Source organism: Microcaecilia unicolor, chromosome 6 (assembly GCF_901765095.1).
Source record: "Microcaecilia unicolor chromosome 6, aMicUni1.1, whole genome shotgun sequence".
Classification (NCBI taxonomy): domain Eukaryota; kingdom Metazoa; phylum Chordata; class Amphibia; order Gymnophiona; family Siphonopidae; genus Microcaecilia; species Microcaecilia unicolor.
The window spans coordinates 258,326,984-258,399,072 of record NC_044036.1 but is presented as its reverse complement, the minus strand read 5'-3'; the positions used below and the strand labels follow the sequence as shown (position 1 = coordinate 258,399,072).

The window sequence follows — 72,089 nt, the reverse complement described above, 5'->3', positions numbered from 1 at the left end:
TCGGGCGACGAAGGCGACGAAGACGGGATGCACGTAGGAGGAATGGTGATGGATTAATGGCAGGAAGGAGGTGTTGAAGGTTAAGAGCTAGGAAGGAGGAGGGGGAGAAGAGAGATGGTGAGGTGGTGAGGGATGGGGGTGAATAGGGTATTGCCGTAGGGAATAGGACGGGAGGGGGCATGGAGGGCAATGATTTCCAGCAGTGGACAGTGGTAGGGGGAGGGGAAAAAGATTAGGAAGGGACAGGGCAAGGAAGAGAATGTGGACAGGGGCCATGAGTAGTGATTGAGAGGTGACAGGTGTATGTGTAGTGACAGGGGGTAGGCGGGCTGGAACAAGCTGGTGCAGATGGACAGAAACGAGCAGGGGGAATTGATGGAATTGATGGACTGGAGAGCAGGTAAGTCAGTGGCTGACAAGTTAGCAGGCAAGTGAGTCAATGGCTGACAAGCTATTTAACAAGCAATTGATGGAATTGATGGACTGGAGAGCAGGTAAGTCAATGGCTGACAAGTTAGCAGGCAAGTTAGCAGGCAAGTAAGTCAATGGCTGACAAGCTAGCAGGCGGGCTAGGACAAGCTGGTGCAGATGGATAGGAACGAGGAGGGAGAAGCTGGATCCGACGGACTGTGGCAAGCTGGAGTAGGTAGCCGATCAAGCGGGCTGGAGCAAGCTGGTGCAGGTGGACTGGAGCGAGCAGGGAGAAGGTGGGAGAGACTGGATTCGATGGACTGCAGCAAGCTGGAGTAGGTAGCTGGTAGCAGGCAGGGAGAGGCTGAACGAGCTGGATCAGGCGGGCTGGAACAAGCTGGAGCAGATGATTGGAACAGGCAGGGATAAGCTGGATCCAACGGACTGGGACAAGCTGGAGCAGGTAGCTGGATCCGACGGACTGGGACAAACTGGAGCAGGTAGCTGGAACAAGCTGGATCCGACGGACTGGGACAAGCCAGAGCAGGTAGCTGGAACAAGCTGGGAGAGGCTGGATTAGGTGGACAGGAACAAGCTGGATCAGGCAGGCTGGCACTGCTGAAGCAGAAGGACTGGAGCAAACAGGGGGAAGCTGAGCAGGCGGGTTAGAATAAGCTGGATCAGGCGGGCTGGAAGGAGCTGGAGCAGATGGACTGGGATGAACTGGATGAGCTGGAACAGGCAAGCTGGAACAGGCTGGAACAGATGGCTGGAACAGAGAGAAGCTGGATCCGACGGACTGCGGCTGGAACAAGCAGGGAGAAGCTGGATCCGACGGACTGCGGCATGCTGGAGCAGGTAGCTGGAACAAGCAGGGAGAGGCAGGAGCAGGTAGCTGGAACAAACAGGGAGAAGCTGGATCCGAGGGACTGCGGCTGGGCAAGCTGGGCAGCAGGACTGGAGTGAGCTGGAGCTGGCTGGATCAGGTGGACTGGAACAAGATGGGCAGAGGAGAGCTGGGCAGCAGGGCTGAAACATGCTGGAACAGGTGGGCTGGAACAGAGGAGAGCTGAGTGGCAGGACCGGAACACACAGGAAAAGTCAGACTGGAGCGATCTGGAGCAGGGTCCATGTTGGTTCGCTGTCTGTACCTGGACGAGTGGTGCTGGCCGGCGTTGAAGTTCCCCGGTCAGGTGCTTCAGGCGCCGCCACGCGGGTAGGTTGCGTCCGCGTGGGAGAGTTGATGGGTCAGGGCGCCAAGCCGGGTCTCACGAGCTGTCGGTAGGCTCCACAGCGTGCAACGTGAGCGGCCGACTAGGAAGGAAGATCAGCGTCTCCCGGGTAGAAGCGGTCTGGCGATCCATGTCCCGTGTCGGAGGCCGCTGGCGGGCTCACTCTTTTCTCCGCTGTGATGACTCGACTCCCGGGCAATTCCTGCCGGGGGGGCGTGACGTCGGTGCGAGGGTTCCTGGGATCGGCAAGGCTGAGGCCTGGTCAACCAGGGCATCCACGTGAAAGGATCCCTCCCGGGTTGTTCTGCCGGGGAGCACGCCGTCGGACCGTGAGTTTCCGGAGTCAGTGGAAGATTATGTGTCCAGGGCTTACCCGGGGCTCACATTGCAACCGTGAGCGCCGGAAAACCGATCTTCCGACCGACCAATTCAGCGGAGCTCCTCGCGGTGCTTCCTATCAGTCGGCCATCTTCACCCCTTAGGGCTATGGTATACACGACAAGAGGGCATATCGACCCAGCGGAATTTTGGCAGTATGTTTATGAGTCTGCCTGGCCAGACCCGGTTGACTCATAGCTTCTTCCTCAATTGGGACAACCGTTGTAGAAATACCTTAGACACCATAGCTCCACTCAAAGTGTGCTCAACAAAAAGGAAACTCGCTCCCTCGTGGTTTAATGATGACCTTAGAACTCTCAAAACCAAAACCAGAAGGCTCAAAAGGGCATGGAGAAAGCATGTTACCATAAGCACATAAAATGGCGGCGACTTAACAGCTGTTCCTCACTGCTCCTCGGATCTAATTTTTACCTGCACCTGTAATTCGTCCTCAACCTGCCCAGACTGGCACTTTGTTTAGTTGCTAACCTCCGGGAGTTGGCTAGCCTGCCTAAAGCCCGTGCTGTGCGGTGGAGAGGGTTGACTGAGCAGCCACAGTTGAAGTCGGTGGAAGGCCCTGGAGTCTGTGACAGTTGACTGTCAGGGAGCGCCGTTGCAGAGGGCATCTGCCAGCTTGAAGCTCCGCATCAGTTCCTCCTCTTTTCCCACTGCCATTGGTCTCTAACGGTGGCTGTCATGGAGGGAAGTACCGTTACTACAGTGGGAGCAGTTGCAGCTTGTGGCATTTGAAACTGAATGCCCACCCACCTTGCCCTGCTCCTATTCTCAAGTCCTGTGGGCGGATCGATAAGCCGCGGTTGTAATCAGCGGCAGGCACAGGAGGCTGCAGCGGCTGACTGACAGGGAGAGTTGTTATGGAAGACAACTGCCAGCTTGAAGCTCCACTTCATTAAGGTGTGTGCCTCCAGGTACAGATAGAAGGACATAATCGAAAGGGGCGCCCAAGTTTTCCTGAGGATGTCCTCGCAGGACGTCCCAGCGAAGGGGGGGGGGGGACCCGTATTATCAAAACAAGATGGGCCATCTTTCGTTTCGATAGTACGGTCGGGGATGCCCAAATCGCGAAATTTAGGTTGACCTTAGAGATTGTCATCCTTGGAAACAGTCTCACAGACAGTATAATTATGCAATTAAGCAGGCGAAAAAAAATTACTTCAAAGCCAAGATTGGCCCAGATTACAAAGATGCCAAGAAGCTCTTCTTTTTTGTACACAAATTAATGGATACAACTGTGCTTACCACAGCAGGTGAAGGCACTCCTCCAGTCGCAGATTTAGCCAAATTTTTCCAAGACAAAATCATCAAGCTGCAGAGCTCCCTTCCGTTGAACAATCCCAGCATCAATGATTTTATTAGTGGCTTGGATCTGGGGCCTGCCGAGCAACCAGTAGACCGTCTGTTCTCCAGCTTTTCACCCCTATCTGTAGATTCTGTCAAGCTTGAGCTCCGTAGATTTGTCAGGAAGTATTGCAGGCTGGACGTGTGCCCCAATTATTTACTCCAATGCGCTACTGCCTGTTTCCTGGTTGACCTGACGCAGCATCTCAACTATATGCTAAGTAATGGCAAGTTCCCTGTAAATTATGGTAACATCTTACTAACCCCAGTGCCCAAATATACCAAGAAAAAGAGTAGTGATCTTTCCAACTACTGGCTAATAGCTTCCATCCCCCTTTTCGTGAAACTCATGGAGAGCTTAGTGAATAAACAACTTGGTGAGCACTTGGACAAGTTCAATATTCTGCATTCCTCGCAATCGGGTTTCTGGACGCTCCACAGTACTGAGACTGTTCTCGTCACTCTTTTGTCCAACTTCAGGAGGGAAATATCAGTAGGGAAAAGTATTTTGCTCATACAGTTTGACATGTCTAGTGCCTTCGACATGGTGCACCATGGCATCCTGCTGCGGCTCCTAGATTATTTCGGTGCCTGTGGAAATGTACTGGCCTGGATGAGTGGCTTTCTTACATCAAGAACTTACCAAGTACATGCCAACTCTACCTCATCACCTCACTGGAAAGCAGACTGTGGAGTGCCACAGGGTTCCCCACTATCACCAACCTTCTTCAACATGATGTTGATTCCCTTGGCAGCGGCTCTTTCCAAACTGGGATTTAACCCATTTATCTATGCAGATGACATCACTATCTTCATCCCTTTTGAGAAAGACCCAAATGAAATAACTAGTAAGATCCGACAAGGCTTTAGCACCATGCTAGACTGGGCCAACTCGTTTCGATTTAAAATCAATGCCGAGAAAACACATTGCTTGGTCCTCTCCTCTCACTTTAACAAACTTAGGCCTCCTACACTAATCACTCCTGAGCTCGTCCTGCCTATTTCGGAGTCCCTAAAAATCTTGGGAGTCATAATTGATAGATCTTTGATGCAGGAGCAGCATGTGAACTCTATGGTCAAGCAAATGTTCTTCACACTTTGGAAGCTTAAGCGTATCCAGCCTTATTTCCCTAGAGAGGTTTTCCGCAGCCTAGTTCAGTCCCTAGTTATAAGTCGTCTCGATTACTGCAACAGTATCTACGGGGGATGCACATCCATGTTACTAAAAAAACTGCAAACTGCTCAGAACACGGCAGCTCGACTCATCTTCGGTAAATCGAGATTTGAAAGTTCAAGTCCACTACGTGAGAGGTTGCACTGGCTTCCTGTGAAGGACCGTATCGTTTTCAAGATCTGCGCATTGGTGCACAAAATCATCTATGGAGATGTTCCTGCTTACATGGACGCTCTCATTAACTTGCCATCCAGGAACTTCTGCAAGTCAGCTCACTCGTATCTCAATCTTCACTATCCAGTTTTCAATGGCCTAAAGTATAAGTCTGGGTATGCTTCCTCTTTTTCTTATCTTAGCACTCAATTCTGGAATGGGCTGCCCCAAGTGGTCAAATTCACCACTGATCACCCGACCTTTAAGAAGCGGCTCAAGACCTTCCTTTTCGGTAAAGCATATGCCGTGAGCCCTCCTGGTGCCTCATCCTTCTGAACCTTGGCTGCCACAGCGTCAACTTGTCACCTTCCCCTCTCTCCCACTCCCTCCTGCTGTTCCTCTTTCCCTATTACGCCTCTAATTACTGTATTTTGTAATATTGTTATTTATTAGTCTATTGTACGCCACATTGAGCCTGCCCGTGGGTGGGAATAATGTGGGATATAAATCCCATAAATAAATAATAAATAATATTTAAAAAATGGTAGATTGTATAGTATTCTATGCACAGCCCACCCCACAAGAGAGAATAAAAAATTATCAGCTAACAACCTAGGGCAAAGGTGGGATTTCAACCCACTATCTGAGGTCCCTGCTTTGGGATTTTGGACAGCTGCTCTCACAATTAGGCCACAGCTCTGGTACATCCTTCTAGGAGAAGTTTTGCAGTCTTTTTCTCCCAGCAATCTTTGTGCTCTGAAGCTGCAATCCACAGACGGCACTTCCAAAAATGCAAAAAACTTCTGCAGTGCATACCTGGTAATATAGCTGATATAGCTGGTTCATATATGTAGCTGTTTACCATACTCTTACGCATAGCTGACTGCCATGCACCATGTACCCAAGTGTGATGGCAGTGGCACACAGATATATGTGGACAAAAAACTGGACACCACGCCATCTGCCCCCACGTACTGGGGGTGCCAGTCATTCCCTATTTAGGTACTTGTCCTAGTTTGGGCAAGTTGCCAATGCGGGATGCAAAACTGTGGCCATGTTATCTCTTGCATAGCTCATTGTTATCCCATGCAATATTCAAAGCCAACCAGACACCATATTACCATTCAGTCAGACATTCTTCAAAGTTAGGCAGCTTACAGGTCATCGAGCCCGATATTCATTATCATGGTTTGGTTGATTTATCTGGTATGTTTTTGAAAAATTGACCACCAATATTCAAAAACATAACCGACTATCCTTTGGTGTTTAAAATGCGGGGCTATAGATAAGCAGCTTGTTTTAACCAGTTAGCTTGGCACTACCTGCATTGCTGAATATCTGCCAGAGAGTGTACTATTCATACAGAATGTGCATTATTCATAGTATGCATTATTCACAAAGAGTGTGCAATATTCATACTGAGTGTGCATTATTCATAAAGAGTGAGCACTATTCACAAAGTGTCACTATTCATAAAGTATGTACAATCCATAATGAGTGTGCACTATTCATAAAGTGTGCACTATTCATAAAGGGTACATTATTTAAAAAGAGTGTGCATTATTCATAAGGAATGCACATTATTCACAGTGACATTATTCATAAAGAGTGTGCACTATTAATAGTGTGCATTATTCACAGAGTGTGAACTATTCATAAATAATGTGCATTATTCACAAAGAGGGTGCATTATTCATAAAGAGTGAGCACTATTCACAAAGTGTCACTATTCATAAAGTATGTACAATCCACAATGAGTGTGCACTATTCATAAATGGTACGTTATTTAAAAAGAGTGTGCATTATTCATAAGGAATGCACATTATTCACAGTGTCACTATTCATAAAGAGTGTGCACTATTCATAAAGAGTGTGCACTATTAATAGTGTGCATTATTTACAGAGTGTGAACTATTCATAAAGAATGTGCATTATTCACAAAGAGGGTGCACTAATCATGAAGAGTGTGCATTGTTCACAATGAGTGTGCACTATTCATAAAGAGTGTGCACTCTTTCCTGATGCACTATTCGCATATGCTTGCACTGTCAGAAAAGAGTTCACACTTCTGAAAGAGTGCACATGCTTTCAAAGGACTGTGTTCTCTGTTGAAAGAGTGTATACTGTTTCAGAAGAGTATGCACTACTGATGGCACATGAAAAAAAGCATGACATTTTGTGTTTTTCTGCTCATTTTTGTTTGCCAGTGACATGAAACAACATGGGAAATGTTGTTGACATTTCCATTGTCATTTCAAATGAATGCACATCTCCAATGGAGCCTCAGGGAAAGAGAAGAAAAAAAGGAAAGGGGAAAAAAATCTTTCTATGAACATAGCAACAGGAGAGTCAGGGATGATGTGAATGGGAAACTGAGAGCAAGGGGTGAACAAACAGGGAGAGGGTAACAGAGCAGAAATGCATAAAAAATATTCACAGGAAAAATGGTGCTAACGGAGCCTGAGCATTAAAGAAATGCAGCAACATGTCAGCAGATTTAAAAATCTCAGGGCAATATTGAGAATGACAGTGACTACATAAATATATACAGATAAGGTATCCATGTACCTTTGTATGTATATTCAGTGATAAGATATCCATATACATGACATTTGAATGTGTCATTTTAAGTTTATATAGATAAGTTATGAGTGCAAAGTTGGGATTGGCTATTTCTTCATTCAGATTTAATTATCTGTGGCTAGATTGTGGACTTGCCCCCAGTATGCCTCTAACCCTGTCCTACTTTATCTGCAGTTCTTTTGATCATATATCTACTTATATGGTCAAAAGTTATCCAATCAGAAGAGAAAGCATTTGAAAGTGAAGGACTTATCTTTGTGATTTTGGAATTTGAATAGCTAAATTCTGTGGAATATTGGCCCATTTAAATATATTTCTTTCCAAAAATATTTTTGTGTTCGCAAGAGCCATCATTGCTTCACTAAAGCTGTACCATATTTGTACGTAAGCAGGTTGGAGTATCCAGTTTCAGACAAGAGAGTTTCTCTTCATGTCAGGTCAGGTCTATTATTTGCTTTTAGGTATTAAACTTCGTATGAGGAAATGTCAGTTTCTTTCAGGATCTGACAGTTCTGACAACGAAGCCCTATCTCTCTGTTGCTCCTGTCCATCCATTAGCCCTTAAAGTCTGTCTTTTGTTTCCTTCCTCAGCAGCTCCACAGATTAACTCCAGGGCCTCCATGCACAAACTTACTCTGCTTGCAACCTTTGATCTAGACTGGTTATAGCCAGTCTAGCGCACACGTTATTCAGGGTCTAATGCACAAAGGGGTTCTGCTTTGTTTTTACTGTTCAAAATAGCAGCAACCGATAATCCTATGTCAATGTTTTAAAATGAGCTCATTAGTATTAAAATAAGTATTTGTTTCCATGCAATACACGGAAAGAAGCACCTACCTTCAGTGGCGTAGGAAGGGGGGGCGGTGGGGCGGTCCACCCCGGGTGCACGTGCTGGGGGGGTGTCCGCTCGCTGGTTCTCTGCTCTTTTCTGCCCCGGAACAGGTTACTTCCTGTTCCGGGGCAGAGAAAGCAGGGAAGCAGCAGAGCCAATGCAGCTCCCAGTGACGTGCACTGGGGGCGGATCGGCCCTCCTGCCTGCCCCCCACTGCAAGGTAGGGTGCGTTTCGGGGGAGGTGCACTCCGGAGGGGGGGCACCGTGCCCTGCACCTGGGGGGGGGGGTGCGCAGTGGTGACCCGCCCCGGGTGTCAGGCACCCTCGCTACGGCACTGCCTACCTTTAACGTTCAAAATGTTCCAGCAGGTCTGGAACTGTCGCTTCGTGAGGGCAGCTTTTTGGTGGAGCAGTCTGCTTGCTTTATTTAAAAATATTTGTAAGTGTGTGTTAAATGTGCCATGTGCGTGTAATATAGGTGTATGTTCCACACATAGGTGCCCCGTGTAAGAGGCTTGGGAAGGCTAAGCCTCCCCAGCCCAGCTGTGACCTTCCCCGTGGCCCCGCCTGCCTCCTTCTCCAAATGTAGCCTGAGACGAGACTCCCGACGAAATCTTCTGCTGCCGCCGCTTCTGTTGAGCAACGCAGCGGCAGCCAGGAACGAGACCTACGCTGATCTGCTGCAGCCACTTCTATCCACAGCCAGCATAACATAAGAAGAAAAAGAAGCACGGGGCCACAGCAGCCTTCAGACATGTGCTGTCGGCTCTGCCGGTCTCTGCACCGTGACGTCAATTTCCCGTTCTGGGGGCAGAGGACCAGCAGAGCCGACAGCACATGTCTGAAGGCTGCTGCGGCCCCGCGCTTCTTTTTCTTCTTCTCTCAGCGCTGCTGTAAAGAGGCCCGGGCTGGAGGGAGAGAAGAGAATGTGGTCACTGGCTGGAAACGGTAGGAGGAGAGAGAGGGAGAGCAGGGGAGAGCCAAGGGACATGGACAAGAGCAGTGGAGAGCCAGAGAGCGGTAGGGAGAGAAAGAGAGGACATGGAAAAGAGCAGGGGAGAGCCAGGGACATGGAAAAGAGCAGGGGAGAGTCAGAGAGAGATGGGGATAGAAAGAGGGGCCGTGGAAAAGAGCAGGGGAGAGCCAGGGACATGGAAAAAAGCAAGGGAGAGCCAGAAAGAGATGGGGAGAGAAAGAGGGGCCATGGTAGGGAGGGAAAGAGGAAAGACACTGGAAGGATGGGGTGAGAGAGGGCATGCTGAATGGACATGTTGAATGAAAAGGGTCAAGAGAGAGAACTGTCTAGAAGGAAGGGGAGATAGAGGGAGAGAATGGACGGAAGGATTGGGAGACAGTAATGAGTGGAAGGATGGAGAGAGAAAGAGGGATGACACTGGATGGAAGGGTAGGAGAGAAAGAGGGAAGGTGCTGGACATGGATGGAGGGAAGAGGGATGACACTGGATGGAAGGGTAGGAGAGAAAGAGGGAAGGTGCTGGACATGGATGGAGGGGAGGGAAGTGTATGCACATGGATGGAGGGGAGGGAAGAGAAATGCTGGATATGGATGGAGGGAAAACTGTTGAATTTAAGAGCTGGATCGGGATACTGAAGGATAGGGACAGGGCTACAGATGGTAGACAGGACGCATAAGGACACAGGAGGATGGTGGACATGGTGAGAGAAAAAATATCAAATGGAAAGAAGACACTGCATAAAACAGAAGACACTGGGACCAAAGCGAATAGAAAAACGAAATGATCAGACAACAAAGGTAGAAAAAAGTATTTTATTCAGAATTTATTAACTGGAATATGTCAGCTTTTGGAAATGTGCATCTGTGATATTTGCAGGTAAAAGTGGGATGTTTGACCATGGATGCTGCTTACGATACCAGACTTGTTTACAAGCTGCGTTTAATCAAAGGTCTATTTAAAGACCATTTGCCTACAGACTACTATATCGTTGGTCATCCTTCGCACAGATCAGCTGTTCTTTTAGGTATCTAAGGCTCCTGATGCAGGCCTGATGGCTGAAACACAACAGTTGTGTCGAGTCTTTTTAACAAATAAATAAGCATTTTCAAGATCACTGTCTCCAGGATTTGTTTTTCCGTGGTCAAACATCCCACTTTTACCTGCACTTGTGTTTTCCCGTGGGGCGTTCGAGTTCTCCGTTGTATTGCAGATTCTTCTAAACATCTGTGATGTTTTACATGTAAGTTTCAATTTTTCTAGTATTGCTGCATGCTGAGTCTGACTTCTTGAGATAGCTTTCCAGTTCAGTATTTTACCTTCGTATCTGTTGTGTCATGTGTTTTTCATGTGTGATCAAGGTGCAGTATTCTGCTAGCGTGTAGTATTTTCAGCCCTTTTTGGGGTTTTTTTGTTTCACTAGGTTGTGCACTGGTGTTTTAGAGCCTGGTGTAATTACAGTGCTGCCTTTCCACGCATAAGGTTGTAGCTCGTCCTGTCCTTGGAATTAGTGCTGTTATGGTTTGGTAAGGTTATGAGTGTGTTTTTGCACAAGTTGGTGTATAGTGTTTTGCAGTGGAGAGATTGTGTATTGGCCTTACTGAGGTGGCAACAAATCATCAGAAAGGGTTTTAGAGCCTAAATCATGACACACTACCTCTTGAAGGATCTACATATAATCGTTCATAAAAGGAGCTCATTGTGAACACTTACCACCCTAAAAGGGTGTTTTGTGGCTCTACATGAGAATTGTGATGATATGATCCCTTGTTTCATATTGTTGATGGTCTGCATTTTCCGTATGGGTGGTATATTGGTTTATTAGGGTCTGCCCAATGTTATGGTACAGTAAGGTTTATGAGTGTGTTTTTGCACAAATTTGTGCAGTGTTTTGCAGTTGAGCAATTGTGGTTAGTACTTGCTTTGAGCAACCACTTTATTCTTTGATATATGATACATATTTAATATCTAAATTTAATAAAAGGTATTAATTGTGACTTATTTTTTTCTGTGTTGTCAGACAATTATGGATGTAAGCCCCGTCCCTGGCCCCATCCCTAACCCCGCCCCCTTTAGCCTCCCCAAACAGTTCGGCCACCGACCGCCTATGGTTCCACATGTAACAGTAATGTGAAAAAATTATCATGGAACATTTGTTAATAGAATCTGCACATGTGTGAAATGTGCTATGCGTGTGTATTATATGTGTGTGTCCCACACGTAACAGCACTTTTACAGTCATAGAATCCTATGACGCGGGTGTCGCCTTTTTTCCCTGGGCATATGTATAGCATTGACGCTTACCACGAGACTGTTCTATGCATGTGCTAAGCACTTTGCCTACTGAGCCACTTGCAAAATTTCCATGCATCTCATTTGCATCCAATTTCCTTTGAGCACCAGTCGCTGTTTCAAAATCAGTAAGTTCAACCACTGATATAGACGCACATAGTATTTAATGGTGACTTTTGAGCATCGGGTCCCAGATGTTCAACTGTCTGCATCTATGTCCTGAGCCCCGGCTGCTCCCTCACTGCATCTCCCAGACTGCCACTCTCCAATATGCATTCCCTTCTTCGAGTGTATGCCCCTCGTGCCATTAAAATGACGACGTTGCGCCTGGGGGAGGAGGATGCGCAGCAGTGAACCGCCCCAGATGGCAGCCGACCAAGGAACACCACTGTATGGAACACTTAATCCCTTCCCTACCACCCCTCATCCCCACCCCCAACTGCCTATGGTCACACAAGTAATAAATCCAGTTCTGGCTTGTAGTTGATTGATATTTCATGGCCACCATATCAGATATATCAAGTAGTAATAATATGCCATAAACCATAAACTAGCCTTGAGATTTGTCCATAGGATATTTGAGACAGACAGCCAAATGCAGAGGTAACCAAAATTTCAGTTTTATGTCCCACAGAAAATCATCCTTGGCAAGGATTAAGTAACTGGTGAGTCTCCAGGCATTTCATTAAGTGAGTTGCTTTGGCAAGTGATGGTATATTAGAAACTGGGCAATAACTGAATGATGGATGATGCATCCCCAATGGCTTTTTTTCAAATGAGGGCTAACAGTGCCCTTTGTGTCTTACACACATGCCATCCATCTTGGTTACCCGTCTTTTTGAAGAACAGTGCCAAAACTTTCACTGAAGTCCAACATCTACAACACCTCCCTTATCCATCACTTTTGTCACTCATTAAAGTATTCAGTCAAGTTTGTCTGATATGTTCTTCCTTTTGGGACACCCCTCAGAGAAACTTGATTGAGTTCCTTTAATTCTTCTACTGAAAGATATCCCCACCCTGTTCAACTTTGCAAAATGATTGGGGATGGTAAATGGACCACAATTTATTTGGATTTTGCTCACACTTTTTTCAGTAACAGCTCAAGGTGAGTTACATTCAGGTATGCTGGGCATTTCTCTGTTCCTGGAGGGCTCGTAGTCTAATTTTGTACCTGAGACAATGGAGGGTTAAGTAACTTGCCCAAGATCACAAGGAGTAGGAGTGGGATTTAAACTGACCACCTCTGGATGTCAAGACTGGTGTGCTAACCACTAGGCCACTCCGCCACTCCTGATACAGTAAAGGTGCTTACTCAACATCAGGGGTACTCACTGCACCCACAGAGCTAGCTCCTGTGTTCACTCATGTAGGAAAATTTGCAAAAAAAATCTATTATCCAACGTGGCCATGCTTCTTCTACAGGTCTACAGGAGTTACGGACCAAGAAAGGGATCTGGGTGTCATCGTCGATAATACACTGAAACCTTCTGCTCAGTGTGCTGCTGCAGCTCGGAAAGCGAATAGAATGTTGGGTATTATTAGGAAAGGTATGGAAAACAGGTGTGAGGATGTTATAATGCCGTTATATCGCTCCATGGTGCGACCGCACCTTGAGTATTGTGTTCAATTCTGGTCGCCACATCTCAAGAAAGATATAGTGGAATTGGAAAAGGTGCAGTGAAGGGCAACTAAAATGATAGCAGGGATGGGACGACTTCCCTATGAAGAAAGACTAAGGAGGCTAGGGCTTTTCAGCTTGGAGAAGAGACGGCTGAGGGGAGACATGATAGAGGTATATAAAATAATGAGTGGAGTGGAACAGGTAGATGTGAAGTGTCTGTTCACGCTTTCCAAAAATACTAGGACTAGGGGGCATGCGATGAAACTACAGTGTAGTAAATTTAAAACAAATCAGAGAAAATTTTTCTTCACCCAACATATAATTAAACTCTGGAATTCGTTGCCGGAGAACGTGGTGAAGGCGGTTAGCTTGGCAGAGTTTAAAAAGGGGTTAGACGGTTTCCTAAAGGACAAGTCCATAAACCGCTACTAAATGGACTTGGGAAAAATCCACAATTCCGGGAATAACATGTATAGAATGTTTGTATGTATAGAATGTTTGTACGTTTGGGAAGCTTGCCAGGTGCCCTTGGCCTGGATTGGCCGCTGTCGTGGACAGGATGCTGAGCTCGATGGACCCTTGGTTTTTTCCCAGTGTGGCATTACTTATGTACTTAGGGACAACTAGAAGGGGATAGAGCAAAACTTGTTTCCCTCTAGAGTCACAAAAGGGCAAATAGCACTTGTGCATAAAGGGCCTGATTCTGTATATGGCGTCCAAAATGTAGGTGCATCAGAATAATGTGCATAGCGCTATTCTATAAAACGTGTCTATACATGGCTTATAGAATAGGACATAGGCTGGGGGAATGTGCCTACATTTAGGTGTGGCCATTTACACCACTGAAAACCTGGTGTAAATAACCACATCTAAATGTATACGCTTTCCCCCGAATTCTATAGCAACACGAGTAAATTTGATTGATACTCCCGACACGCTCACATTCTTCCCATGGCTGCACCCACTTTTTAGCTACACACGTTGAAATTTACATGTACCTCTTTTTAGAATATGCCTAAAAAGAAGCGTGTGCAAATTCCAATTATTGCCAATTAGAGATGACAATTGGTTGTTATCGGCCAATTATCATCACTAATTCTGCATGAGTCTCAATCAGGATTCCGATTAAATCACAGCACCGAAACTGTACTAGTGTCCGCAATGAACTCATTCAAACAAGCAATTGCAACAGGGAACAACATACTTCTCCTACAATTCGACATGTCCAGCGCCTTCGACATGGTTAATCATGAAATACTATTACATATATTAGAATACTTCGGAGTAGGAGGCACAGTTCTCAAATGGCTTAAAGGATTCCTGACCACAAAATCTTATCAAGTAACAGCGAATGCGGACATATCACCCCCATGGTTACTGGTATGTGGAGTTCCCCAAGGATCCCCCCTCTCACAGACTCTCTTCAACCTAATGATGATACCTTTAGCCAAACTTCTAGCCAATCAAAACCTCAACCCTTACATATACGCAGACGATGTCACGATTTATATCCTGTTCAAACATGATCTAAACGAAATCACCAACGAGATCAACCAAAGCCTCCAAATCATGTACTCCTGGGCGGATGCATTCCAGTTAAAACTCAACGCAGAAAAAAACACAATGCCTTGTACTCACTTCTCAACACAATACAAACAATTACTCCACCATAACCACACCATACTGTTCTCTTCCCGTCTCGCAAAATCTGAAAATTCTTGGAGTTACCATCGATCGAAACCTCACACTCGATGCACATGTGAAGAACACGACAAAAAAGATGTTCCACTCCATGTGGAAACTCAAAAGAGTTAAACCTTTCTTCCTGAGATACATCTTCCGGACCTTGGTACAGTCAATGGTAATAAGTCATCTGGACTACTGCAACTCACTGTACGCTGGCTGCAAAGAACAGACTATCAAAAAACTCCAAACAGCCCAGAATACCGCAGCCAGACTCATATTTGGAAAAACTAAATACGAAAGTGCAAAACCCCTAAGAGAGAAACTACACTGGCTCCCACTCAAGGAACGCATTGCGTTCAAGATCTGCACGATTGTACACAAAATCATCCATGCAGACGCCCCAATCTACATGCTAAACCTTGTGGACCTGCCTTCCAGAAACACCATAAGATCAGCCCGCAGATTTCTTAATCTACACTTCCCCAGCTGCAAAGGACTAAAATACAAGCTGACACACACCACCACCTTCTCCTACATAAGCGCGCAGCTGTGGAATACTTTACCTACATCCCTGAAATCCATTGATGAAATAACTAACTTTCGCAAATCTCTGAAGACACACCTCTTCAACAAGGCCTACAAAGAGAACCCATAACTTTACAAAACTACTTAACCAATCCACCCAATTATTAAAGGCCACCTTCTACACTTTCCTGCTTAACACCTTCCTTCTCTTTTCCCTTATTTAATTGCCGTACATTACTAATTGTAAGTGTACAGATACTAATTGTATCTGACATATTGAAATTAACATGTCATAACAAAACTCTGTAAGCCACATTGAGCCTGCAAATAGGTGGGAAAATGTGGGATACAAATGCAATAAATAATTGGCTCATTACTCAATTGAGTAGTGCACATAAATTGGCCGTGCATACAATTTAACATGCGCTACTTGTAGCACCTTATATAGAATCCAACCCAAAGAGTCTCCGAACAGCTTTTATGTGCAAGTGCTGGCTATTTGTCCTTTTGTGACTCGAGAGAGAAACAAGCTTTGCTCTATCTCCTTCTAGTTGCCCCTGATACAGCCTTGTAGGCGAAACATGGCCACATCGGGCATTGTAATTTTATTTGTGCATTAAAGCTTTTATACTTCTTTTATGACTGTTTTGCATGTGCTTGGTGGTTGACTGTTGGTCATAGCATCGCAGATCCTTGCCTCCCATTGATCCCAAAAAAATCTATTTCCATAAATGTGTCTGCCAGTGTGTGTTTAATGGGAAAGTTTTTGAAAGATGGCTTTCTGTCCCAGCTGCATTTTTAAACTTTTGGAAAAAAAATACACCCAAAACATTAATAACCCTCATTTTGACATTTTCCACTCTCTCCATGGAGATTCTTCCAATAAAGTCTATGGGAACAGTTTTGTAAGCACACAAAATTTCAGGTTAGTGAAATGCTTGCAAGTTTACCACCTCTGTATCATGGTGTGACACATTTGAGGTAGGTATATTATGAGTAGGTGAGCCGGATTTTAAAAGAGATGTAGGAGATAAGGCAGGCTCTCCCAAGATCTACCTCCAGTCACACTGACCTTGAAACATTTTATCCCGTATAACTCCTACCTTCTTTCCTACAAAATGTAACACATATTGCCTCATGTCATCATATATCAGACATAGAAGTTCAGTTCTGTTTTATTCTATTCAGGTTCTTCTACGCCATTTTCATATATTTCTCAAAACAGTTTACAATAAGAATATCTCATATAGATGACACCTGAATCAAGATGGCGCCGATAACGGTTGTGTGAACCCGGAGCTCCTAAGATTTGACGGCGTTCGCGAGAGAGAAATTCCTACCCCGACTTTTAGATGGGGAAAAGAAAGGGGAAAACGCCGGCACCTACCTCCTCAGTGCCGGCGCCGACCCCGGCTTCTCATCAAACGACGCTTGAAAACTTCGGAATCGGGACCTTGGCTGTGCAGACTTCTACTTCGACGGGCTCGCTCCAGTCTGGAGCAGAGCGCAGCGTAGAGGGCGCAACGCTGAGCCCTCGTTCTCTCACCACTCCCCCACAGCCTGGAAGTGTAGCGGAATCGACGGGTCCACAACAGTTGGAATTACAGTTTGTGGAGGGGGGTCCCTCGAGTACCTCTACTCCGGGGAAGGAGATAATAACTCAGGGACTAACGCTGGTCGGGTTCCCTGCCCCCCACGGAGTCACTCCAGAGAGCAGTGGAGGAATGAAAAGACCAACTCAGGTGACGATGCCTATGCTATGGGACGCAATCCAGGAGGTAAAAAACACTTTACTTCATATGAATACTTCCATAAATGGCGAAATTGTGGAACTGAAGCAAAATAGTCAGAATATATCTACAAAAGTTCAAGAACAGAATGAAAAAATATTAAAAATGGAGACTGAGCTTAAACAACTACAGGATCTAACAGTAACTTTGGTAAAAGAAAAAGAAACTCAGGAAAGAAAGATGGAGTATTTGGAGAATAATGGGAGGAAAAACAACCTGAGGATATTGAATTTTCCTAAATGCCCTTTAGTATCATCAATTGATATGCTTAGAAAATATTTTGTAGATATATTGGGAATTCCTGGAGAGGGAGTTCCCCCTATTACAAGGGCCCAATATATTTCCGGAATAGTGAGACCTGCAGAACAACAACCTCAGGCCGACATTAATCTCAACTTGACAGAATACCTTGAGAACTCCCTGGAAGTGATTACCGAAAGAACAACTTTAATAGTGACATTCGCTCTTGAACTAGATAGAAACAATATTTTCAGACTATACTTTCGCCATTTAAATGACTGTTTCTTGGGTCAGAAAATTCAAATTTTTCCTGATATGGCAAGGAGCACACAGAAAAGGAGAAAGGAATTCCTATTATATAAATCTAGAGTTATTAAATTAGGTGCAACTTTTCTGTTAAGGTTTCCTTGTAAATGCTATGTAACTTTTGAATTAGTTAATTATATATTTTTCTCTCCCTCGAAGCTGCTAGAATTTATAGTAATGAAGGAAGCTGTTAAGCCCAGCGATTAGCCTCCCTATATGAGAACGCTGTTATGTTGGCTGTAGAATTTCTGCATTAACCCAACCGTTAATACTTAGTTTATTGCTATGTTATTTTTTTTTCCTTCTTTTTTTTTATTGCCTAGTATCTTGATTCAAATGATTGTGGACAAAATTTAAAAACTATTTTCTATTTTAAGCCAGAAATGGCTTTAAGTAGTTTTACTTTATTGCATTTTCTGATATATCCTCATTTATGTCACTGTATGTAAATGAAAAACTTATAAATAAAGAATTTAAAAAAAAAAAAAAGAATATCTCATATAGATATGATTTACAATTTGCTTCTGTACTCCAATTTCAAGCTAAATTTTACATAGAATATAAGTATGTTTTCAAAGCTTTACAAAAAAATACTGTAATTAGAGATTATTCTAATAGGCAAAGGTATTCTATTCCATATTTTGGAACTTGAAAAGAAAATGAGTGTTCCCAAACAGTTTCAACTTCACTTCCCTTATAAAAGTTTCCAAAGTCAAGTTTCCAGCACTTCTCAACAGCCCTCTTATACCCAAGGGAGGTATTAACTTTCCTATCATAGCTGCATTAGCTCCATAAATACATTTATGTATCTGACAAGATATCTTAAATTGGATCCAAAGTTCAACTTTTAGCCAATGCAACTTTTCCAGCAAAGGGCTAGCTTTGCTAAATTTCCCCAGACCAAATATCAAACATGCTGCTGTGTTTTGCATAAGTTGAAGACGATACATTTGTTGTTTGTTACTATTATGATACAGTGAGTTGTAGTAATCAAGTAGAAGAATCAAGATTGCCTGTACAATAATACGAAATCTTAGTGAGCTCAATCATGATCTTATCATTCAAAGTTTATATAAATGAAAAAAGAACTTCCTTATAAGAGCATTATTTTGGAATTCATAAGTGAGTTTTGAGTCTAGGATTAATCCTAGAACCCTAGATTTGGACTCTATCTTCAAGGATATATTTGAAGAAAGTTGTATTGTTTCAGTAGAAACTTTGTGATCATTCCCAAACCATTGAATTTTAGAGGTAATGTCATGCCTCTTCAAATCCATGCTCAAGACAATAAATCAAATTAAATCAAATCAATAAATAATGAAATACACTAGATACATTCCTCTCCCCAGAGGGCTTAAAATCTAAGGGCCTAATATAGAAAAGGTTTTAACTAGGCAAGAGAGGGTCCTGCCTGGTTAAACCCCACTGATGCCCCAATGCTCAGAACTCCCGTGCTGTCAACAGCACAGAAACTATACTGCCGGAATAGCACAGAAAATTAGCTCACCAATACTGAAAGGAAATGGTATGCAAATCATATGCATGTTGTTAAAGCAAAAGCAAGGAGGGGAGACATGCTTGACATATGCACAGAAGAGTTTTACAGTAAGTCCAGCTCCTGTGTGCATGCACCAGGCAAACCTGAATGTGAAGCACACATTGGCATCTGTTTTCCTACCTTTAAATATAAGCTTTTCCATTTAAAAAAAAAAATTGGAAAGCTTATATTTAAACACAGGGAACAGGCACCAATGTGTGTTTTCACTTTCGGGTTTGTTCAGACTTGCCCACATTTGTGGGTGCTTAGGAGCTTGCACAGACTTCCTTCTGCTTCAAAATCAAGGAAAAACCAGCAGATTTTAAAGAAAGAATCGTGAGAAATCCTCTATTCTAATATCCTAAATCCTGCTCTGAGCTGGCGTTATTTTTTCAGCGGTAAGAGCAACTTTGTTTTGTGCGTTGTTCTCTGAGCATTGGGAGGGAATAGAAAATGACCTCATTAACATCCATTTGACTACATTAGCATACTATGGGCGTCTTTTACTAAGGTGTGCTCACATTTTTAGCGCACGCTAAAATTGTGGGCATGCTAAACGTTAGAGACACCCATAGGAATGCATTGGCATCTCTAACGTTTAGCGCGCCCACAATTTTAGCATGCACTAAAAATGTGAGTGTGCCTTAGTAAAAGACCCTCTATTTGTGCTAATCTTTGGCACACTCATTTCCCGCACTAGAGCCTCTGAGCATACTGCGTTCACTAATGCGGGCGCTAGTCTGGCACTAATGGTTTCTGAGCTTCGGGGCATGAGTGAGCTGGCTGCCAATATTCAGTAGCATTTAAACAATAAGATGCAGATGATCAGAAGTCCTGCGCTGTTCCAAACAGTGCTCAGTTTCACTTAAAGGAATATGCAGGACATCAGAACTCAAGAAGACAGCAGCACAGATCAGCAAATGCACCGGAGACCAGCGCTGAAGAAGACTTAGGCTGGCGGGGGTTAGGGACCCCGCCAGCAAAGGTACCTTGCAGCGGCGGCGGGGGGGGGGGGGTCAAAAGTGGCAGGAGAGGGTCGGAAGTGGCGGGGGAGGGGCAGCAGCGGGAGGTCGGTGGCTGGGGGAGGCAGGCTAAAATGTGCCCCCCACCTTGGGCTCTGGACCCCCCCTCCCGCCGAGGTCTGGCTATGCCCCTGGTGCTGGGAGCTGATTGTGCTGTAGCATTGATTATCTGGGATTAGTTTAGCCTGCGACTGGAAGAGACTTTCCAGCTGCTTACTGCCAAGGGTTGAATATCGTGCCCTAAGTTTTGTACCTAAAGTAAAAGAGGGTGAGGTGACACCCAAAATCACTAGGTATATTAGTAGCATTTGAATTCTGATTTCCTTGGTTTGTGGCTTGCTGCTCTAACTGCTAAGCACTCCTCCACTCACTGCAGTATGTGACAGCTTTTAGAGCAGAGTACTACTACTACTACTATTTAGCATTTCTATAGCGCTACAAGGCATACGCAGCGCTGCACAAACATAGAAGAAAGACAGTCCCTGCTCAAAGAGCTTACAATCTAATAGACAAAAAATAAATAAAGTAAGCAAATCAAATCAATTAATGTGAACGGGAAGGAAGAGAGGAGGGTAGGTGGAGGCAAGTGGTTACGAGTCAAAAGCAATGTTAACGAGCTCACTACATTGTATGACAGATACAGGAATAGAGCTTTCTCTGGTATATGACAGGACCAGATCTTACATCATCATGTGACATTTCAGGAACAGAGCTCTCTGGGTGTGGGACAGCAGCAGGACTCACAACAGGGTGTGACAGATATAGGAAGAGCTTGCTGTGATGACAGGACCAGATCTGTCTTCTATGTGTGATTGTAGGGCTGACTCAAGGGACATTGGCACCATGCCCGTGATCCAGTAGCTCCGCCTGTATCTCAAGTTCTCCCTACTACAGCTAAGTTGGTATCTCTTTTTCCCCTCCCCCTGCCCCGTGGGGACAGAGAAGAGAGAAGGTCCAGACTAGGATTTTGACACCAGTGCCCTAAGTCAGTGCTTCACCTGATCTATAGGTTTAGCTGGCCCTGTGTGACTGATAAAGGAGCAGAGCTTTCTGTGATGTGTGACAGCAGCAGGGCTCAGTGCAGTGTGTGACAGATACAGGAACACAGCTCTCTGTGTTTCAGCAGCAGGCAGCAGCACAGTCTGTGACAGATACAGGAACAGAGCTCTTTGTGGTGTGTGACAGCAGCAGGGCTCACTGCAGTGTTTGATAGATACAGGAACAGAGCTCTCTATGGTACGTGACAGCAGTAAGGCTCACTGCAGTGTGCAACAGTTATAGGAACAGAGCTTTCTGTGGTGTATGACAGCTTCAGGGCATACTGCAGTATGTGTCAGAGAATGAATTGCAAGTCACTGTGGTGTGTCCAGGCAGAGGTCACTGCTGAACCCTCAGCAACGTTGTGCTGGCTCACTGTACTTGCTTCCGTTTTTACAGTCTACTGGCATAAATTGTTATTTTGCAACTATTGACAAGAATTGTCAAATAACTATTCTTTGACAATTGTTGTATCTTGCAGTCACAGAGAAATCATATACTAATGCCAGCGAAAGAAAGAAAGAAAGAAAGAAAGAAAGAAAGAAAGAAAGAAAGAAAGAAAGAAAGAAAGAAAGAAAAGGGTAAACTTACTATATGTAAGTGATAAAAATAGAAGTAGTATTTTCCTACATATGCTTTCCTGCTCTTGTCTAACAGCTGTTAGGACAGTAGTGTGTCCTGTGGTGGTCTGTAAGAACACCTGTGGTGGCCCCTGGCAAAGTTTCTTGCTAATCAGCAAAGAGAAATTAGACTATAGAAACATCACCCCTGGTGATGCCAGAGGAATCCTGAATCCATTCCAGCCCAGTGTAATGAATGGAGGAAGGGAAAGTTCAGTCAGAAAAGGGCCCAGGCAGTCTCATTTGCATTTAAATAGATTTAAAATGCGGTTCAATCCTTCTCTCTCTCTTTCTTCCTTTGCCAGGTGGAAGTAGCAGCTGAGTAATTGAGATAATGAAAAATAGCTCTGGCTGCACGCTCCTGTTCTATAGAAATGGAGTGCGGGAGAGAGCCACGGACAGAAAGAAAGAGATTCTGGAACCAGAGGATAGATTTGAAGGTAAAAAGAAGAAGTGCAAAAGGAACAAGGAAGAACAAGTGAAAAGAGAAAAGAAAATTAGGAAAGAGAGATAGATGGAAAAAGAAAATGACAGAAAAAAAGAAGACTTAAAGAGTGATTCCCCAATGTTTCCATTTGGGACCTATTTTTAGAAATTCTGAGCACAGTAGACTGCTTCAGAAATTGTGTTTTTCTCTTTTGGCTGCCACCCTAGGGATTTCTGTCCCAACAGATTTTTTTTTTGTTAGAAACTCAGGAGCAGAGACAAGAGGGGTATTAGAACAATCTGTCTCTACCAGCAGGAGGCACTGTGAGAGTACTTTACAAACGATGAAGCTATGTGTTATTTGATCGGAATGGCCATTGTTGCTCTCCTTAAAATCCATGAACGATTAGATTTAGAAAATTGTAATTGTTTGGTTGGTGGTGGGTTAACTCATTTAATTGTGTGGTATGCATTAAAATGAGTTGCTTGGATTGATCTTGGCAGTATTATTTATTTATTTGTAGCATTTGTATCCCACATTTTCCCACCAATTTGCAGGCTCAATGTGGCTTACATTTGCCGTAATGGCGGTTGCCATTTCCGGGTAACAGAATTACAAATGATATTGTGTTAAGGTGCATGCATGCCTTTTAGCAAACATGGAACATAACATGAATGGAACAGAACATGGTATTATAGAACATGATATGTATATACACTATGTGTATACATAAATGGTGAAGAAGAATAAATTAGGTAGTGTATGAAGGTTCCTGAGTAATAAATTGGATAATAACACACATTAGGCGGTCAACTATAGGGAGACCCTATTCGACATAAGGTTAAAGTGGTACTGCTCAATCATTGATATCAAAGAGGTAGATCAGTCATGTGATATAATTCTAATTGATTAAATTTGAACTATGTTCTTTGTTTATTCTTGCTGTGCTACACATTGGTTATTGCTTCAGGCTTGGACAGGTGATAGATAGATAGATAGATAGATAGATAGATAGATAGATAGATAGATAGATAGATAGATAGATAGATAGATAGATAGATAGATAGATAGATAGATAGATAGATAGATAGATATTTAAACTATTTATAACCCATCCAATTGTCTTGGCTCTAAGTGGTGTACAATAAACGTCTACAATGACAACATCTAACAAGAACTCAGAGACAGACAATTTGTTTACAAAGTAAATTAATCCAATATTCGCATCTTATACATTATCCCCAGATTCTATATAGCAGGACAGTCATATTCTGGATTTGTGCACACAACATGCTAAGCGTATTTTAGACAGTGGTGTGCAAAAATACTAAAGCACACTGCCCAAAAGGGGGTGCGGCCATAGGTGTGGAATGGACGGGCCATAGGCATGCCAAAAATCTATGCACAGGGTTATAGAATACACATGCTCCGCAGATATTTACACCACATTTTACTTGGCGTAAATGGCTATCAGGCATGGCCACTAGGAGTATTCTATAAACCCGCTAGGCGCAGGTATTTACACCAAGTTTTATTTGGCATAAGTGGCCACGCCTAGAATTAGGCATAGGCATGGCTGCTAGGCATATTCTATAAACCCGCTAGGCGTATACTATAAACTGTGCCTAAATCTAGGCAGTTTACAGAATACGCCTAGGCGGAAATATTTTCAGTGACGATTTTTCAGGAAATATTTTCAGTGACGATTTTTCAGGTGCCATATATAGAATCTAGTCCTATGAGGATAATTTTATAAGGAACTGTCTAGACTTAGGGGCAAAATGCAGTAAATGTCAGTGTTGTAGTTACTGACACTTGTAGGTGGACACATGCAAGCTTAAATGGCCACATTCTGGCTATGTGCTATTTTGTCAGTTTGTCAATCTTCCATGGAGTGAAATTTGCAGGTGGATGTTCACATGGGCTGAGTTCGGACAAAGTCTGGGTGAGGTGCATAATTATGCACATAAATTATAGAATACTATGATTTACTTGCATTTATTTCCATAACCTAGGTGAAAACATACCAGCTCTATAGCTACTGTAAGTGGTCATGCCTAAAATATAGTTGCATATTTGACCTGTTGCACTAGTATTCTATAAAGAACAGCGTACACCTACTCTTCTTTATAGAATAGACTCTAAATAGGCACCTTATTTGTGCCTAAATATAGTCCCATTATAAAATTGCCGTCTATGGACCTGATATCCAGACCGCGGAAGGTAGCTAGGCTGCCTTTGCTGAGCCTGGATATTCAATGCCGGGCCATTTCCTGTAACCGGCATTGAATATCCAGGCGTATTTTGACCGGTTTTAACTTAAACGGCCAAGCCGATATTCAGCACTGCTTGGTTAAATTGAAACCGGCCAAAGATATTCCTGCTATTGTGGCAGCCTAATTAGGCCGCCAAACTTAGCCAGCCATGTGCTGAATATCCTCAGATAGATGGTTGTATCGCGCGATCTAACCGGCTATCCGCCAGCCACTAACCGTCAATATTCAGAGGGAACTAGCTGGATATCTCCTGCTGAATATTGCCGGATAGCCAGCAAAGTGTTCTTGGACTATTCAAAAGAGTTTTAAATAACAGCCAATATATGCTTTATATGCTTGAGTCTTAAGACCCTCCCTAAACTCTCAAAGATCTGTAAGAGCAACCAGTGCATTTGGTACGGCATTCCATCAGACTGGTGCAAGGAAGCAAAAATGCCCTCGTATGTGCAGCATGTCCTTTGCCCATATTAATAAATTATGTGTCATTATGAAATATTCACACCAGACTTTGTGGTCTAGGTTTTAATATACTCCCAGCAGACTGTTGAAATAAGCTATACAAAGGAAAAATACAGGACAAGGGGTTGATATTCCCGTACAGGGTAAGGAGGCAATACTTTTCACTAGTCCAGTGGTTCCCAAATTGGTCCTGGGAATCTTCTACTGGATCTATTTTCCTGGATATCCACATTGCATATTCATAAAAGGGTGGGTTCTCAAACTAGTCTAGCAGTATAACTACAAAGTTAGGCAGCCAGACTGGCCCAGTTTCTCCATGCAGTTAGAGATAGCCACTCAGTGAGCCTGCCATGAGCCTGCCATGAGTGGGAAAGTGCGGGGTACAAATGTAACAAAAAAAAAAAAATTCTGAGTGGTCCTGGGCCTGTGGTTAGGTTGGGGTAGGAATTTAGCTAGACACTTTCAGCTAAAATCTCGCCGGCTAAGTCAACCATTTTTTTTCCCTGTGCTGTAGATCTCCCTTTTAAGCTATCAAATCAGTGATGAGAGATATGACTTTGCACACCACCTGAATATGGAGAAAATGGAAAAATTTCCTGTTCCTCAAATTCCTTTTAAGAGCAGCTAGTGGTCTGATTACAATGTCATTGCAATTACCCCCAAGTCTGATGGAAAGCCATGCCATAAAATGTTCTCATGTGAACATCACACTGGTTCAAAAGGGAAGAGAAGCTTATGGGCCACATGCACTTAAGACATCACATTCCTTGTTTCTATGTAATTGTGAGTTTCTATTAAATAAAGACTGCTAGAAAAGTCACATTAGTATACATTAACATTTGTTTAAACAAAACATCATTGGTATATTTAGCCATGTTTACCATAATAAATGCATTTTCTGAAAGTTATTACTTGTCTTGCTTGTGTGTCTTCATTAGACTGTAAGTTTCACAGAGTAGCTAATGTCTTTCATGTGCAACTTAAAGCACTACAAGAGTCTAATAGTGCTATAGAAATTATAATAGTGGGACTAGCTGCTCATTCAGCCTGGGCATTACTTCTGGTCACTCCAGCTGAAACATATTTAATGTTAATGGATAAGGACCACACCATGGCACTGTGTCAGTAACAGTAAATGACGGCAAATAAAGACCTGCACAGTCCATCCAGTCTGTCCAATAAGGTGGCCAGAACCACACTTGTCACTCTTTACAGGCCTCAGTCACCGTGCTTACATTCTGGTTGTCAAGCAATGTATCTACACTGTATCTGCATACATGTTTACCATGCTGTCAGCCCATAAATCATGCAATCTGAGTTTGAATTAAGGCACTTATGTTAATTGATTAAAGAGACTTCAGGTTTCACAGTAAGAGGTTACATGTCCATTTCTATACATTGCCCCAGGCCCATCTTGTCTACATGAAGGCAGTGTTCCAGGCACTTTGAGGAGAATTTTGAATAGGGCATCTAGGTTAGAAAATGGATGTCTCTGCTTTCAAAAACTTCAAGCATTTTAGGGGGTCTTTTACAAAGCGGAGGTAAGCCTAACGTGGGCATACCGCATGCTAAAATGGATCTACCGCTGGCCCAACCTGGCCAGTGGCGGTAGTTCTGGCTGGGGCACAGGCCATTTCTAGCACTCCAGGAAATTTTTCTCCCTAGCCTGGTGCTAAATGGCGGTAAGTGCTCTCCACTGCATGGCAGTAAAAGTTATCTTACCGCATGGCCATTTCTTTTTTTTTGGGGGGGGGGGGGGCATTTTACCTGCTGTGGTAAAAAGGGCCCTGTGTATGGGAAAAACAACCCCCGCTGTTACCGTGGTGGCTTTTTTCCCACAGCTTAGTAAAAGGACCCCTTAAAAAGGAGCACTATACCTGGAGCCTTTTGTAAAATATACCACCCCCCCCCCCACCCCAAAAAAAAAAAAAAGTACACATATGTATTTGGTGGCAAACACATCAGAAGATTCAATTTTACATAAAAACATAATAACCATACTGGGTCTGACCAATGATCCATCAAGTCCAGTATCCTGCTTCCAGTAGTTGCCAATCCAGGTCACAAGTACCTGGCAGAAACCCAATTAGTAGCTACATTCCATGCTACCAATCCCAGGACAAGCAGTGGCTTCCCCTATGTCCAATTCAATAACAGACTTTTTACTTTTCCTCCAGGAACTTGTCCAAACCTTTTTTAAACCCAGATATGCTAACCACTGTTAACATATCGCCCAGCAGCGACTTCCAGAGCTTAACTATTCTTTGAGTGAAAAAATAGCCTGCTTTCAGTTCAGCACTAACCAGCTGTTTTCAGTGGTACTAATTAGTTAAGTGCCACTGAAAATTTGAAGTTAGTCCAGAACATGTGATTTAACCAGGCAGGAGCTGTTTCTGGCTGGTGAAATCACTTTGAATAGCAACCCATACGTGTATATGTGGGAAAGGGAATGGGACTTGATATACTGCCTTTCTGTTGTTACAATTCTAGTGGTTTACATATTATATACAGGTACTTACTTTACACCTGGAGCAATGGAGGGTTAAGTGACTTGCCCAGAGTCACAAGGAGCTGTAGTTGGAAGTGAACCCAGTTCCCCAGGTTCTCAGGGGGATACTAACGACTAGGTGCTCCTCATATATACGTTAGTATTCTGTACGTTTATGTGGGTAACACATGGCTAAATATGAATGCCCAGTTTATAGAATCACCCTTCACATGTGTATTGCCATTGTAAAATACAGAGCACATATATACTTTGAAGGACAACTCAAACTATGCCCAAAATACACCCACTTTGCATTTCTGTGTGCTACTGCTTCCAGATAGAAGTAGCACCTTTTCCAAAATTCCTGTTTTTTACACAGTCTCAATCCTTCTCTTATAACAAGAAGACTCCTTTTACTTCCTTTTTCCTTACCTGAGATGAATCCATCTGCTACCAAGTGTACTGTTTTGTGGCAGCCCTAACTCAGATCAATATCTCTTGATATTCTGAATGTGGGATTCTGACACAAGAAGCATTATAGACAAGTTACAGGAGGAAGTAAAAATGCACATGTGCCCATTCTTCCAAAAGACACAGAGACATGCCTTAATGGAAAGAAACACAGCCCTATTTCACCTCATGTAATTCTTACTCATTTTTCAGTCTTTCAAAAAAAAAAAATAAATACTATAAGGATTCTCTTTCTCTGGCACCCCATGGCTTCCCATCCATTAAAGCCTTTCTCAGCCGCATCCAGAATATATGCTGGTCCAACCTGCTATCTTTCCATTCCAAGTACGTGTTTCTGCGTAGGTATTTATGGAGTCCCAATGTTTGTCGCAGCTGAGACTTATTTACTTTCTCTAAGACAATCACAATAATGCCAGCATTGCCCTCCAGGAACTGCCAGGACTGGGCAAGTTCAAACTCAAAACCACACCATCTGCTTTCCATAAAATGATCAGAGATAATTACAATGGCTTTCCGACTCTTTAGAAATCCTTCTTGGATGATGTTGGTTGCAATGGGAATTCCTGGAATAAAATCTCTGAAATGTAAGCATAGACGGAAAGGGGGCAATCCCCGTTCAAGTTTTTCCACCAGCTCAGTCATCACCCATTCCTCGTCTTTGCTGGAAAAAATGACAAAAGCATCATACTTGTCTTCTTCTTCTCTGGAGTCCATGCAGAATCGACTAAGGACCAGTCTGAAGTACTGTTGGACATAGCATTTATAGACTAGAAACATTGTCAGTGCTGCTGGAAGTAACACACCCACTGAGACAGCTAGAGGAGTCAGGTTGAATCTGGTATAACAAGAGGAAATAGTCACATTCATCACCTTGACACTGTTGAGATGACTGGGGCTGAAGCAAGTCATATGCTGAATGTTCTGCAATACGCTTTTCTGCTTTTGAGTCCACTGCAGAAAGCTTAAATGGGTACAAGAGCAGTCAAATGGATTCTGTGAAATGTCCAAATTAACCAAGAGCCTTGGCAGAGATTTCAGGGCATTTTCTGGAAAAAAAGACAACTGGTTACAACTGAAATCCAAGATGGAAAGGGACAAAAGAGGTGCATAAGCTGTTGGATCAAGCACAGTGAGCTTATTGTGGCTGATTGTAAGTTCCTGCAACTTCTTAAGATCAGAGAATGCACTTGAGGACATTCCTTCAATTTTGCAATTAGATATATCCAAGACTTTGAGATCTGTCAGGTTTCTAAACACCTGGGACAGGATGTTTCTCTCAAAGGAATTGCCAGATATCTTCAGAACTTGTAAACTTTCAAGGCCACAGAAAGCACATTGTATAAAGAAATGGGTGCTGGTATAGGAAAGATCAAGATAGAGGAGTTTGTCAAGAGTGAGAAATGTGGGTATCTGACCAATTCTTGTAATAATCTTAGTGTACTGGAAGTCCAAGGACAGCAGCTCATCCAAGCCCTCAAAATTAGATGTTATTTTAATGCCTGAGTTAAAGCTCAAATTCAGATACCTAAGATACGATGTCCCAAGGTTTTCATTGCTACAACATTCATTGACGATCATCTGGTTATGGGTAAGGTCCAGTGATACATGTTGGACCTGCCCATAGAACTTGGATATGAAAATGGTATTATGAAAACAGTTTGTAACCTTCAGAGTCTTCAGTGTACGCCAGCTGGCCAGTTTTCCCAGAGACACATCTACAGTAAGACAATTCTTAAGTTCCAAATAGCTGAGTCTGGCAAATTCTGGAATTGCACTTAACTTCACAAGATCAAAGTTCACTATTCGAATAGAAGAAGCATTGCTTAAACAGTCAAACAAGGTATGCTTTTCATTGGAAAGATCCTTGAAGCAAATAAGAATTACCTCCTGGAACTCCACTTGACATAAGCCATCTAAGAGCTCATCTTCAAATTTGATTTCTGGTTTAATACTATAGAAGCTTCCAAGCTCCAGTTTGTTGACCTGTAAGCCAACCAACCCATGGAGGCATGTTCTCATAATGCTGTTACTCTGAAAACTGTTTCTCAAAGAGAGCTTGTGGATGTGAATGTCTTTGAATGTTCCTGGTTCAATGTGATTTATTACATTATTGGAGAGAATTATAGTAAGGTTGGGCATGTTCACCTCTTTGAAAATGTTCAAGTCTTCAATGACAATGTGTGATATTTTGTTGCTATGCAGATCTAGTATTTGAAGGGATGTTAGATTACGGAAAAATTCAGGAATTTTTAGTGATTTGATGTTGTTCCTACGAAGGTTGAGCTCTCGCAGAACTAACAAATTTTCAATGGGGAGGTCATACAGAGAAGATAAGTTCATATCCACAGCTGAGAGTTTCCGCAAAGACAGCAAACCATAGAAGGCTCTGTCACCCAAATATCGAAGAGGGTTTCCAGTCAAGATCAGAACAGTTAAGTTTCTCAGACCTCCAAATGAATCATCTTCTATGACGTCTATGCTACACCTAATACACACAGAAAAGAAAACATCTCAGGTTCTATGAATCTATTAGAATGTTATGCCCAACATTTACAGGATTTATGTTTCTAACTTTGAGAATTATGCTCGTAAATTTGCCTCTTTGAAAATGTGCTAGGACTGAGTTCCTAAATTTATACTCAAAATTTCACTAAACTACTAAAGTTAGGTGCATAAAAAGTTGGTGGCAACAGAAGTGGATTTAGGGTGAGGAAAAACATTAGAACTTTTTAATTTTTATCACTAGGCTCATACATTAGGCTAATAATGAATGGCAGGCCTAATATTTAAGCACCTAAGTTAAGAGGAATTTTCAGCAGAAAGCTTAGGGGTCAATATTCAAAGCAATTTAACCAGGCATGCAGGGCTATCTGCTGATATTTATTGGCACTTAACTAGATAGGCATATTCAGCTGCACTAAGTCAAAACTGGATATTCAGTGGGCAGTCCAAGGGAGAGGTCGGAGTCAAGTCAGAACTTAACCAGTTAAGTGCCGATATCTAGGCTTTAACCAGTTAAGGGGTCCTATGGGCGTCTCTAGTGTTTAGTGAATGCTAAAAACGCTAGCGCACCTTTGTAAAAGACCCCCTAAGTTATCTGGCCAAAAAGGACCACTTAAACAGCAGTCCTGTCTTTGATCAGTTTAATTTAACCAGTTAAGGCTGAATATCATCACTTCACCAGTTAAGTACTGGCCAGCCGCACATACCCAGAATATTCAATGCTGCTGCCCGGACTCAGCCCAGCATTGCATATCCAGATATAAAGCTGGTGGTGGCAAAATAATTGCTGACCACCGCCGGCAGAATATTTACCTCTTAGACTTCTAAATTTGGCCAAAAATAGGGCACAAATTTAGCAACATAATTTGGGAGTCTAAATTTAGGAGTCCAGCTTGTTTTGAATATTAGGCCCGCTGAAATCAGTTCTGTCTGTCGACTTCTCATTTTATCTCTGTTTCCTGCTGCTTACTTTCTCTGTTAACAACAATCTGCTGAACCCAAGTGTACATTCACTATTAGCTGGACCATCGAGTCAGCCTTAAAGAAGACATTTGAGAGACGGACAAATGATGAACTTTCCCTTCTCCCTGGTCTGCCCAGCTAAAGAAAATGCCCTCTCAATAAACAGTTCATTTTCATGATTCCGTGCTTGGTAGATTCCCTCAGTTAGTGTCATAATACCCTACAGCTCTGAAAGACTGATCAGCCAGTTAGCAAGAAGCCATGTACCACACATCACTATGGGCCCCTTTTATTAAGCTGCAGTAAAAGGGGCCCTGCACTGGCAGCAGTGCGAGTTTTTGCCATGCGCAGAGTCCCCCTTTATTGCAGCATGTAAAAAGGTGGAGAAAAGAAATGGTCATGCACAGTAAGTTCACATGCCACATGGCCATTTTGGGGGGAGCACTTACCGCTACCCATTGAGGTGGTGGTAAGGTCTCCTGCGCCAACCCAGCAGTGATCATTTTTGAAAAATTCCAGATGCACCAGAAATGCCACACGCTGGGGGCGGAACTACCGCCTGCGGCCACGGTGGGCTGGTTTTCAGCAGAGTCTTGAATGTTTTTAAAAGAGGTTCAGTTCTAATGTCAAAAGGGAAACCATTCCAGAGAAAAGGAGCCAAGAAATAAAAAGCGCTTTTACGTGTCATTTCATAATAGGCTTGCCTGGGATTAGGCAATACAAGCCTATGGTCATTAATAGAGCACAAGCAACAGGTTGGCTTATATGGAATGTCAATAATGGCAAAGAATCAGGGAGACCTGTATGTACAGCTTTGTGAGTCAAGGTGAGCATTTTAATCCTCAGGTGCACAGGGAGCCAATGTAGACTTTTTTTTTAGCAGCAGGGTAACATGATCTGAACATCTTGCCTGACAAAATAGACAGACTGCCATGTTTTGTGGAGTTTGTAATTGTTTAATTGCCTTGAGTTTAACTAACCATCAAATTATCCCATCTGACTCTATACCATGCATTTTGTTCCCATTCTATATCTGCTCTTGGTCCCTCAGCTATATCGTAAGTCATATTGTAGAACGTCTTTAGCATCATATCTATGTTAGTTGAAGGTTTTAATGCATGCTTATTAGGTGTATGATTAGTATTGTGCTAACAGTGTATTATATCTTTGGTATTTGAATTCTAGTGCTGTTAAATGTGTATATTCTTGATACTGTTTCATGGTAGTTCTATTATTAGGTTTCAATTTACTGTTTTCAAGTTTATCTCGTTTATTGTATTTATGTTTATTCTTGGTTATTTTACTCTTGTTATGCTGTTAAAAAAATTAAAGTTTTATGTTAAACTGTACCTACTGTACACTACTTGGGTGAATCTCTTCATAAAGGCGGTTAGTAAATCCCAATAAATAAATAAATATTAAGAAGACCAGCACATATAACATTGCAATAATCAAGCTGGGAGCCAACAAAAAGCATGGAACAAAGTATGTAAAGTTTTGAAGTCAAGAACATTTCTTACACATTTTATTCTCTGGAGGGCGTAAAAACCCCACTTTAAAACTGCTGAAATTTGCTTTGAAAAATTTTAGTTTGGAATCCTACAGGCTGAATAGGTCCACCAAACAGTACAGGAGTTACAGGGGGGAATAGATGTGTGACCTATAAACCAGCATTCTGTTATCATTTTTGGATTCACAACCAAATGATGATAAGTACATACTGTAAGTAATGCCATACTGGGAAAAGACCAAGGGTCCATCGAGCCCAGCATCTTGTCCACGACAGCGGCCAATCCAGGCCAAGGGCACCTGGCAAGCTTCCCAAACGTACAAACATTCTATACATGTTATTCCTGGGATTTTGGATTTTTCCAAGTCCGTTTAGTAGCGGTTTATGGACTTGTCCTTTAGGAAACCGTCCAACCCCTTTTTAAACTCTGCTAAGCTAACCGCCTTCACCACATTTTCCGGCAATGAATTCCAGAGTTTAATTACACGTTGGGTGAAGAAAAATTTTTTCCGATTTGTTTTAAATTTACTACACTGTAGTTTCATCGCATGCCACCTAGTCCTAGTATTTTTGGAAAGCGTGAACAGACGCTTCACATCCACCTGTTCCACTCCACTCATTATTTTTATATACCTCTATCATGTCTCCCCTCAGCCGTCTCTTCTCCAAGCTGAATAGCCCTAGTCTCCTTAGTCTTTCTTCATAGGGAAGTCGTCCCATCCCCGCTATCATTTTAGTCGCCCTTCGCTGCACCTTTTCCAATTCTACTATATCTTTCTTGAGATGCGGCGACCAGAATTGAACACAATACTCAAGGTGCGGTCGCACCATGGAGCGATACAACGGAATTATAACATCCTCACACTTGTTTTCCATACCTTTCCTAATAATACCCAACATTCTATTCGCTTTCCTAGCCGCAGCAGCACACTGAGCAGAAGGTTTCAGCGTGTTATCGACGACGACACCCAGATCCCTTTCTTGGTCTGTAACTCCTAACGTGGAACCTTGCATGACGTAGCTATAATTCGGGTTCTTTTTTCCCACATGCATCACCTTGCACTTGCTCACATTAAACGTCATCTGCCATTTAGCCGCCCAGTCTCCCAGTCTCGTAAGGTCCTCTTGTAATTTTTCACAATCCTGTCGCGAGTTAACGACTTTGAATAACTTTGTGTCATCAGCAAATTTAATTACCTCGCTAGTTACTCCCATCTCTAAATCATTTATAAATATATTAAAAAGCAGCGGTCCTAGCACAGACCCCTGAGGAACCCCACTAACTACCCTTCTCCATTGTGAATACTGCCCATTTAACCCCACTCTCTGTTTCCTATCCTTCAACCAGTTTTTAATCCACAATAGGACATTTCCTCCTATCCCATGACCCTCCAATTTCCTCTGTAGCCTTTCATGAAGTACCTTGTCAAACGCCTTTTGAAAATCCAGATACACAATATCAACCGGCTCCCCTTTGTCCACATGTTGGTTTACTCCTTCAAAGAATTGAAGTAAATTGGTCAGGCAAGATTTCCCCACACAAAAGCAGTGCTGACTCGGTCTCAGTAATCCATGTCCTCGGATGTGCTCTGTAATTTTGTTTTTAATAATAGCCTCTACCATTTTCCCCGGCACCGTCGTCAGACTCACCGGTCTATAATTTCCCGGATCTCCCCTGGAGCCTTTTTTAAAAATGGGTGTTACATTGGCCACCCTCCAATCTTCCGGTACCACGCTCGATTTTAAGGATAAGTTGCATATCACTAGCAGTAGCTCCGCAAGCTCATTTTTCAGTTCTATCAGTACTCTAGGATGAATACCATCCGATCCAGGAGATTTGCTACTCTACAGTTTGCCGAACTGCCCCATTACGTCTTCCAGGTTTACCGTGAAGTCAGTAAGTTTCTCCGACTCGTCCGCTTGAAATTCCATTTCCGACACCGGTATCCCACCCAAATCTTCCTCGGTGAAGACCGAAGCAAAGAATTCATTCAGTCTCTCCGCTACATCTTTGTCTTCCTTGATCGCCCCTTTTACCCCTCGGTCATCCAGCGGCCCAACCGATTCTTTTGCCGGCTTCCTGCTTTTAATATACCGAAAATAATTTTTACTATGTTTTTTTGCCTCTAATGCTATCTTTTTTTCGTAATCCCTCTTGGCCTTCTTTATCTGCGCCTTGCATTTGCTTTGACACTCCTTATGCTACTTCTTCTTATTTTCAGACGGTTCCTTCTTCCATTTTCTGAAGGCGTTTCTTTTAGCCCTAATAGCTTCCTTCACCTCACTTTTCAACCAGGCCGGCTGTCTTTTGGAGTTCCGTCTTTCTTTTCTAATTCGCGGAATATGTATGGCCTGGGCCTCCAGGATGGTATTTTTGAACAGCGTCCATGCCTGTTGTACAGTTTTTTACTCTCTCAGTTGCCCCCCTAAGTTTTTTTTTTACCGTTCTTCTCATTTTATCATAGTCTCCTTTTTTAAAGTTAAACGCTAACGTATTTGACTTTCTGTGTACAGTTACTTCAAGGTCGATATCAAAACTGATCATATTATGGTCACTGTTATCAAGCGGCCCCAGTACCATAACGTCCCTCACCAGATCATGCGCTCCACTAAGGACCAAGTCTAGAATTTTTCCTTCTCTCGTCGGCTCCTGCACCAGTTGCTCCATAAAGCTGTCCTTGATTTCATCAAGGAATTGTATCTCTGTAGCGTGTCCCGATGTTACATTTACCCAGTCTATATTTGGATAATTGAAGTCACCCATTATTATCACATTGCCCATTTTGTTCGCGTCTCTGATTTCTTTTATCATTTCTGTGTCTACCTGCTCATCCTGGCGAGGCGGACGGTAGTACACTCCTATCACCGTTTTTTCCCTTTTATACATGGAATTTCAACCCACAATGATTCAAAGGTGTGATTTGTGTCCTGCTGAATTTGTAATCTATCTGAGTCAAGGCTCTCGTTAATATACAATGCTACCCCTCCACCAGTCCGGTCCACCCTATCTCCAAGCAAGACAGAGACTTTGTCCAGACAAATTTGAAAAGACTGCACCATGCAGTTCTCTCAGAATGTGAGCCATACAGTGTCTGAAATCCAAAGCCTCACAGGAACAACACAAAATGTTTGGGCTGTGACTCATGCTCTGATGGGCCAATGCTCAGTAGCAAACGCAGGAGCTAGAGGCCATTAGCGCCACACCATCGCCCGCATTAGTGAACACAGCTCAGAGGTTCTAGCGTGCGAAACAAGCATGCCAAAGATTAGCGCAAATAGCATGCTAATATAATTAAATGGATGTTAATGAGGTCATTTCCTATTCCCTCCCAATGCTCAGAGAACAGCACACAAAACAAAGTCACCCTTACTGCTGAAAAATAACACCAGCTCAGAGCAGGCGTTAGGGTGCTTGAAAAGAGGATTTCTCATGATTCTTTATTTAAAATTTGCCTGTTTTGCTTTAATTTCAAAGCAAAAGGCGTGCAAGCCCATAAGCACCAGTAGTGAGAAACAAATGTGCACGAGTCCGAGCAAACCCGAAAGTGAAAGCACACATCTGCACCTGTTTTCTGAATTTAAATATAAGCCTTCCAAGTAAAAAAAAAAAAAAATTGAAAAGCTTATATTTAAAGCCACAGAAAACAGACACCAATGTGTGCTTCATGTTTGGGTTTGCCTGGCGCATGCGCACAGGAGCCGGGCTTACCGTGAAACTCTTCTGCACATGCACCAAGCACATCCCCCCTCCTTGCTTTTGCTTTAACAGAGCGCATAAAAATTGCATACCATTTCCTTTGAGCATCTGTTCCACTCGTATGTTTTCTGCGCTGCTGGCTTACTGCGGGAGTTGTGAGCATCGGGCCACACTGTGCAGGAAGACTGCAACAGTTCCACTTAAGCTGTGAACAGCTTCTTTTGCCCCAGGGCAATTACCCCAGAAGTAACTCAGAGAATCATATGATTGTGCACTGGATCATTAATTATAATTACAACGGGCACCAAATTTTATAGGCTAAACAGAAAGGGTAGTAGATGCCAGGAATGCCCTTCCAGGAGAGGTGGTAGAGTCAAAAATGGTGATCGAATTTTAAAGTGCGTGGAATAGACACAGGGCATTCCTAATTAGAAAGAGGTTGGGAATGTCTGTTGAGGTGTAATGTTGAGCAAGAGTAGAGGAATCTATGGCTGAAGCTGGACAGACTTCTATGGTCTGTGCCCCACAAATGGCAAAAGACAGGTGAAGCTTCGGCAACTCCAATATTGTAGATCACTTTATTGTCATGTGCTGCGAGTGAGGGTACTGTGCAGCTCAGGGAGGAGGGGAAGACATCTTGACTGGTAAGTTGAATACTGTCAGCAATACCTGAGGGATGATGATATGTGGTTATAACCAAGACTCCATTATGTTTGACTGCCTATACGGTTGGCATGGTGGAGACTTGACAACCAGTGTTTAAGCATGAGTGACTAGGGCCTACACAGAGTGGCGAGCACGGCACTAACCACCTTGTTGGGCAGATCAAATAGACTGTGCAGGTCTTTATCTGCCATTATATACTGGGTTACTGGGTTACTGTGTATATAGATCCACAGCATGCATAGGTTTGAAGGGGGCATGTTTTGGGTGGGACAAAAATGTATGCAAGTATTCATGAAGGTGGTAACTTTTCCATGCCAGTTACCTGCATAAATGTTTAGATTATTAGCATACATATGACTATCCAGCTTATAATTGAAAAAGAAAAACGCCTATATTGCGACCCAAATCGGGAGATAGACGTTTGTCTCACAAAAACGAATAAAGCGGTATAATCGAAAGCCGAATTTGGACGTTTTCAACTGCACTCCGTCGCAGATGCGGACAAAGTGGATGGGGGCGTGTCGAAGGCGTGGTGAAGGCGGAACTGGGGCGTGGTTATCGGGCGATCAGAGATGGGCGCCTTTCGCCGATAATGGAAGAAAAATATGCGTTTTTAGCGAGAATTTAGGGCACTTTTCCTGGACCCTGTTTTTCCACGAATAAGGCCCCAAAAAGTGCCCTAAATGACCAGATGACCACTGGAGGGAATCGGGGATGACCTCCCCTGACTCCCCCAGTGGTCACAAACCCCCTCCCACCACAAAATATGCCGTTTCACAACTTTTTATTTTCACCTTCAAATGTCATACCCACCTCCCTGGCAGCAGTATTCAGGTCACTGGAGCAGTTATTAGGGGGTGCAGTGGACTTCAGGCAGGTGGACCCAGGCCCATCCCCCCCCCCCCCCCACCTGTTACACTTGTGCTGGTAAATGGGAGCCCTCCAAACCGCCCCCCAAACCCACTGTACCCACATGTAGGTGCCCCCCTTCACCCCTTAGGGCTATAGTAATGGTGTAGACTTGTGGGCGGTGGGTTTTGAGGGGGATTTGGGGGGCTCAACACCCAAGGGAAGGGTGCTATGCACCTGGGAGCTCTTTTACCTTTTTTTTTGTTTTTGTAAAAGTGCCCCCTAGGGTGCCCGGTTGGTGTCCTGGCATGTGAGGGGGACCAGTGCACTACGACTCCTGGCCCCTCCCACGAACAAATGCCTTGGATTTATTCGTTTTTGAGCTGGGCGCTTTCATTTTCCATTATCACTGAAAAACAAAAACGCCCAGCTCACAAATTGTCGAATAAAACGTGGACGTCTATTTTTTTCGAAAATACAGTTCGGTCCGCCCCTTCACGGACCCGTTCTCGGAGATAAACGCCCATGGAGATAGACGTTTTTGTTCAATTATGCCCCTCTATGTGCACACATACACACCTAAGCGCTATTCTGTAACTACACACTTATATTTGACAGTGCGTAGTTTGTTGATGAGTGTATATAGGCAGGGCACACAATGACACACATAATTTACAGAACACTGTAAGTTATGTGCGTGTTAGCAGAACTTAGGTGCAAGCAGATCTATTATTGGTATAGGAAGTTGCATCTAAGTGTGTATACATGTATTTTTACCCTGTTAAGCTAGTATTCTATATTGGAAAATGGACGCCTATATAAAATAACAGCCAACCAGATGTCCTCTAGGCACATATCCCCCCCCCCCCCCCCCCCAAATATTCAAAACTATTTAATCGGCCAGGAACTGCACCTGGTCAGTTAAATGGTACTTAGCCGGCTATCTTGTCATATTCAGAGGGAGATAGCCCGGCTGTCTCCCACTGAATATTGCTGGTTAGTGGCTAGTCACTGGCTATGTCATGTGACACAGATGGTTAGGGCCAGTATTCATTGGCTGACTTGCTAAGTTTGGTGGCCACATTTGTCCGCATGAACACCAGGCCTACCTTTGGCCGGTTCAAACTTAACGGGCCAGTGTGGAATATTGGCTTGGCCCTTTAAGTTTGAACAGGCCTAAAATAAACTGGATATTCAATGCTGGTCACCAGAAATGGTCCGGCATTGAATATCTGGGCTCAGTGCAGACCACAGGAATTAGCCGGGCTAACTCCCACAGTCTGAATATCGGGTATCGGGCCCATGTGTGTGTGATCTTGCAATGAAAATACGTGCCAGCTTAATACTAGATTCTGCCATTTATGTCAGCACTGAGACAGATGTAAGTGAGAGCTGACTGCTCATTTGGACCTGGAGTTTGCAGGAATGACAGAGAATGCAACATAACCTATGAAAAAATACCTTTTGTAAACCAAATACTCAAGGAAAATTATATAATGTGAATGGGGAGACCTCGGTATCCAATCAAGTCACTGTTGTAAAAATGACTTACTGGGACTTCAGCCTTAATGAAATCACTAGCAAACATCAGTCACTCATTAAGGGGTCCTTTTACCAAGCTGCAGTAAAAGGACCCTTGCGGTGGCGTCGGCATGCAGGTTTGCCGCACGCTGAGGCCCCCTTTTACCACAGCGGGAGAAGGATTTTTTTTTTTTTTTTTTGCAGGTGAAAGCGTGGCTCTTCAACCAAGCCTTTATTTTTCACCCTTTTTATTGAATGACAAACTTTAACAAACAGTAACATAAAGTCACAAAATATTTCCTCAGACTATAAGACAGTACAGCTTGTCACCAAAAGTTTTTACTTTTTCTCCCTCCCCCCCCCCATCCTTCCCCTCACCTTGCCCCTCCATCCACTTAAACCTTTCCTCCACCTACCCTCCCTCCTGACTCCTTCCCCCTGCCCGTCCGGATTTTTTTTTAAATGGAAATGGCCGTGTGGTACGTTAAGCACTTGCTGCACATCCATTTCCTGGGGAAGCCCTTACCGCCTCCTTCTGAGGAGACGATAAGGGCTCCCACGCTAACCCGGCACTAACCAGGCAGCACCGATTACCACTGGGTAAGCCCCTAGGCACTAAAAAAATAAAATTATTTTTTGAACACCGGAAATGGCACTCAGAACACATCGGCACTACCAGCAGGCTCCTGCAGTAGCCCAGTGGTAGGGCCAATTTGCCGCATGCCATTGATGCAGAAGCCCTACCACGGCTTAGTAAAAGGGCTCCTAAATGCTCCACACCATCACGGGTCTATCCCATGTAATGCATATATGAATATAAAATTCAATTGTCTTTAAAATCCATATAATATGTTGAAAAACAACCTTGTTCATTGGCCAGTGCCATTAATAATATCATCTCTCCTTCAGTCACTGATGAGTGTCATAAATAATGTCATTATCTTTGAAATAAATAACTTAACACAACCATTGGCATCTAGAATGCATAATGTTCTGTTTGAGATAAGAACATTTTTTCACATCTTTGCACTCACTGTGCGGGGTTATTTATTGCAAGGTAATGACATTATTTATGACACTGACCAGTGATTGAGGCAGAGATGATATTATTAATGGCATTGATCAATAATCAAGATTGTTTTTGAACCATGTTATATGGCTTTTTAATGACACTTACAATTTATATTCACATATGCCTTACATTGGATAGACCCATGATGGTGTGGAGCATTTAATGAGTGACTGCTATTTGGCAGCGATTTCATTAACGATGAAGCTGCAGTAAGTCTCTTTTACCCAAATACTGACTGATTGGAAACTGAGCTCTCCTCATTCACATTATATAACTTTCCTTGAGAATTTGGTTTACAAAAGGGTTTTTTTCTTAGATTCTTATGTTATTTACCCTTGTTGATATTGGGTTATTTGTGGTTGGATTATTCAGAGAATGCAACATGCATAGCTCTCTGACATTTCAAACTACCACAGAAATATAAAAAAGGATTATTAGCTTGCTTCTCACTTAAATCTTACTGGATTCCAAGGAGCTTTTTTACTAAGCCACGTAGGCACCTACGTACGCCCAACGTTTATCAATTTGGAGTTTCCACCCAGCTACCGTGTGGCCTTTGCGGTAATTTCATTTTTTGATGTGTGTCTGCTACGCGTGCAGGGGTCGATATACAGTTTTAAGATGTGTAAATGACGATGAAATTCAAATCCTTAGAGGAAAATACAATTTTGGAGTATTATATCGGCTATCAAAAAAGACGATGCTGTAGGATTTGAATTTCATCATCATTTACACATCTTAAAACTGTATATCGACCCCTGAGGCAGGCGTTGTTGACGCCGATACACGGCCCGTGTCAGGCCACTCATTAATAAAGGACTCCTGTTGTCTCAGCCTTGAAGGCCCAGTTGTGCTTTTTTTTTTGGTTTGTATACTTTTTGTGTATACTGTCTTTCCCTCTCTTTTTGATCTATACATATTTTACAAAAGGTTCTATGTTCAGTGAGCCTTTGTAAAATACTTGGGACACTGTCCACATCCAAACCTGTTTTTTTTCCATTTCCTTTTCCAAAATAGGGCTTCATGAGAACAATTTTCAAAGCCATGCAGATGGGCAAATATCAATCTATTTACATACATTGGCCACCTGAACTTGCCCTCCCTCTATGCATTTTAAGATAGTAACATAGTAAGTGATGGAGGATAAAGACCTGAATGGTCCATCCAGTCTGCCCAACAGACATTCATTATCAATTCATGATTAAATCAACAATGAACATGATATTGTATACTTGACCAAGGTCTTTCTTTGGTGTCTCTAGGACATAGACCATACAAGTCCGCCCAGCTCTGTCCTTATGTTTCAACTACCGGAGTTGCCGTCAAAGCCCACTCCAGCCTATCCAAATCAGTCTTGTTATTTGCGGGACACAGACCGTAAAATTCTGCCCTGCATGGTCCTCACATTCCAAATTACTGAAGTTTCAGTCAAACTCTCTCCAGCCCATCCTAAACCGGATTGCTATAATAGGGGTCAGACTGTACAAGAAAGCCCAGCACCAGCCTTAGTTGATACAGTTAGAGTTGCCATCTAAGCTCCACTTGACATGCAAATTTTAAGGAGGAGCTCCTACCACACATATGCAGGCAGTAGAAAAATTGCCTCTCTTAACATTTATCTTTGATGGGTCAGTCCTGGTCATTATTTTTGAATACTTTGCTCTTCTTTCACATTATTTACTGGTATTACAGCAAATGGAGTAATAGATGAGGCCAGCACAGGTCTGTCATCTGAGTGACCAATTGTCAGCTCAGGTTCTCTACTGAGATAAATTTAGAGAACAGGGTCTTCATCTGCCCTAAATCAGCCCACTCCCCTTGTTTTTATACCGGGAATTTCCTGGGATGGATTTTAATAGTGGTGGCACAACAAGAAGTATATCTATACTCCTAATGTTACATAGGAAATCTCATGCTAGCAGAGCACATATGTCTGGGCCCAGGGCAAAAATTTGGGAGGGGACCCCAATGCCCATTAGCAGGCTATACCTTCTTCAAGCTCATGCAGGCTTGGGGATTGTTAGACACGGGGAGGGGGAGGCGAGCAATTGCCCTTGTTGTACTCTCCTAATGCCAAGCCTGGATGCTAGTGACAACACAAGTGGAATTTCTTGGTTGGTGACATCATTATATGCCAAGGGTTCTCAACTCAGTCCTTGGGATACACCTAGCCAGCCAGGTTTTCAGGATATCCACAACGCGTATGCATGAGATAAATCTGCTGCATGTTCTCCATTCTGTGCAAATCCTATCTCATGAATATTCATTATAGGTAGCTTGAAAATCTGACTAGCTGAGTGTGTCCCGTGGACTGGGTTGAGAACCCCTGTCATATGCTAAAGAGAACTATTGAGATTTGCCACTATGGTCTCCTGATTCTCCACTAGGCTTCTTTGCTTCATCAGTTGATATTGATTGAATAGCTCTTACCTCGTAAGGTCCAGCACCTTTAGAGAAGGGAATTTAGCAAAGTACTTTGGGGTCAGAATAAGCAGTGGATTGAAGCTGAGGTCCAGCTGTTGCGTGGTGGAAGGGATCTCAGCAGGAATGCGAGAGAGATTTTGGTCCATGCACTGGTACTTTATATTTGCAATGACCTAAAATAAGAATTAAACAAAAAACCTTTTAAAAAGAATCTTTTACGATTGTGAAGAAGCATCAACCTTCAATAAAGAGGCCCATACTTCCAAGTTCTCAGTGAGAAAGGAATCCAAGCCAGGACTCAACTCCTAGGGAGAAAGAATCCCATTCTTACCATGTGTCCTTTGCTAAGGCCACCTCACACTACACACCTGTTCTAGGCTTTGTGCCCCAGCAAACTGAGCACTCTGCTCATTCACTGGCTATGTCACATGACATAGCCGGTTACTGCTGATTTTCACTGGCTGGCCAGTTAAGTTTAGCAGCCATATAGACCCACATAAATAACAGGTCTATCTTTGGCCGCTAGAACCTAGCCGGTCAGCTGATGAATATCGGCTTAACCATCTGTGTTTGCTGCGCCAAAAGAAACCCTGGAAATTCAATGCTGGTGGATGGATATGGCCCCAACATTGAATTTCTGGGTTCATCAGCAACAGCAGGAGTCAGTCAGTCTAACTCCTGCTGTCTCAATATTGGGGCCTTAGTACACTATGACAAGAAATCCAGAAAAAAAATCAGAAAATTAAATGGATCAAATCAAAACAAAGTTGAAATCAATATAGTCCATATTATTGGCAAACCAAGAATCCAATAACCATAGAAAAATGAATTAAGAAATTGTCATAAAGAAAAAGGAGTAACAATGCATTCATGCTATAATTTAAATGGCTAGAGAGCAAAGAGTCATAACAGAAAGTCACTTAATAGCCCCCTTATTTTCCAGAAAAAAAAATCACAAGGAGGCCTATATTCAGACCATGGGAGGTAGCACTGACCGGTTAAGCTGGAACCAGTCAAAGATATTCCACCTATTGATGCGGCAAATATGGCTGCCAAACTTAGCCAGCTCCATGATGAAAATTGGCAGATAGATGGTTATAACACGCAGTATAACCAGCTATCTGCTAGGTGCTAACCAGCAATATTCAGCAGAAGACAGCTGGCTATCCCCCGCTGAATATCACCGGATAGCCAGCTAAGTACCATTTAACTGGCCAAATCATTTTGAATATAGAGGGCTAAATTTCTAAAGGAAGTTTTAATGTATCCTGATGCTGATTTCCCACCCTTGCAATATTGTAAACTTCTGTAACAGAAGTTACAATTCAATCTATATTATTGGTTTATTTTGTATTTTTGCAAGATAAGGAGGCAATTCTGAAATTACTGTATAGAATAACTGTATAGAGTTATTAACTTAATGATCCTAGGAGGCAAAGTGCAAGTGTTTTTCAGATATTTCTAAATGGATTCCAGGAAGACAAAGTTTCTTCAGCAAGGTCAAGATGCATTTCTATGGAAACGAGTTTTCACTTACATATGTGGTAACATAGTAGATGACGGCAGAAAAAGACCTGCACGGTCCATCCAGTCTGCCCAACAAGATAAACTCATATGTGCTACTTTTTGTGTATATTTATTTATTTATTGCATTTGTATCCCACATTTTCCCACCTTTCAATTTCCTTATAAATGCTTCATTGGTTTCCAGGACAAGAAATATTGGGTAGATATTCAGCCGGCAGCGGTCACGGTTTTATGTCGGGCCATGTCCGGGCACCAACATTGAATACCAGGTTGTTAGAGAATAAATCTTTAACCACAATCATCTTGGCCTGAGGAAAAGTCCGAAATCTGAGAATCAAATTCCTGTTATCATTGTACACAATCGTTTTTTTTTTTTTTTTTTTGGGGGGGGGGGGGGGGGTTCTTGAGTTAACAATGCCTGCAAAGATTTTATATCTACCACCAAGTCATCAGATATGGAGACCTAAGTACTTAATTCAACCTCAAAATCTTGCAGCTTAAAGTTGCAGGAACAGCAACAAAAGGAGAGGGAATCTTATATAAAGTCTCCAAGGCAGACCAGAATTAGTCTAAGGTCACCACGTCCAATCTTATAAGCAACTGCAATAAGACCAAACCTGGTGGGGAAAGATCTACAACTTCTATAACCCCAACTCTGACAGATGATTCTGCCTCAGGAATCCCAACTGCAGATGCAGAACTCCAAATGGTTCCTGCCCCAGGGTGCGGCATCAATGATAATACCAATGCTGCAGGTGACAACCCCTCTACAGATGGCTGCTGAGCAATCAATTCCTATGATGTTGGGTTGATTTCTCACTGCTATCATCTGCCATGGTGATGCCTCAATGCCTTGTCCCAGTCCTGGGGAACCTCTGGTCCTATTGGGCTAAGCAACAATTCTCCCTTCAAGTTGGGACTTTCCCTCATCCCAACAATAGAGACATTCACAGGTGAAGGTACTGTAAAGCTGGTAATTACAGTTTGACAGGGTGCTTCAGATGATTATAACATAGTAAGTGATGGAAGATAAAGACCTGAATGGTCTATCCAGTCTGCCCAACAATCACATGCATTATCAATTCAAGTTTTAAATCAACAATGAACGTGATATCATTTACTTGATCATGGTCTTTCTTTGGTGTTTCTGGAACATAGACCATAGAAGTCCGCCTGGCTCTGTTCTGTCTCACTGCACCCTACGCCTGGAATAAACTTCCTGAGCCCCTACGTCTTGCCCCATCCTTGGCCAACTTTAAATCTAGACTGAAAGCCCACCTCTTTAACATTGCTTTTGACTCGTAACCACTTGTAACCACTCGCCTCCACCTACCCTCCTCTCTTCCTTCCCATACACATTAATTGATTTGATTTGCTTACTTTATTTTTTGTCTATTAGATTGTAAGCTCTTTGAGCAGGGACTGTCTTTCTTCTAAGTTTGTGCAGCACTGCGTACTCCTTGTAGCGCTATATAAATGCTAAATAGTAGTAGTAGTTATGTTCTAACTACTACAGTTACCGTCAAAGCCCACTCTAGCCTATCCAAATCCATCTTATCATTTGCGGGACAAAGATTGCAAACGTCTGCCTGGCACTGTCCTCATGTTCCCAAACCACTGGAGTTTCCGTCGAAGTTCTCTACAGCCCACCCTAAACTGGATCACCATATGCGGGACTCAGACTGTACAACCCAGCCCAGCACTAGCCTTAGTTGATGCAGCCAGAATCGCTGTCTAAGCATCACTCCACATGCAAACATATATGCAATCCTTTAAGTTTTGTGTTTTATATCATTTATTTTCTAATTGCAGATCCTCTGTGTTCATCCCATGCCTTTTTGAATTCCGCCACAGTTTCTGTGACCACCACCTTGTCACACTGTTTCATCACCTTCAGATCCTCAGATACTATCACTCCAAGATTTCTTTCCTTGTCTGTGCATATCAGCCTCTCACCTCCTAGCACATATGTCTCCCATGGATTTCTACTCCCTAAGTGCATCATTTTGCAATTCTTTGCATTGAATTTTAATTGCCGAACATTATACCATTCTTCTAACTTCTGCAGATCCTTTTTCATGCTTTCCACTCCCTCTGGAGTGTCCACTCTGTTACAAATCTTAGTATCATCCACAAAAAGGCAGAACCTACTTTATAAACCATTGGCAATGTCGCTCACAAATATATTGAACAGAATCGGCCCCAGAACCGATCCCTGAGGAACTCCACTACTCAGCTTTCCTTCCTCCGAGTGAATTTCATTAACCACCACCCTCTGGCATCTGTCCATCAACCAGTTCCTAATCCAGTTCACCACTTTGGGTCCTAACTTCAGTCTGTCAAGTTTATTCAAGAGCTTCCTATGAGGAACAATGTCAAAGGTTTTGCTGAAATCTAAGTAGATTACATCTACTGCACGTCATCGATCCAATTCTCTAGTCACCTAGACAAAGAATTCAATCAGATTCATTTGGTATGATTTACCTTTGGTAAAACCATGTTGTCTCAGATCTTGTACCCTATTGGCTTCCAGAAAATTCACTATCCTTTCCTTCAGCATCACTTCCATTACTTTTCTAATATTCGAAGTGAGGCTTACTGGCCTGTAGTTTCTAGCTTCTTCTCTCTCACCACTTTTGTGAACAGGGACCACATCTGCTCTTCTCTAATCCCAAGGAATCTCCCCTGTCTCCAAGGATTTATTAAACAAATCTTTAAGAGGATCCGCCAGAACCTCTCTGAGCTCCCTCAATATCCTGGGATGGATCCCGTCCGGTACCATGGCTTTGTCCACCTTCAATTTTTCAAGTTGTTCATAAACACTTTTTTCCGTGAACGGTGCTATATACACTCCATTCTCATACGTACATTCGCCAATCTGTTTTTTTTAGGCTGCTTCTATCCCTTCCTAAATTAGCATAAACCAGCCATTCTCAACTGGGAGAGGTAAAAGAAACCAATACTAAGGGCATATGAGAAAGTATAATTTTATAGTTTTTCATGAGAGATCAATTCAGTAACATAATAAGATGTTTTTCTGCCAGCATCTCTGAAATATTCTTCTGAAATGCCAGCTTATATCGTTTGTTTCAAACAATGATTTACATGACTCTTTTTCTGCAAACTGTCTTTCCCACAGATTATCATCTGATTTCCAGCATCTGGTTGTTTTAAGCTGTTAAACAACATTCTTCTGTTGTTTACCCAAGGCCTCCCTTGCCTGTAAGGGGATCATAAATTCCTGAGTTTACACAGGCTCATGTTCTTTAATAAATTACAGGCTTCTCAATCTCTGATAGATTCCAAAGTCACACAGGCTCATCAATCTCTGACCTTTTAACCCATTTCATAATGCATAACTTGTGCTCATTTTTCTACATTCTCCCCCCTTGAAGACCTTCTAATAAGGGCTTCATTTATATTTCAAGGTCAATGGTAGAGGTTAAGGTAGTGTTACATAGTGAAAGGTTACCAATTGAGTAAGGATTCAGAATTTTTTTTTCTCGGGCTAGACAAATCATGGTCCTTCTCCAGGATTTTCTTCCATCAACACAGAGCAGAAGTATTTGTTTAGCACGTTTGCTTTTTCCTCATCATTCTCTACACAACAGTTCACAGCATCTTTCAGTCTCACAATTCCATTATTAGTCTTCCTCCTTTCACTAATATACCTGAAAAATTTCTTCTCACCCTTCCTTACATTTCTAGCCATTTGTTCTTCCATTTGCGCTTTCGCCAGACAAGAATTTCTCTCTTGGCTCCTTTCAGTTTCATCTGGCATTCCTCTCTGGGATTGCAGAAAAGTACGGACCTTCTTGTCATCGTGTATACTTTTATGCACATAACCCGTGGGCAGTTTAATAAGAGGTCTTTTATGCACGAAATACCCTTGATCAAATTCCCTCCAATGTATAGAATGCTGGAGTAAGATAACTTTTTATTTCTCTTGTGTATCTGATCTGAAGGAGGACTTTGGCACTCTGCCTGTTCCTAAATGGGAGGCAGGAATAAAATGCATTCTATTCTTTTCAAAGCCATGTCAAGGACAGAACTGGGAATGGGTCCAGGTCTCTAATTGTTCTTACCTAACTTCCCTTAGATCTGTAAGTTTTCAGAGAACACTATTTCCACACTGGAAAGGAGGTCTCTGCAGAGTTTAGCCGTCTCCTAACAGCAAAGATAGAAACAAATAGTGCAGGAGGCATAAAGAGAGAAAGATCTAACATATTAAGAGAAAAAAGGGAGCATCGCTACAGAATGCAAAAATGTAATACATTCTTGCAGCAAAACTGGTGTATTTATAGTGCCTTAAATAAACCTTTTCAAAAACAAAAGCCTCATTTTCAGCAGGATCAGGGGTAGGGGGGAGAGATGCCTGTAGGAAGGGTCAAACTTTTTTAAAAATCAAAATAATAGAAAAATTAAATCAGAAGAAACTAATATACTAGAACCATTAAGGGCCTCTTTTATCAAGCCTCACTAGCGGTTACCACGCAGCAATGCCGAGCCTGTCAGCATTGCCGTGCCGGGACCACTAGCATGGTTTGATAAAAGAGGCCCTAAATCAGAAATTCCTATATCCCAAGAAATGTGTGACCCTCCCTCACTCCACCCTACCCCACCTTCAGCAGCCACAGAGTTTGACTGCTTCGAGACAACCTCCCATGTCACACTTTTGTAGGCTGTAAACCAAATTCAGCTTTCTGTTGCTCTTATTTGGCACCTGTTACCATTACATCATTATGGCTGGATTAAGTAATGAGTAAGAAATGATTTATCCAACAAATCACTGGAGCTGAGAATCTCATAATGTCAGTAGGAAGGGGCAGAGTTGATCTTTTAATCTGATAGAACAGATCTGGAATTGGATACAGGGCATTTCAGTTCAAAACTAATGTCCCTAGACAGGAACTTGACTATGGTGATAAAGAAGCTGGATCACTCTCACCATTAGCTTACAGTTAACATCTGTTCTGCTTGGATGTTACCTTACCCAAGTGACTTCATTTCTGCAAGTGAACAGCATGATGCTACCTTTGTCTTCTTCCCTACCTTCCCCTCGATCTGCCCCTGTCTCTTACCCTTCCCTGAGCACCTGCCCCCTGCTTCCTTCCCCCAGTTACCTTCCCCTGCCTTTTAACTGGAGAGAGGTGTATGATAAAGTCAGAATATAAAGTTTTTTAAAATGTGACTGTGGGAGAGGAAGTGTTCTAGTGGTTAGTGTATAGTGTAATGTGCTGAGAAGCAGGGAAGCCAGGCTTCGCTTTCTGCTTCTGCCACTGGCACCCTTTGTGACCTTGGGCAAGTCACTTTTGTAAACCCCCTGGTGGCAGAGCAAGGTATTACAATGATGGTACCAAATATGTCACAGTGTTTCCCCAAAATGGCTCAACACCCACCAGGGAGTTTAACAATAAAAAGAAAATATTTTTTATTATTTGAATTATATTTAAATGCTAATGAAATTTTACCAACTTGCAAATTTAACATACCGTGTTTCCCCGAAAATAGGACATCCTCCGAAAGTAAGACCTAGTAGAGGTCTTGCTTAAATTTGAAAATATAAGGCATCCCCCGAAAATAAGACCTAGCAGGGGAGGCCTTATTTTTCGGGGAAACATCGGGGTCACCCCCCCCACCCGAGATCACTGGCTCCCCCCCTCGATCAGCGGCTCCCCCCGCCCTCAGTCACTCCCGGAACCAACCTCTTAACCGCTTCCTTTCACCTTCGCACTCGCCGCAAGCAGCAGGGCTGGCCACTCCTTCCTTCCGTGTCCCGCCCTCGTCTGACGTTACGTTACGTCAGGCGAGGGCGGGACACGGAAGGAAGGAGTGGCCTGCCCTGCTGCTTGCGGCGAGTGCGAAGATGAATGGTGAAAGGAAGCATTTAAGAGGTTAGTTACTTCCGGGAGCGACTGAGGGCAGGGGGAGCCACCGATCGAGGAGGGGAGCCAGCGATCTCGGGGGGGGGGGGGAGTGACCCCGATGTTTCCCCGAAAAATAAGGCCTCCCCTGAAAATAAGACCTAGCAGGTCTTGGGGAGCAAAATTTAATATAAGACAGTGTCTTATTTTCGGGGAAACACGGTATGTATTTCAATTACAGGTTTGCAACACAAATCAGTTTAGTCTCTAGAAACATTGAGAGCATCCTCAGATAAGTATAAATATTAGTTACATAAATCATTTAGGTACATTCAATTCCGCAAAACACCAGACTCTTCAAAGTCTCCCCTCTCCTGTCCCTCAGACCCCCGGAGACCCCCAAGGATCCCAACATGTAAGTTTTCCTCTACTCTTTTTTTCTTCTTTAGTTATCTCTCACTTATTGTTCAGGTTTCCTTTACTATTTTCTCTTATGTGCACTTTTTTAAAATAGTTTCAGTCACTTAGCTGTTCTCTTTGTTTTCTCTCTGGCTCTCTTGAACGGTGGGCGCCTTTTCTTTCAGGTGATGATCTCCAGCATCAACTTTCTTCCAGTCTTATCCTAGTAACATGTTCTCACCAATACAGCTCCCTCCCAACTGCCAGCCTGAGCTGTTTGTCACTCTCCTAAAAGTTCCATCAGTATGCGGAACACTCAGCGCATGCACACAGACTACTCAGTTTCACTGCACTGCTGTTCACTGTGTCTACACCAGATCTAGAAGGAGCCAGGTAATCTTTTATAATTTAACCCATAGGGTTACACTTTCACTCATTGCCTCGGGTACCACTTACATATGGATGATCAAAAGCAAACACCGGTGCTAGAGGCTGTTAGCGCCATAGTAGCACCTGCATTTGGTACCGCCCCATGATCAGAGTCCCTGAGCTTGTGAAACAACGTGCTCATGGGCTTTGAATGCAACTAGCATGCAAATGCATGTAAAACAGGGTTATTAGTGCAAATAGCATACAAATGCATGTTAAACCTATTCATCTCCAATGATCAGCGACCAGCACGCCAAAGATTTGGGTTGCTGGCTGCGGCAAGCCCTACACCAGCTCTGAGCTGGTGTTAGGGTTTGCAGACCATTGGAGAGGAATGGTGAGCTCTGTTCAGCATGCATTTGCATGCTAGAGGGCCCCATTCCCCTCAATGAAGCAACCCCCCAGGAACCGACAACCCCCTCCAGCGACAGGGGGCTGGAGGTCCGGCGGACATCCAGTCCCCCCAATAACCCACCCAGGTTCAAGGAGGGCTGGAGATCCAGTGGGTCTCCAGCTCCCCCTAACTCCCCTCAGCATTTCTAAAAAGTCCCTGGTGACCCAGTGGCGACCGCTCCCCCCCCCCCCCAGTCCCCCCGACACAGTTCAGGGAGGGCTGGAGATCCAGTGGGTCTCCAGCCCCTCCTAACTCCCCAGCATTAGCAAGGGGTCCCTGGTGGTCCAGTGTCAATCCCCCTACCCCCTGCCCCCTACCCCCTACCTTGAGTTGGAGGAGGGAGGTAGCCTGCCTCCCTCCTCTTCCTTCGAGGCCGCCTGCAAAATGGTGGCGCCCAGCCCTGCCCAGTGTATCCTGGGATGTTCTGGGTGGGGCTTCACACCATATAAGGGAGTTTCTCCTGGGGGGGCTTTTGATCATCTGTCCGTTAGATTGTAAGCTCTTCAGGGATATATTGTACCTTAGTATAATCACCATTGTACATTGCTACATGCATCCAGTAGTGCAAAAAAAACACCTAAAAGATCAGTAATTGCACTGTATGCTCCATGAATACTATATTTATTTATGATTTGACATTATGCTATATTTATTTACAATTTTTACATGATATAGTGGAATTAGAAAAAGTACAGTGAAGGGCAACGAAAATGAAAAAGGGGATGGGACGAATTCCCTATGAGCAAAGGCTGAAGCATCTAGGGCTCTTCAGCTTGGAGAAAAGGCGGCTGAGGTCTATAAAATAGTGAGTGGAGTGGAGCAGGTAGACATGAATCACTTGTTTATACTTTCCAAAAATACTAAGACTAGGGGCATGCGATGAAGCTACAAAGCAGTAAATTTAATACGAATCGGAGACAATTTTTCTTCAATCAATGTGTAATTAAACTCTGGAATTCATTGCCAGAGAATGTTGTAAAGGCGGTTAGCGGGGTTTAAAAAAAGGTCTAGTCAGCTTCCTAAAGGAAAAGTCCATAGACCATTATTAAATTGACTTGAGGAAAATCCACTGCTATTTCTGGGATAAGCAGCATAAAATGTATTGAACTTTTTCGGGATCTTGCCTGGTATTTGTGGCCTGGATTGGCCACTGTTGGAAACAGGATGCTGGGCTTGATGGACCTTTGGTCTGTCCCAGCATGGCAAATCTTATGTACTTACGTACTTATGTTAAATGGTCGGATAAGATAAATTATTATTTTTGGTATGATAACCCCCCCCCCCCTTCACATTCCTAGCATTTCCATTTTGCATCTGTTTGTTCCTCTCCTGCACATTTTTCCATCCTTTTGCAAATACCTGGGCATTGCAAGAGCTTGTGCCAAAACCACTGCCACTCTTCTGCCACTCTTCCATGTCTTTATCTGCCCTATGAGCATGTTCAGAACTTGTGGGTCGGTGCTACTTCTATGCCAGGGGTTCTCATCCCAGTCTTCAAGACACACCCATCCAATCAGGTTTTCAGGATTTCTACAATGGATATGCATGATATAAATTTGCATGCACTACTTTTAGTATGGAAATCTACCTCATGCATATTCATTCTGGATATCCTGAAAACCTGACTTGCTAGGTGTATTCTGAGGGCTGGGTTGAGAACCACTTCTCTGTGGTGATCTTATGACATGCAAGGTCTGCATACAGGAAATGCAAATTCAGAAGTTTTGAATATGCTGCAGGGCCAGCAAAGACAGGGGAAAGTGGCAGCAGCATGGCATAGTGTGTTAGTGGTGTTCAGCCATATTCAAGTCTGCATAGTATTGGTTTGGTCTGTGCAGCTGCTTGAGGAACAGAACCTTAAAAGGAACAGTGGTCAGCAGACTGGTGATGCTGAGTACTCTCCAGCAAGGTTATAAGGTCCTAGAAGACAGATATTTAGACAGCAGCCTCATTAAGGATGGGAGTTCTTTGATGGGGACATTGGGGGAAGGTGGTAGATGTTGGATCTTATATGGTCATTTTTCTAGGCTGGTAGAGAGCCAGTGAAGAAGAAAATGAAAATTAACAAAGATAAGGAGTGATATCCTGCACAGTCAATCCTCTACAACTGGAAACGGAAATATTTCATTGCAGTTCAGATAGTAATAACTGGGCAGACTGTGTGGGCCAATGAGTCTTGATCTACCATCATTTACTAAATAACCACGAGGCAAATCTATAACTGTGAATCTATCTTTAAGTGCCTTGATGGTGTCTATTCAGAGCCTATCCTATAATGAAAAGTAATCCCCCTCTCCCCGATATTCAACACTAACTGGCCAGGAACAGCTCCTGGCTGGTTAAATAGGGTTTAAGCACCTAAATGTGAATATTCAGTGGGAGATAACCAGATATCTCCCACTGAATATCCCAGTTAGCGGCTAGCCACTAACTGGCTATATTGTGCAATATAGCCAGTTAGGCGTGGATATTCACCGCCTCTCCAACTATATTGAGGAGTCAAAATCGGGTACTTAAATAGGCCTATCTTTGACTGCTAAAAACTTAACTGATTCACGCTGAATATCAGCATAGCTGGTTAAATTTTTAGGGGCCAAAATAAACCTGGATATTCAATGCTGGTCACTGGAAACAGCCGGGCACTAAATATGAGGGTTTAATGCCGGACGTAGACAGCAAAAGCGCTGCCTGCCACTAGCTGAATATCAGGCCCAATGTGTCTGTTTTTGCTTTGCCACTCTCCTATGGTTCAAAAGCACCTGCTATCATATAAATATTGCTGACTTGAATATTCAGAGGCACAATCCAGATAGAGCCTTTGAATATCCTTTCAAAGCCTCTTGATGCTATGAGGTTAGTGCCGGGCCAGAGTCAGAGCGGTTCCAGAACTTATCTAGATAGTAGCAATAATTATCTGGATAATTCAGAACAGAAAAAACTCTTACCCTCCCCCTCTCCCTCCCGCCAAGATTTTGATAATTAATCTCAACAATCATGATCGTCACACAAATACATACAAAAATGGAACTTTAAGCTTGTACTAATGGTTCTTTGAATTTGTGCTGCTGCTTTTTGCTGCCCCTAAGAAGCTGTTGTTCTAGGCACCTTCCAGTCTTACCTAATGGTTGACCCGCACCAGAACTAACAATGCAAAAGGGGAAGGCTTCCTGCCCTTCTGACCCTTCTATAGGAATAAAGCAAAGCTCAGAAATTGAACGTTCTCATTGCAAATTCTAAAAGGTGGTTTTGCCTTACTTCTTCTCCAATTGCTCTGTGTCAGATTCCAAGATACAGTATTTACAGTAGAAATATGCAGTGTGTATGTCTGTGTTCTGTAGCAGTTATGTAAAGCAGAAGCATTTTATATTATGTTACTGAGAATGGCACTGAAGCTAGAGAAAATTTGTCCTCCCTGTCTTTGTTTTTTGATTAAACTTCTCTTTCCTTTTTTTGTGGGCTTGAATAGGAAAATCATTGTCTTCCTTTTTCCACTTCCTAGGTTATGAAATATTCATGACTAATCGTTTCTTTAAATAGTAGTTCTAAGTTTTCCTCTCACACCTCAAAGTTCCACATAGAACTAATGGCACAGAAAGGCACAATAAGGTGACATATCTCATTACTGGAAACATTAAAGAGCCTGAAGAGAATTCTGGAGAATGAAGAGATTATGAACACTTGAGGCATTCCCATTCCATCCAATAAAAAGCTGGATGCAAGAAAGCCAGACATAGTAGTAAAGGAGGAAGAATGTCAGTAACTGTATTGATAAAAGAAGTGTTAATGGCAAGTGGTTATTCTGAGAATAGTGTGGAGAGAGAGAAGGTCCTCAACTGGCAATAAATTTGAGAGACTGAGATCATACTCTACATACCCTAGCCTAGGTGTGAGGTTCATTACTGCCATGGTAGGCTCAAAATTGACTGGAGATACTGCCTCAAAAGGAACTGAAGACATGTCCTGAAAAGCTAGTGTAGATCAGATGCAAAGTCTGAACACTTACTATAGAGTGACAATTGTGTGTGCATATTCATGGGATATGTTGCTTGAAAATAAAATCCCTGTGCTAGAATTCTCATCCTTCCCTGGCATCTCTTGAGAATTTTGTCGATCAAAGGGAAAACCAAAATGTTATCAAATGCTATAATTGGCAAAAAGCTATTAGAAGGCATAAATATGCATGCACATTTCTGGAATGCACAGAGCCCCTCAAAAACACCCCTTCATGAGCCTCGTGGATGCCCTGACATGATGGAAACATTGGTTGCGATTTGAATGCAAAAGGCATGCAACATCAAAGCCTTATTAAGGGTTGGATAAAGGAATACATTTGTGAGAGTTCCTTTATCAGAATTCTCATGTTCCCCCCATGATGGCTCTGAGTATGTGGTTCGGCAGGACTGTAGTGAGGTATGTGTGGTCAGAGAAGCTGCACAGGGTGCAATGGAGGCAGGAGCGCTATCTGTAGGTATTCTTTTATAGTCCCCTCACAGAGGTGAGGGTCCACCACATACACCCCTCCCAACACTTCCCCAACTGCATCCATCCCTTCCTGAAAACCCCTACTGCTAGAAGAATCCACCATCCCAAAGAGCATCCACACCTCCTGAGGACCTCTACCTCTTCACAGGTCACCCCAGACATGCCCAAAGGATACCTTGGTGGTCTGTGATCTCAAGTCTCTGCTGCCCTTGCCAGCTCTAGATTCAAAATGGCAACTGTGGCCTCTAGCAGTAGCCAAAATTGCAGTTGTAATTTTGAACCCAGAGCAGCACAGGCAGCAGCAACTGGGAAGGAATGCTGCCCACCATATGTTAGATCACTAGGGCATCCTTCAGGTATGCCTGGGGACTACAAGGGGGTCCTTGGGAGGGGGTGGATGCACTTTGGAGTCTTCAGGATGGGAGTTATTCTGAGGGGGGGGGGGGCTGCAGAAGAGGGATGGATGTGTTTGAAAGGCTTTTGGGAGGGGTGGATACACTTGGGGGGTAGTTGGTGTTGCTTCAGAGGGGGATGGATGCTCTAAGGGGGTTGGGGGTTGGGCTGCTATAATGGGTGAGTCACACAGGATGCAATTATAGCTTTCTACAGCCCAGAGTTTAGAGTAAAACATTGAATAGCAAAGATATTAGTGACAGACACACACATGGATACACAAGAATATTGAATAAACCTCCTTCCCTTAGCAAAGTAGGCTAAAAATGAATACAAACAGGGTTAAAGTAACAGACAAATTCAGAGAACATATGGTTCTCCGAAAAAAAACGGCAAGTCAAATGAGTACAGAAAATGATTCCAACATTCCAGTACCCATAAGAAACTGTAAACCACTTAGGTCTAGGCGGTATATAAATGCTTAAATAAATAAAGGCTCCAAACACCAGCATAAAATTTGTTTCTATTGGACTGTTTTGACATGATGGCTTGCTTTATAATTGGATTTTGTAATCTGCATTTGTGAAAGATAATGTACATGTTAAGTATAGGCTTGAATTTAAAAATCTTACACTAACTGATTAATCCCTCCATGAGAGCACTCCATCATCTTTGGCTACATATGTTTCAGGGAGATCAATAAGGTCCTTGGAAGTCCATAGGTGGCTATCCTGGCACTTCCCATAGAGCTCATCTGGGGTCTAACAGGATAGCACTTTCTTGTTGCTGCCCCCCATTCTTTTGAATCAATTTCCTATTTATTTACATGCTGAAGGGTCTCACAGGAATAAAACACTCTTGAAAACATGTTTTTGCATAAAGATGTTTGGAGACTCAGGACATGGAAGACAAACACAAGCGGGAATGGAGGGGTGGTAGTCCCTGAATGACTTTCAGAGGACTGTGTTCATGAGGAACTGGCTAAACTAAAGGTGGAAAAAGCGATGGAGCCAGATGGCAAACATCCGAGGATACTGAGGGAACTTAGGGAAGTTCTAGCGTCTCCATTGGCTGACCTTTTCAGTGCTTCTCTGGAGTTGAGAGTGGTCCCGGAGGAATGGAGGAGAGTAGATGTGGTCCCTATCCACAAAAGTGGAAGTAAGTCCAATAAGTCTGACTTTTGTGTTAAGTAAATTAACGGAAATGCTTTTAAAACAGAGAATAGTAGTTTTTGGACTCCAATGGATACAGGACCCGAGGCAGCATGGTTTCAATAGAATCAGGTCTTGCCAGATGGGAATGGCTCTTCCATTATAAAAATTAGGCAGTCACTGATAGTGCCAACATTTGGGGGAGGAGTAGCTAAATCACAGAAACCTTCAGTGTCACCCACTCACTTCTAAACAAAGCATGGCACCAATTACAAACAACCCTGAGCCTCTCCTCACACTTGATCACCTGGGAAACACCCATGGGTCTCCTTGGAAGTCTAGTGGACTATGGCAGGAGTGGTCCCTCTCCACTCCTTTCCAAAGACATTGGGGTACAAAATAGCAGCTATGACTCCCAACATTAGTCTTGCAATACTGTGGGGATCATCCTGCCATATGAGTGATTATACATACAATGAAGGGTGAATCCTGCTTGTAACACTGAAAGACTACTGCTAGAGGCTGCCTTTCCATATAAAGGCAATCATTCCTTACATAGCAGGATGCCACCTAATGGTACTACCACATGACTATTACTAGGAGTCACAACCACCATTTTACACACTAGAAGCTCAGGGCAGAAATAGAAGGCAACCCTCCTGCTCTAGTACAACTAGACTAGCAGGGGAACCCCTGAGTGAGTCCCAGGGAGTCAGGAGTGAGGAGAGGGTTAGGGTAGGGTTTGGCTTATATTTGGGGGAGGTGCTTATATTGAGAGAGCTTGCCTTCAAAGATCTGAATCCGGAGCTTACCTTGAGGGTGCCTGGATTTGAGGATCTTATCATGAAGTGTCTGGATTGGGGTACTTATCATGGGAAAGGCTAAATTTGGGGGTTTATCTCAGGAACCCTGATTCTGGAGGGGATACTATCAGGAAGATCTTGGCTGCTATCAGTAACGTGGCAGCACCTAATGCAACCTCTTGATGTGGTGTTAAGTGCAGCCATGCTATCAGAAATCAGGATAGATATCACATGGTATGTAATTGCATGATAACTATCATCAACTATCATACCTAATTTCTGTCCAGATTCTACTCCAATTCTGCTCCAATCCTGTCCCACCCCGCATTTGTCACTAAATAAATACTGCTGTTTAGTGATCACAGAAGAAAATCCCGGAGAAGAACCGTGGTCAGCTGCAGAGGGTATATCTGTGAATGGAGTGGATATTGCACCGTTCATAGAAGAAAGCATTTATTAACAACTTGGAAATCTGAAAATGAACAAAGCTACATGGCCAGATGAGATACATCCCAGTATTCTGAGGGAGCTCAGAGAAATCCTAGCTGGACCTCTTAAGGATTTATTTAATAGATCTTTAGAGACAGGAGAGGTTCTGCACGATTGGAGACGAGTGGATGGACAGAGAAGTGGGAAACTATAGGCTGGTAGCCCTCATGTCGGTGGTAGAAAAAATAATGCTGCTGATGGAAAAGATAGTTAGCTTTCTAGACTCCAGCGGGTTGCAGGATCCAAGGCAACATATATTTACCAAAGGAAAATCCTACCAAATGAATCTGAACTGGATAAACGACATGCATTAGATATAATCTACTTGGATTTCAGCAAAGCCTTTGATACGGCTCCTTACAGAAGACTCCTGAATAAGATGAGAGGGCTGAACTTAGCACCCAAAGTGGTGAACTGGATTGGAAACTGGTTGACTGACAGACGACAGAGTGTGGTAGTAAATGGAATCTGCTCAAAGGTAAGGAAGGTGAGTAGTGGAGTGCCTCAGGGGTCAGTACTGGGGCCAATATTGTTCAATATATTTGTGAGTGACACTGCCGAAAGATTAGAAGAGAAAGTTTGCTTTTTGCGGATGACACATAGATAGCCAATAGAGTGGATACCCCAAAGGGAGTAGAAACCATGAGAAGAGATCTCCAAAAGTTGGAAGAATATTCAAAGGTCTGGCAGTTAAAATTTAATGCAAAGAAGTGCAGAGTGATGCACTTGGTGTGCAGAAATCCAAGGGAGATGTACTAAATAGGAGGAGATTGATAAGCACAGCTCAGGAGAGGGACCTTGGGGAAATGGATCTCAAGGTGATAAAACAATGTGACAAAGCGGTGGCCACAGCCACAACGATTCTAGGCTGCAAAGAGAGGGGTATAACCAGAAGAAAAAAGGAGGTGTTGATGCCCTTGTACAAGTCGTTGGTGAGGCCCCACTTGGAATATTGTGTTCAGCTTTGGAGGCCGTATCTAAGGATGTAAAAAGAATTAAAGTGGTTCAGAGAAAAGCAACGAAAATGGTATGGGGTTTGTGCCATAAGACATATGAGAAGAGACTTGATGACCTGAAGATGTATATTCTGGAGGAAAGGAGAGACAGGGGTGATATGATACAGGCATTCAAATATTTGAAAGGTTTTTACAAACAAACCTATTCCAGAGATTGGAAGGTGGTACACTGACTCAGGAAAAATGTCAGGAAGTACTTTCTCACAGAGAGGGTGGTAAATACCTGGAATGCCCTCCCATGGGAGGTGGTGAAAATGAAAATGGTAACAGAATTTAAAAATGTGTAGGATAAACACAAAGGAATCCTGCATGAAAGGCATGGAACCAAACAATTTAGTGGTGATTAAATGGCAACATCTGTAACTGAGAAGCAAAGTTAATGCTGGGCAGACTTCTATGGTTTGTCCCATGATCATGGCTGGACATAGTCAGCTTCAGTAGTTGGAAGACACAGTCAGTGCTGGGCAAACTTTTACGGTCTGAACTCTGATCATGGTTGAACAGATAGGCCAGTGCTGAGCAGACTTCTACAGTCTGTGCCCTAATCATGGCTGGATAGATTTGGATGGGCTGGAGTGGGGCTTCGATGAGAACTTCATAAGTTGGAGAACAAGACCACTGCCAGACAGACTTCTATGATCTACTCCTATGGTCTGTGCAAGGACAAATCAGGATCAAGTATACATATGTAGTATCACATCATCACTATGTATTTATCTTGTAGGGCAGACTGGATGGACCGTGCAGGTCTTTATACTTACTACTTAACATTTCTAGAGCGCTACTAGGGTTACGCAGCACAGTGCAAATTAACAAGGAAGGACGGTCCCTGCTCAAAGGAGCTTACCTGCCGTCATCTACTATGTTACTATCGTAATATGGTATTTTACAGCATGGTTGATTTTACTGCATGGTAACTGTTACAGCAACTGTCTGGTTATACTTGCCTCCAGAGAGACTCTTTATAAGAAAACAGGATAATAAAACTGACTAAGGAAATAAAGCTACTAGTTTGAAAGTGTTGTACATTTGTTTTTTTAGCCAGGACTTCTCAAAAAAGCTCTAAAGATTCCCAAGCCAGGATAGTCACACCAAATAGGCATGACGCAAATTTACAGATACTGTCTGCCATGTAAGCAAATTTCTCTCTTGCACATTCATTCTGGATATCCTGAAAGCTTTACTAAATGGAAGATCCCCAGGGCAGTTTGGGGAGCTCTGCTTTAAGGCAAAGCAACAGTGGAAAATGTTGTGTGTTTCTACCGTCAGTAAATGCCTTCTGCCCAACCCCGGATACTGCTTGGCAAACAGATTTCCTAGTTCTAATAAATTATTAGATTCCCTGAAGTTTCAGATGAGAAAGCTACAAAACCGAGCTTTTCCTGTGAGCTTAATAAAAATCAGCACCTGTGCTTACACTCAGTGACTTACTACCACATCTCACTCACTACGAGAGTCTTTGGTATGTCTGGGTGAAATGCTCTGTACTCACTGGTCGATGGTGACAAAATATATCACTTCTTTCTGGTAGAATATTAGACCCTTCTGTTTTCACTGCATGTGAGATTCCTCAGCTCTCACTGTCTCTGAGACCCAGGAGCACTCATTATCAATTTTCACTTTCTATGAGCAAGGCCTTCCAACCTTTTTTGCCTGTTTGTAAGATACCTCATTCCTCAGTGCCCAAGTGAGAGACCTCTCTACACCAGCTGTCTCTATCCTTTAGACCTCTCAATACCCACCATTTGAACAAGAGACCACTGTCTGTGTGAGAAACCCCTCAGCGTTCACTGTTTGTCTGAAAGACCTCTCAACACCCATTTTCTTGGTGAGACCCCTCAGCATTCATTCTTTGTGTGAGAGATCCTTCAAAGCTCATTGCCTGTGTGAGACCCAGTGCTGTAGCGAGGGCTAACGGCACCCTGGGCGGGTCGCCGCTGCGTACCCCCCCCCCCCCCGGGTACAGCACGGTCCGACCCCCCCCCCTCTGCGGCGCAACCCCCCCCCCCCCGGACCGCATTCTTACCTGCGGGAGGGCCGATCCGCCCCGAGTACACGTCACTCGGAGCTGCGTCGGCCCCGCTGGTTCCCTGCTCTCTCTGCACCGGAACAGGAAGTAGCCTGTTCCGAGGCAGAGAGAGCAGGGAACCAGCGGGGCCGGCACCCCCTGAGCGCGTGCACCCGGGGCGGACCGCCCCTCCCGCCCCCCTTCCTACGCCACTGATGAGACCCCTCAACCTTCACTGACTGTGAGAGAGTCAGCATTCACTGTCCATGTGAGAGACCCCTCAGCAGCATCCACTGTCTGTGATAAAACCTTCAGCATTCACAGTCTATGAGAGAGACCCCTCAGCATCTACTGGCTGTTCAGCATTCACTGTCTCTTTGAGAGATCTTTCAATACCCACTATCTTTGTGCAAAAATTCTCAGCTCTGTTTGTGAAAGAAACTCTGTTTTTCCTTTCATAGACCACATTCTCACTTCTAACCTACATGCTGAGAAGCTTAGTTTTCAAAGACACAGAACGTGTAAAGAATTTATTTTCAGACCTCACATACCTCAGTGCACCATCTTTGATTACCAGCAACAAACAAAGGCCAGGAGAGAACTGGCATTGAGGACAGGAGAAAAAATAAAGCATCTGACCCAGCCATCTTCTGAGTAGAGAGAAGCATGTGGCATGTATCTCTGTGTGTGTCCAGGAAGTGAAGCCCTGCAAGGGTGAAGTTACTTAATAGCTTGAAACCAAATAGAGCATTAAACCTCAGAAAAGGAGCAAAAACAATTAAAGAGGAAGTAAAACTGATAACAAAAGCTTTAAAAGGCCTTATTTGGGGGCGGGGAACAAGGACACATTCCCGAAATACAAGATGATCCTACTGAGTCCCAGACTGATAGAGATATCATAAAACAATGAATATAGGTTTGTAAAAAAATAAAAATAAAAACCACAATCCAGCTCAAACAGCAATTAGACTAGGCTTGTGACTACTGCATATATATCCACTACAAACAAGTATTATTTTCTACTATAGAGCAAATTTGTGATGGGAGAGCAAAGACCTTAGGTCTGTGGTGACTGGCTGAGGAAATGGACTGAATATTAGAGACAGTTGCTGGGAAGATACGTACTGCACAACAGAGGCGTAGCCAGGTTTTGATCTCAGGGGGAACAGACTTTTATAAAATAGGCGCCGGTTGGTGTCAGCTACACAGCAGTGTCTGTGTTGTTGCTCAGGGGCTGTAGCGGGCACTGATTAATACAGGCTGTCTCTGTTGCGTCCTGCCTACAAGGAAACAGTAAGTTACATCAAGAGGCAGGACGCAGAAGAGATCCCTGGACTGGCCAGAGCAGGCAAGGTCTTCTTAACTACAAAGTAAAAATATTCAAATCGTGACCATCACCTCAGGAATAGCACACACATTCCTTCCACTGCTAGTGTAATATAGGGAGAGGAAAGAAAAAAAAAAGAAATATTTTTTTTATTTACCTGAGGGGGCAGTCTTCAGGCCTCAGGAGGGCTCAGCAGCTGGGAAGGTGAAGGGGGCTGCTGCCAGGTCAGGGTCATTGCAGGAGTGAGGAACCTCGGAGGGGCGCTGCTGGAGGTAGCACCGCAGTTTTTATGGTCCGGGGCGCTGGGGTGCCACTCTGGGGCTGTTCTGAGCCAGCAGGGGCTGGCAGTGATGGTCCAGGGCAGCAGAGCCATTTCTGGAGGCCCAGGGACGGTTGGGGACATCGCCGGGCGTAATTTTTTTGTTGTTGTTACATTTGTACCCCACGCTTTCCCACTCATGGCAGGCTCAATGCGGCTTACATGGGGCAATGGAGGGTTAAGTGACTTGCCCAGAGTCACAAGGAGCTGCCTGTGCCTGAAGTGGGAATTGAACTCAGTTCCTCAGTTCCCCAGGACCAAAGTCCACCACCCTAACCACTAGGCCACTCCTCCACTTGCACCGGGCATCTCCGGGGTGTCCGGACCCATTTCTGGGCCGGTGGAGTCTGGCAGAGGTGAGAAGAGAGTTTGGGGCAGTTCCGATGGGAACAGGAGTTTCGGGCCGGTAAGGCAGCGCCGGGAGAGAGGCGTCTTTGCGGCCATTTAGATGGCTGGGGATTTTAGGGCCGTTCTGGTGGCTGGGGCCGGGTTTTTGGGCCAAGGTGTGGGAGCACAGGTTAACGGTTCAGGAGCGCTCCAGTGATGGGAGCGGGGCCGAGTTGCGTGAGGCTGGGAGGTTCTGGGCATTCCGATGGGCAGGATAGCTTCGTGGGCATTTTGAAGGGGAGTGCTGAGTCTTTGTGTTCATCGCGATCACTTGGGAACACCAGCGGAGAGGGAGACAGGCTCCGGGCCGAAGAAGGGACGTTTTGACTCCTGGTCTGCCGGGAAGGAGAGAGGAGAAGACATCGAGAAGGTGTGTGCACGTTGCGTGCGTGCGCCTCATGAACAAATTGAGAACGTGCACCAACATTTTTGTTAGGAGCTCCGGTGAGGCCTAGAAGCCTGGGCCTCAATTTCGAACGGGAGCTCCAGGGAAAATGGCTGTTGACTGGGTGTTTTTTATTTTTGCTCCGTTTTTGAATCCGGACGTTTGGGACTGGATCCAATGGTTGTCATCACGTGTGGGAAAATTCCTGGTCGAGGTAAGGGGTGTTTTGGCCCGGAATTTTCATCAGTTTATTTTAAAAATGTGTAAATTGGGTTTTTTATTTTTAAAAATTAAAGGATTACAGTTATTTAAATTCTGTTTGCAGATTTGGGATCGGGGAATTTTTGTGGATTTTTCTGGGGGGTTAGTTTTGGAATGTTAATATTTTTAATAGGGGTTTTGGATAGGGAGCTTAAATTAGGGTTCTTTAAGTGTTAAATTTTTTAATTCGACGTGATAGGTAAAGGAGGAGGTGATTTAATTTTTAAGGTAGGTTTTACCCTAGTTCACAAAATATGTACCCTAGTTCACAAAATCATTCACAGAGATGCCCCAGCCTACATGTCAGACCTGATAGACTTACCACCCAGGAATGCTAAAATATCATTCTGCACATTCCTCAATCTTCACTTCTCCAACTGCAAAGGTCTAAAATACAAACTAATGCATGCGTCAACCTTCTCCTACTTGAGCACACAATTCTGGAATGCACTGCCGTGCAACTTAAAAACGATATATGAACTAACTAACTTCCGCAGACTACTGAAGATCCATCTCTTTAACAAGGCATACCACAAAGATCAACAAATGTGAACTCCTCCACATATATCCAGAATTGTCTTATAATATTTGCTTGTTATACTATTATCATGCTTTATCTTTATCATGTACCCAAGATCCTTCTGTAATACTAAATGTCTATTTTCTTGTATATTTCCACCATCCATGATATATTGTAAGTGTTACAGTATCCTATCCTGACCTGAGGAAGGGGGTTTTGTTCTCCGCAAGTTAGCCAAAATGTATTAAAATTAGTCCAATAAAAAGATTACCTTGTTTACATGTTCTATTATAACCATTTATTAACACAGCTACAATACTACTTTATCCTAAAGCAAAAAAATAAAAAAATATATTTTATTTACAGTTTGTTGTCTCTGGTTTCTGCTTTCCTCATCTTCTTTTCACTGTCTTCCTTCCATCCAGCATCTGTGTTTGTTCTATCTCTGCCATCCAGTGTCTGCTCTCTCTGCTGTCCCCTTCATCCAATGTCTGCCCTCTCTCCCTGCCCCTTCCATCTACATCTGCCCTCTATCTCTGCCCCTTCCATCCACCATCTGCCTGCCCTTTCTCTCTCCCCCTTCCATCCACTGTCTGCCCTTTCTCTCTGCCCCTTCAATCCACCATTTGCCCTCCCTCTCCCATCCATCCAGGGTCTGCCCTCCCTCTCACTCCCCCTTCCATCCAGGATCTGTCCCCTCTCTCTGCCCCTTTTTTTCAGCCCCCAGTTCCATTCCCACTATCCCTCCAGTCCCCAGTTTCAGCCCCAGCCCATTTCTCCCACCAGCCTTGAGCTTCAGCCCTCAGCCACTTCTCCCTGTCCCCTTTTCAGCCCCCAGTTTCAACCCCAGCCCTTTTCTCTCACCAGTCCCGAGCTTCAGCCCCTAGCCACTTCTCCCTGTCCCCTTTTCAGCCCCCAGCTTCAACCCCAGCCCTTTTCTCTCACCAGTCCCGAGCTTCAGCCCCCGGCCACTTCTCCCTGTCCCCTTTTCAGCCCCCAGTTTCAGCCCCAGCCCATTTCTCCCACCAGTCCTGAGCTTCAGCCCCCAGCCACTTCTCCCTGTCCCCTTTTCAGCCCCCAGCTTCAACCCCAGCCCTTTTCTCTCACCAGTCTCGAGCTTCAGCCCCCGGCCACTTCTCCCTGTCCCCTTTTCAGCCCCCAGTTTCTACCCCAGCCCTTTTCTCTCACCAGTCCAGAGCTTCATCCCCAGCCACTTCTCCCTGTCTCCTTTTCAGCCCCCACTCCCCACAGTTTCAGCCCCTGCCCCTTTTCAGCCCCCAGTCCCAGTACTAGCCCCCTTATCCCACCTACCCTCCTTTTCAGGCCCCAGTTCCAGCCCCCTTCATCCACATGCCTTGCATTAGGGCCCCCCCTTTTCAGCCCGACCCATTCTCCCACCTGACCCAGGCATGCCCCATTTTCCCTCATGACCCCTTCTCAGACCCCAGTTCCAGACCCCTTCTCCCATCTGGTTAAAAAAGAAACAGAAATGCATTTTCTCCTGTACTTTGCAAAATAAAAATACAAAAAATGTACATTTTACAAAGCAGGTACATCTCAGTCCTTACAAAGTATTAAATAAAAATATTTTTTCTATCCTTGTTGTCTGGGAATTTGGCTGGTCCCAGTCTTTTTTTCCATGTTCCATGAGTCAGCCTTACAAATTGTTTTCCAGGTTGGTCTTTCCATTTCTTCTCTCGCCTCTTGTCTTTTTTCTTTTCCTTCTCTACATCTGTTTGGCACTGATCTTTCGTTTTATGTCCCCACTATCAAATAGCTGTGTATAGAGCTGCCAAGTGATCCAGTTACAGAAGGGAGATTTTTCAACCAGTCCTAGTGTGAACTCGCATCTCAAATTCATGTGGGATTTGCAGTCCCTGATTCTACCCATCAAAATCTGTGCTGCAGTACATCCAAAATGACTTAAGAAAATGCACTCAGACCCCTGCAGGGTTGCTAATTTGAAGGTATCGGAGATGTGCATTTTCAAATACTGTCATATTCCTAATATCAAATTGAAAATAAAATACCTTTTTCTACTGTTTTCTACTCTGTGACCCTACCTCCTCCCCCTTTCCAATAGTGCCTTCTGTGTCCCTATCTCCTCCCCTTTCTAGTAGTGCCCTATGTCCCTATCTCCTTCCCCCCCCTCTTTCCAGTAGTGCCCCTGTCCCTATCCCCATCCTTTTCAGTAGAGCACCTATCTCCCCCCCTTTTCAGTAGTGCCCCTGTGTCCCCATTTCTTCTTTCTCCAGCACTGCCTCTTTGTGTTTCAATGTCCCTACCCTCTCCCTGCCCAGTATTGACTCTGTGTCCTTCTCCATCCCTGTCCAGCATTTACTATATCCTTCTCTCTCCCAATGTTAACCTTTTTCCCTGTCTCTTTCAGCGCTCCCCAGTGTTTCATTTGGAGGGGCTAGTTATACTACTACTACTACTACTATTTAACATTTCTAGAGCGCTACAAAGTGTACGCAGCGCTGTACAAACACAGAAGAAAGACAGTCCCTGCTCAAAGAGCTTACAATCTAATAGACAAAAAGTAAAGCATTTAAATTTAAAATATTTAAGCAGTCAAGCACAAGAGAACAGTCACAGAAGGACAGAAGATGTTGAAGGGTGGTCAGTGTGATTAGGTGTAACTCTGGTTGGAGTAGTGGGAGAAGGTGATAGAAGAATAGAAATGGGTGAGGTAAAGTAATGAGTGGGTTGATAGGGAGGTTATATAAGACATGTCACTCTAGGGGTGGGTGGGTAGAGGGGTAGGGTGGGTGGAAGCAGGAGAAGGTATTCTCTGCAGCCTATCTGTGAGATGGAAAATGCTCTCTGAAGCTGCTGCTATAAGTTGTTAGTTTTCTCTCCCTGAAAGAGATCCAAGCCACACCCACGAAGTTCAAACTGTCAGTGGGGAGGGTGAGGGGAGGAAATGGCAGTGCTTGATGAAAAAGAGAGCTCAGTTTGATAGGAGATATACTATAGGATGTCATTCTGAGGCCAGGCTAAGTCTAAAGCAGGAGAAGGTATTCTCTGCAGCCTATCTGTGAGATGGAAAATGTGAGATGGAAAAGGGCCTCTGCTAATGTCTATTACTACTACTACTATTTAACATTTCTAGAGCGCTACAAAGTGTACGCAGCGCTGTACAAACACAGAAGAAAGACAGTCCCTGCTCAAAGAGCTTACAATCTAATAGACAAAAAGTAAAGCATTTAAATTTAAAATATTTAAGCAGTCAAGCACAAGAGAACAGTCACAGAAGGACAGAAGATGTTGAAGGGTGGTCAGTGTGATTAGGTGTAACTCTGGTTGGAGTAGTGGGAGAAGGTGATAGAAGAATAGAAATGGGTGAGGTAAAGTAATGAGTGGGTTGATAGGGAGGTTATATAAGACATGTCACTCTAGGGGTGGGTGGGTAGAGGGGTAGGGTGGGTAGGATTAAGTCTAAAGCAGGAGAAGGTATTCTCTGCAGCCTATCTGTGAGATGGAAAATGCTCTCTGAAGCTGCTGCTATAAGTTGTTAGTTTTCTCTCCCTGAAAGAGATCCAAGCCACACCCACGAAGTTCAAAGGGGAGGAAATGGCAGTGCTTGATGAAAAAGAGAGCTCAGTTTGATAGGAGATATACTATAGGATGTCATTCTGAGGCCAGGCTAAGTCTAAAGCAGGAGAAGGTATTCTCTGCAGCCTATCTGTGAGATGGAAAATGCTCTCTGAAGCTGCTGCTATAAGTTGTTAGTTTTCTCTCCCTGAAAGAGATCCAAGCCACACCCACGAAGTTCAAACTGTCAGTGGGGAGGGTGAGGGGAGGAAATGGCAGTGCTTGATGAAAAAGAGAGCTCAGTTTGATAGGAGATATACTATAGGATGTCATTCTGAGGCCAGGCTAAGTCTAAAGCAGGAGAAGGTATTCTCTGCAGCCTATCTGTGAGATGGAAAATGCTCTCTGAAGCTGCTGCTATAAGTTGTTAGTTTTCTCTCCCTGAAAGAGATCCAAGCCACACCCACGAAGTTCAAACTGTCAGTGGGGAGGGTGAGGGGAGGAAATGGCAGTGCTTGATGAAAAAGAGAGCTCAGTTTGATAGGAGATATACTATAGGATGTCATTCTGAGGCCAGGCTAAGTCTAAAGCAGGAGAAGGTATTCTCTGCAGCCTATCTGTGAGATGGAAATGCTCTCTGAAGCTGCTGCTATAAGTTGTTAGTTTTCTCTCCCTGAAAGAGATCCAAGCCACACCCACGAAGTTCAAACTGTCAGTGGGGAGGGTGAGGGGAGGAAATGGCAGTGCTTGATGAAAAAGAGAGCTCAGTTTGATAGGAGATATACTATAGGATGTCATTCTGAGGCCAGGCTAAGTCTAAAGCAGGAGAAGGTATTCTCTGCAGCCTATCTGTGAGATGGAAAATGCTCTCTGAAGCTGCTGCTATAAGTTGTTAGTTTTCTCTCCCTGAAAGAGATCCAAGCCACACCCACGAAGTTCAAAGGGGAGGAAATGGCAGTGCTTGATGAAAAAGAGAGCTCAGTTTGATAGGAGATATACTATAGGATGTCATTCTGAGGCCAGGCTAAGTCTAAAGCAGGAGAAGGTATTCTCTGCAGCCTATCTGTGAGATGGAAAATGCTCTCTGTTAGTTATAGGGACACTCTAGCACGTCTTATATTTGTGCAGAGATTTTGTTTCTCCTGGTCAAGGCCACTAAAACAGACATCATGTTCTGAGAATCAGGTGCTCAACATTCAGAGTTTCTCTCTATTTATTTATTACATTTATGCCCTGCATTAAACATGAATTAAGTTGAAACAAAACAGAATAATCCATTTGTGTACCTAAAAGGTAAACTACAAAACAGATGAAAATGTGATTTCATGTGCCCCGATGAAAGGAGAGTTTAATTCTACTCTCATTTAATTTCAATATATTCTATCTTCCCATGGCAGATTACAACAACAACAACAACAACAAAATCCTTTATCCTCCACCTTTTAAGACATGGTCCAGCTCATTTTCGAAGGAGATCGCCAGCCATCTTCCGACACAAATCGGGAGATGGCCAGCGATCTCCTGAAATCTGCCAAATCGGTATAATCGAAAGTTGATTTTGGCCGGCTTCTACTGCGTTCTGTCACGGGGCCGGCGAAAGTTCAAGAGGGCGTGTCAGCACGGTAGCGAAGGTAGGACGGGGGCGGGGTGGGGGCATGCATTGAGATGGCCGGCTTTGCCCGATAATGGAAAAAAGAAAGCCAGCCTTGATGAGCATTTCGTCGGCTTCACTTGGTCCCTTTTTTTTCAGGTCCAAGTCCCAAAAAAGTGCCCGAACTGACCAGAGGACCACCGGAGGGAATCGGGAATCACCTCCCCTGACTCCCCAAGTGGTCACTAATCCCCTCTCACCCTCAAAAAAACACCTTCAAAAACTTTTTGTACCAGCCTCTATGCCAGCCTCAAATGTCATACTCAGGTCCATCGCAGCAATATACAGGTCCCTGGAGCAGTTTTAGTGGGTGCAGTGCACTTCAGGCAGGCGGACCCAGGCCCATCCCCCCCTACCTGTTACCCTTGTGGTGGTAAATGTTAAGCCCTCGAAAACCCCCCAAAACCCACTGTACCCACATGTAGGTGCCCCCTTCACCCCTTAGGGCTATGGTAGTGGTGTATACTTGTGGGTAGTTGGTTTTTTTTGGGGGGGGGGGTTGGGGGGCTCAGCACCCAAGGTAAGGGAGCTATGCGCCTGGGAGCTATTTTAATTTTTTTTTTTTTTACTTTTTAGAAGTGCCACCTAGGGTGCCCGATTAGTGTCCTGGCATGTGAGGGGGACCAGTGCACTACGAATCCTGGCCCCTCCCACAACCAAATGCCTTGGATTTGGCTGGGTTTGACATCGCCGGTTTCTGTTTCCATTATGGGCAAAAACCGAGGCCGGCCATCTCTGACATTTGGGCGGCCCCAACCGTATTATCGAAAAAAAAGATGGTCGGCCATCTTTTTCAAAAATACGGTTGGCTCCGCCCCTTCACAGTGCCGTCCTTGGAGATGGCCGGCCATGGAGATGGCCAGTGCCGTTCGAAAATGCCCCTCTGTGTATCCTGCTAGGTAGTAATGGCACAAGGGAAGCAAGTTTGGTCCAGTGAAGACTAACTCAAAATAACTCAAAATAACCTGTTCCTTAGCTGGGCCCTAGTATTACCATATTAAAAATGTGACCATACCATGCCTCTGTGGCTATGTTCCACTAATGTTAAATGATTAACTGGATTTCTTGACTAGGGACACAAACATACACTTATTTATTCAATACCACAATTCCTCATGTACAGCCACAAAACGACTTTTTAGGGTGGATAGCATTCCTTTTATTATCGACCAAATAAAGAGTTTTTAGTTTTGGCACAGTATAAGTCATCACAAGAACAAAATGTAAGAAAACCAATGGACTGCATTAGGGATTTATAAACCATTTATGTTTAAGCAAAAGAGATCTGCATTAAATAAAATATTTGTTTTTATTTTGACTTATAAAACCACTTACCCCTGAAACATGTTCAAAACAGAATAATCCATTTTTGTACTAGATGGCTAACTTCCACTCCTTTCTAGTAAGCTTTTTCTCCCTTCTCCACCCCCTACCCACTGACCGACCGACTTCTTTGGCCAGCTTTTTCTCCCTTCTCCACCCCCCACCTCCCTCTCTTCAGCCCGCTCTCTCCCATCTGCATGGTTATATTTACTTCCCTGAAGCCTTTTTCCTCCTGCTGCGCCGGCGATTCAGTCAGCTGTTTGCCAGCATCGGGGCCTCTCCTCAGGCGCGTCCTGCCCACTCTAAGCAACTTCCTGTTTTCCG

At 43.7% G+C, this 72,089-nt stretch overlaps 1 protein-coding gene across 1 annotated transcript; it reads right to left on the bottom strand.

Moving 5' to 3' along the window:
• Positions 1 to 28,112: 28,112 nt before the first annotated feature.
• On the bottom strand, positions 28,113 to 62,704 carry TLR4 (toll like receptor 4). The gene is made up of 3 exons (XM_030206823.1): positions 62,607 to 62,704; positions 43,107 to 43,273; positions 28,113 to 30,381 (listed from the first exon to the last, which is right to left on the bottom strand). Exons 1-3 carry the CDS (start codon positions 62,700 to 62,702, stop codon positions 28,113 to 28,115), a joined length of 2,532 nt encoding a protein of 843 aa, XP_030062683.1. The 5' UTR covers positions 62,703 to 62,704.
• Between the last annotated feature and the right edge of the window lie 9,385 nt (positions 62,705 to 72,089).

Bases quoted from the DNA above. Each gene is read 5' to 3' on its own strand.
- TLR4 (XM_030206823.1), bottom strand. From the start codon at position 62,702: ATGGCTGGGTCAGATGCTTTATTTTTTCTCCTGTCCTCAATGCCAGTT. The intron at 43,274-62,606 runs GTATGTGAGGTC...TTCTTATTTTAG, and splicing joins ATCAAAGATGGTGCACTGAG to GTCATTGCAAATATAAAGTA. The intron at 30,382-43,106 runs GTAAGAGCTATT...TGTGTGTATTAG, and splicing joins AAGGTGCTGGACCTTACGAG to GTGTAGCATAGACGTCATAG.